Below are 63,442 nucleotides of genomic sequence, written 5' to 3'. Positions count from 1 at the left end.
CTTGTTCTTTTTTTATTACTGTGTTTTAGGTTCCTGTTTTATTCATTGATAACAGATGTGGTGGTGTAGTATATATGGATCAGCTCGCACGCATTCATGCCAGAAACTGAAAACTATTGGTTGTAATGCAAATAATATTCCAACTCAAATTTCTGTCTCTGTTTTTTTTGGGTTTTTTCCCCAGTTCGATCTGAATCAGATAACAAAAAAAATTAATGCTCGTGATGACTGATCCTTTTCAAGGCGGTTGAGAGAAAGGAGTGAAACAACATACACACACAGTCACACAGACACACACACACACACATACACACACACACGTACACACACACACACATTCGTCTAATATCACATATATGAAATGACGTAAAATTAAACTACTACTACCACTGTTATCACACTTACCACTACTACACAATAGTGTGCACAAACACACGCACACACAGACGCACTCACACACAGATACTCACACATACTTGACTGTGCTCAATAGATTGGCAGTCATGAAATACCGCAAAATTGACAGAGGATTACAACTCGTTTTTGTTTTTTTTTTTCTTTCTTTCTATCTTTTTATCCGTGGGGCAGTTTTTGATCAAGGTGGTGTCAGACCACCAGCCGCCTCGGTTCACTCCACCCAGTCCAGAGGAGGGGGCCAAGTTTTGGGTGTACACCGGCTCTAAACTCAAAGTCGGCATGAGGGCCAAGCCTCAGACAAACAGTGCACGGTAATTGTGTCTGTCTGTCTGCCTTCCTGTCTGTTCGCTTGTCTGTCTGTCTGTCTGCCTGCCTTCCTGTTCGTTTGTGTGTGTGTGTGTGTGTGCGCGCGCGCGTGCCCGTCCGCCTTTCTGTCTGTTCGTTTGTCTGTCTGTCTGTGTCTATCTCTTTGTCTTTCTGTCTATCTCCCTGCCTTCCTGTCTGTTCGTCTGTCAGTCTGCCTTCCTGTCTGTTCGTTTGTCTGTCTGTCTGCCTGTCTGTGGCTATCTGTTTGTCTTTCTGTCTGTCTACCTGCTTTTTCTTCCTGTCTGCTCGTCTGTCTGTCTGTCTGTGGCTATCTGTTTGTCTGTTTATCTGCCTGCCTTCCTGTCTGTCTGTCTGTCTGTGGCTATCTGTTTGTCTTTCTGTTTATATGCCTGCCTTCATGTCTGTCTGTCTGTCTGTCTGTGGCTATCTGTTTGTCTTTCTGTTTATATGCCTGCCTTCATGTCTGTCTGTCTGTCTGTGGCTATCTGTTTGTCTGTCTGTTTATCTGCCTGCCTTCCTGTCTGTCTGTGGCTATCTGTTTGTCTGTCTGTCTGTGGCTATCTGTCTGTCTGTTTATCTGCCTGCCTTCCTGTCTGTCTGTGGCTATCTGTCTGTCTGTTTATCTGCCTGCCTTCCTGTCTGTCTGTGGCTATCTGTCTGTCTGTGGCTATCTGTTTGTCTGTCTGTCTGCCTTCCTGTCTGTTTGTCTGTCTGTGGCTATCTGTTTGTCTGTCTGTCTGTGGCTATCTGTTTGTCTGTCTGTCTGTGGCTATCTGTTTGTGGCTATCTGTTTGTCTATCTGTGGCTATCTTTTTGTCTATCTGTGTCTGTCTGTGGCTATCTGTTTGTCTGTCTGCCTGCCTGCCTTCCTGTCTGTTTGTCTGTCTGTGGCTATCTGTTTGTCTGTCTGTGGCTATGTGTTAGTCTATCTGTCTGTCTGTCTGTGGCTATCTGTCTGTCTGTGGCTATCTGTCTGTCTGTGGCTATCTGTCTGTCTGTGGCTATCTGTCTGTCTGTGGCTATCTGTCTGTGGTTATCTGTCTGTCTGTGGCTATCTGTCTGTCTGTGGCTATCTGTCTGTGGTTATGTTTGTCTGTCTGTGGCTACCTGTTTGTCTGTCTGTGGTTATGTTTGTCTGTCTGTGGCTACCTGTTTGTCTGTCTGTCTGTGGCTATCTGTCTGTGGTTATGTTTGTCTGTCTGTGGCTACCTGTTTGTCTGTCTGTGGTTATGTTTGTCTGTCTGTGGCTACCTGTTTGTCTGTCTGTCTGTGGCTATCTGTCTGTGGTTATGTTTGTCTGTCTGTGGCTACCTGTTTGTCTGTCTGTGGTTATGTTTGTCTGTCTGTGGCTACCTGTTTGTCTGTCTGTGGTTATGTTTGTCTGTCTGTGGCTACCTGTTTGTCTGTCTGTGGTTATGTTTGTCTGTCTGTGGTTATGTTTGTCTGTCTGTGGCTACCTGTTTGTCTGTCTGTCTGTGGCTATCTGTCTGTCTCTCTGTCTATCTGTGGCTGTCTGTTTGTCTGTCTATCTGTCTGCCTTCCTGTCTCTTCGTCTGTCTGTCTGTGACTGTCTGCTTGTCTGTCTCCATTTTGTATGTATGCCTGCCTGTCTGTCTCTGTCTCAGTGCCTGCCTCTCTCTCTCTCTCTCTCTCTCTCTCTCTCCCCCTCTCTCTCTCTCTCTTTTTCTCCCTCTCTCTCTCTCCCTCTCTCTCTTTCTCACTCTCTCACTCTCCCTCCCTCTCTCTCTTTTTCTCCCTCTCTCTCTCTTTTTCTCCCCCCTCTCTCTCTCCCCCCCTCTCTCTCCCTCTCTCTTTTTTCTCCCTCTCTCTCTCCCTCTCTCTCCCTCTCTCCCCCTCTGTCTCTCCCTCTGTCTCTCCCTCTCTCTCTCTCCCCCTCTCTATCTCCCTCTCTCTCTCCCCCCCCCTCTCTCTCTCTCACTCTCTCTCCCTCTCCCTCTCTCTCCCTCTCTCTCTCTCTCTCTCCCTCTCTCTCTCTCTCAGTGTCAGCCTGCCTTCTTGTCTGTCGGTGACTGTTCGTTTGTCTGTCTGTCTATGTGTTTGTATGTCTGTCTGTCTGCTGCCTTTCTCTCTGCCTTCTGGAAGAGAGAGAGAGAGGGGGGAGAGAGAGAGGAAGAGAGAGATAGAGGGAGAGAGAGAACGAACGAAACGAACTTTTATTTCACCAGGGTAATAAGACAGGCAGTGGTACATTGATAATGACAATGATTTGATTAAAAAAAAAAAATAAAAACACAAAAACACACACACACATGAATATAGAGATTTATATACAAGAAAGAAGACAGTTGGACACTAAACACCAAGGTACCAATGATAAACACTAACTACACGACAAAACAGGCCAACACACACACACACACACACACACACACACACACACACACACACTCACACACACACACACACACACACACACACACGCACGCACACACGCACGCACGCACGCACACACACGCACACACACACACACACACTAACATATAGAGAGAGAGAGAGGGCTGATTAATCAAACACCCATGCGTTTTGCATGGAGAGAGGATTGGAACGTGTCCTGCCAAGCAGGCCCACCAAGCCTGAACAATAAGACAAGTGGTGCAATTCCTTCTTCAGGATCACGTCATTCCGAGTGACGTCAGTCCCCCCAGTTTCCGGGCTGGCGTTGACCCGGATTACGTCCCCTGCTCAGATCGGCGAGGAAGCTACCACTGAGCTGACGTGGACACCCAAGGAAACGGAGGCTGGGTCCTACGTTGTTCTGATCACTGCTGTGGACTCCGATGGGTAGGTCAAGGAATTCTTCTTCGTGAGGTTCAAATTAGGTTAAAGGCCCCATCGCCTTGTTCTGGCTGTCGAAGCATCCACTGTATCTAGGGCTCAAGATAGAAGGCCGGGCCCAGTCCTCAGCTTCCACCCTTTTGATAATAATAATAATGATAATAATGGTATTTATATAGCGCTGAATCTTGTGCAGAGGCAAATCAAAGCGCTTTCGCACCAGTCATTCACACGCATGCATAACTCTAAAACTGTAGCCACGGCGCTTCCTATTTCTAATCAACAGGCTTTAGAGATACTCTTCGGGGGTGTGCCTGCCGAGTACGTTCTTGTTTCGATAACTTACCAAACGCTGACATGGATTACGGGATGTTTAACGTGCGTATTTGATCTTCTGCATGCGTGTACACACGAAAGGGGTTCAAACACCAGCAGGTCGACAAATCTTTTGACCGGGGAGACTGGAAAAAGAAAAAGAAAAAAAATCCACCCTTAACCCACCAGGCGCCGCAAAATGGATTCGAACCAAGGACCCTCCTACTGAAAGGGCCGACGCTTTGATTAACCATTCGGCTGTTCAGAAACGTGAACTCTGAACTTCACAAGTGTGGCACACACACACACACACACACACAATTGTGTAGCCCACGAACTTGAATTTAGCACAGCATCAGCCACTATAGTCATCCGGACATAATTCGCACGTGTTTTACAAAGCGGTGATCACAGTTTGTTTGTGTTGCAGATCATGAGTTTTAATTATTGTTCGTGACAGTCATCACTTGTCTTGCTTGCAGTGTTATGCATGTAGGATCTAAACACGAATCTTTTGCCAACTCTAGATATGTGCTTTCGTGAATGAATGTGTGTGTGTGTGCGTGTGCGTGTGAGTGTGCGTGGTGCGTGTGCGCGCGTGTGTTTTTGTGTGTGCGTGCGTACATATATGTGTGTATGTGTGATTGTGTGTGTGTGTGCGTGGTACGTGTGTGCGCGCGTGTGTTTGTGTGTGTGTGTGTGTGGCTTGTGTGTGGTGTGTGTGTGTGTGTGTCTGTGTGTGTGGTGTGTGTCTGTGGTGTGTGTGTGTGGTGTGTGTGTGTCTGTGTGTGTGTGTGTGTGTGGTGTGTCTGTGTGTGTGTGGTGTGTGTGTGTGTGTGTGTGTGTCCCCAGGAACGAAGCAGAGAGACAGCTGGACGTTACAGTCAAAGGTATGTCGTGTTAAGTCCGCTCACTCTTCCTTCCTCGCGGGGCTCCTCCCTCCTCCCGCAAATATAATAATAATAATGGTATTTATATAGCGCTGAATCTTGTGCAGAGACAAATCAAAGCGCTTTCGCACCAGTCATTCACACGCATGCATAACTCTAAAACTGTAGAAACTAAAGACAAGGAAGGGCAGGCAAGGGAGGCTATTTTGGGAAGAGGTGGGTTTTAAGGCCAGACTTGAAAGAGCTGAGTGTGGAGACTTGACGAAGTGAAAGAGGAAGTTCATTCCAATCGCAAGGTCCAGAGACAGAGAAAGAACGGCGGCCAACAGTCGAGTGTTTGAATCTGGGTATGCGTAAACAGAGTGGATCCGAAGCCGATCGTAGTGAGCGAGATGGAGTGTAGAGGTGAAGGCAGCCGCAGAGATAGGAAGGGGCAGTTTTGTGAATACATCTATAACATAGAGTGCTAATCTTGTACTTTATTCAGTGTGAGACAGGGAGCCAGTGGAGATGTTGCAAAAGAGGAGTGATGTGTTCAGATCTTTTCTTTCTGAGGACGAGTCGGGCAGCAGAGGTTTGTATGCGCTGAAGGGACTGACCTCTCGTCTGTCGCTATACCTGTTTTCTTCGCAAGGGACGATTGAAGTTTGTGAAACTGGTTACGTCATCCAGTCAGGCTGATGTGTTCCTTTATCTGTCTATGCTTTTGGTATTTATTTAATCGTGTTTTTTTTTAATTCTTGAAATAATTAGTTACTTATTTAGTTTGATTGGATGATTGATTGATTGATCGATTGATATACCTGCTGTCTATTCACCAGGGGGAAAAAATTGAATATGTTTGAAACAGATTATGATCGTTGTGCTCGTAATTTATCAGAATAAATCCATCAGCATTGGGTTTCTTCTTCTTCTTCTTCTGCGTTCACTCGTATGCACATGAGTGGGTTTTTACTTGTATGACCGTTTTTACCCCGCCATGTAGGCAGCCATACTCCGTTTTCGGGGGTGTGCATGCTGGGTATGTTCTTGTTTCCATAACCCACCGAACGCTGACATGGATTACAGGATCTTTAACGTGCGTATTTGATCTTCTGCTTGCATATACACACGAAGGGGGTTCAGGCACTAGCAGGTCTGCACATATGTTGACCTGGAAGATAGTAAAAATCTCCACCCTTTACCCACCAGGCGCCATCACCGTGATTCGAACCCGGGACCCTCAGATTGAAAGTCCAACGCTTTAACCACTCGGCTATTGCGCCCGTCGCATTGGGTTTGGGTTTCAAAACCACGCCAGTTTGCCTAGGTACTAACTGACTGACTTGCAGACAGTTTATCTGGTGATTGGTTGACTGACTGATTGATCAGATTGATTATAACTGACTGAATGCTGATTAAATATTTATGGTCATGGTTTCATTGGTTTCCTGTTGTTGTGTTTTCAGAATTTGCTAGAGAGCTGGAACCCGTAAGTATATTTGCCCTAATGATCTCTTTGTTTCTTTGTTAAGGCTTTTTGTTCATTTTTGACTCCCTTGTGTAAACAAAGTGAGTCTATGTTTTAACCCGGTGTTCGGTTGTCTGTGTGTGTGTCCGTGTGTCTGTGTGTCCGTGGTAAACTTTAACATTGACATTTTCTCTGCAAATACTTTGTCAGTTGACACCAAATTTGGCATAAAAATAGGGAAAATTCAGTTCTTTCCAGTCATCTTGTTTAAAACAATATTGCACCTCTGGGATGGGCACAAAAAAATAAAAAATGAAGCCTAATTATATGCAAACTGCATTTACTATTATATTTATATTTTTTGTATTCTCTAAACTTGGCACTTTGACCTCTTATTCTGACACAACAACAAGAGGAGTCATTATTATCATTTTTTGTTCAAACAGGAACTTCTTTTGCTAAGCATGGAAGTTTTATTTATTTTGCAAACGTTATGGTGCATATAGTAAAAAAGGGAAATTACTCTGTAATTAATGCTAGGAGACTTAATTTATCACAAGTGAGTCTTGAAGGCCTTGCCTCTCTTGTCTTTCTTTCTTTCTCTATGTCTTTCTTTTCTCTCTTTATCTGATTAAATATTTGTATGTATGTTTTATTGTTTGTTTGTTTCTCGAGGAAATGTAGATACTGTCCCACACGCCAATGCTAACGATACGATTTACACAGATGAGACAAAATATTGATATTTGCGGTTTTCCATAACAATCAGGAGGCTCAAAGCACATTACAGTAAGTTGAATAAGACATATGAAGTTGGGCACGGTAGATGCGTGGGTTGGTGTTGGCAATAAGACATATTGAATGATAAAAGTCAACGCTATATAAAAGCAGTAAAGTCGTGGAAGAGAACTGCACATACAGTTTTGCTATCTGGTGTGCATGTCTTATAAATTTATATGCTTGTAACAATGTGTGTGTATGTATGTGTGTGCGTATGTGGGCATGTATGTGGGTTTATATGTATTTGTATGGAAATGAAATGATATACTTAGTATCAGGAAATAGTGGTATTTAGCCTTTTTTTTTTCTTTTTTTCTTTTTTTTTGTCGTATGTCACTATTTCTGTTTTTGATGTTAGGAATGAAATAAAACAAAAAAAAAAGGTTCATTAAAAAAATTAAATTTTTGCTATCTTTGTATCTAAGTATACATTTATATATATCTATTTATCTATCTGTCCATTTATCTGTCTGTCTGTGTATCTATCTATCTATCTATCTATCTATCTATATATATATATATATATATATATATTATATATACGTATGTGTGTGTTTATGTGTGCAGGAAAGTAACCTAACCTTCACGAACACGAACGGTGACCCACTGCTGTGTCCATTCAACATGTCCTGCGTCCTTCCTGTCTATATACAGAACGCTATGGGCCCGTGAGTCTGTCTGTCTGTCTCTTTGTGCATACAGGCGTGTGTGTGTGTGTGTGTGTGTGTGTGTGTGTGTGTGTGTGTTAAATAGTGGGAAGGTTGTTTGGTTGCTTTTTTTGTCAGGCTTGCTTTGTTGTGAGTCAGTTGTGTGTTGCATTTGTTTTTTTAATGTGGAATTCCTAGTTTTATCATTCTGCTTGTAATCCTTATGTATCACAGACTTCACCGCTCTTAGTTTGTCGTACTGAAATAATAAAGTTAATCTGAAACTGATATTGATGATTCTGTGCATGTAGATCTATTCAATAAACTTTGACTATTAGATAATGTCCAGTTACCACCTGGTTTTCACCACCATAATCACGTAGACCTATAGCCATGTACCGAGGTCTGTCTGAGACTCAAAAATCGATTTCGCAGTACTACTTTAGTACCCTGAGTTTTGTGATGTATCTAAACAACAATTTTCGTGTGTTTTTGAAACGAAGGCGTGTGATCATTGACACGCAGCATGTAACTCAACCTTCTGATCAAGAGTTTAGCCCAGAAACCACATGAATTGACCTGGTGTATGATATCATGAGTTTCAGTTTCAGTGACATGAATACGAAGCGACACATGTTGACTGAAGCTGCAATGTTTCTTGGGTTACCTTCTCGTCAATGCAGAGATTTTGTGGACCAGGCAGCATGGCTGGACATGAGTGCTGCCACTGAATCATTATCAGAATTTCAGAGAAGAGTAACCTCAACCAGTCCTGAATGGGAGTGGAAAGCCTTGTTGTAAACAAGTCACAACAATCTGCATCGCTTCAGTTCTGCACAAAAATTGCAGTTTAACCAGGTCATTGGAGCAAGGATGCTATTAAAGATGGGAAGTTTCCAGTGTCGCTGAATGTAAAGAGTTAAAAGGTTGCCATATGAAGTTTTCAGTGTCACTGAATGTAAGAGTTAAAAGGTTGCTCAAAAGGAAGTTTCCAGTGTCGCTAAATGTAAAGAGTTAAAAGGTTGCTCTAAAGGGAGTTTCCAGTGTCACTGAAAGTAAAGAGTTAAGAGGTTGCTCAAAAGGAAGTTTCCAGTGTCACTGAAAGTAAAGAGTTAAAAGATTGCTCCGTAGAAAGTTTCCAGTGTCACTGAAAGTAAAGAGTTAAAAGGTTGTTCTGTAGGAAGTTTCCAGAATCACTGAAAGTAAAGAGTTAAAAGGTTGCTCCATAGGAAGTTTCCAGTGCTGCTGAATGTAAAGAGTTAACAGGTTGCTTCATAGGACAATTCCATTCTCGCTTAAAGAGTTAAAATGCTGCTCTGTAGAATGTTTCCGATGTCGGTGAATGTAAAGAGTTAAAAGGTTGCTTCATAGGAAGTTTCCAGTGTCACTGAATCGAATGTAAAGAGTTAAAAGGTCGTTTCATATGACGTTTCCAGTGTCGCTTAAAGAGTGAAAATGCTGCTCTGTGGAAAGTTCGATGTCGGTGAATGTAAAGAGTTAAAATGTTGGCTCTGTGGGAATTTTCCTGTGTCGCTGAAAGCAAAGAGTTAACACGTTACTCTGCCGTTCAACAGGGTGACTTTCCAAGTCCAGCAAACGTACTTCTCTCCGGATCCTACCTACCAAGTCACCGGGGATCCACCCGTTCTGACGTCATACAATGGGACAGCAGTCAGTCGGGTAGACCTGCGCTTACCTCCCCCACTGATAGCAGGCGCCGTGATTCTGGTCGTCAGTGTGAGCGATGGGTGAGCCTCTCAACAAAATTCTTTTCTGTCCAAGGGAAATAGATAAGCAATAATGTGTTTTTGTTGTTGTTGTTTTTCTTATCCAGACCCTGCCTCGTATAGGGTCGTTTCTACATAATGATACAACACGAAACCAAGAGCATGCTGTTTGAACCCCAACCTCCCCCCTCCCCTCCCCCCCACCCCCCGCCCCCCGCCCCCACACACACACCCTTTAGCCTAGTAGCAAGTGTAAGGCGAACCTCAGATATGTGATAGACAGACAGACAGGTTGACAGACATGCATTGAGACAAGAGAAATTGAGAGAGAGGGAGAGAGAGAGTGTGTGGGTGTGTTGGGGGGCAGGTGGTGGTGGTGGTGGTATCTTCAACAAATTAACTGATGAATTACATTGTCTGCTGACACCAGATTTAGCTTTGAAATATGGATAAATCAATTTTTTTACACACATTCTATCAGAGTTCTATCACAGTGACACTGCATTTACGGGAAAGGCACAACAATTATGAAGAAGCCAAACTTGTCTCCACATTCCTGCTACTGTTACATTTTTATTTCTTATTCAAAAAACGTAGCACTTTTTATCTGACACACTGATTAATAGCAGTCATATCGTTTTTAATCAATGTAGGAACTTCTGCTTAGAATGGAAGTTACACTGAGGTATATATCTGCTAGGAGCAGCGAAGATTCTGCCAAGTTATGGGACATCAATCTGAATATACTACATGGGAAATCATTTTAGAATAGGTATGACTAAAGCCATAGAAAGGGTGTTGTGTTTAACAATCAGTGTGAAGGTCTTACACTATCTTCATTCATCCTTGTGGTCGTTTGTCGGAAAATACAATAGCGTAGTACCTTTATGCATAATTAGTCATTCTCAGCGCGTGCATCACATCGATGGTTTGCTATAACATTTTATTGAAAAGAGGCGATTAGACCGCTGACTTTTATTCAGAGAATGATTTGCTTGCAGGCCTCATCACTTACTGAATAATCTCCACAAACGATCATCTGAATCAACAAATTATCTTGACTTGCAGTTTATAATTTGTCAGGATGACCTAACTCGCAGTATGCATACGTGTTTGAATGCTTTTCCGGGTTTTTGAAATCGAGACCAACTTCCACAACTATTTGGAGAGAGAGAAACATTCGTAGTTGTTGAAGAGGAGCGGGCGTTTTCGCAGATTCTGACAATGAATAACCTTTTATATCTATCTATCTATCTAGATATATATATATATGTATATCGTCCTTGATCGGAGATGCAGTTGTTGACGGTCCTTCATTCGGTATCGTTGTAGTTTGAGAACATGTCCGATCTGCTGATCATAATTTTGCCGAAAGAACCGGACTTGTCCGGTGTGATTATCGTGTGTAATACTAGCCACGTCCGTAAATGCATTTGGCGGTTCTGTTTTAATTTCATCGAAGACAAAACGTCAAGACGAAGACAGGGAAAATTTCAAACTTTGGTAGACCTATTATTATTATAGTTGTAAAACAGTGAAATGCCGATCGATGTGGTGATGGTTTAGACAGAACTGTTCCATTTCCATCACACAGCTCTCAGTTTTCGAGAAACGTCCATTTCTGACGGTGAGCAGAACTGTGATGTGGATCATTGCATGTATACAATGCATGGTAACCCTCCACCCTCACCTCCACTCCCACCACTACCCCCTTCCACCCCTCCTGGCGCATTCGGTTTTGTTGCTGTTGTACAGCAGGAATCACGCGTGAGCCATGAACGGCTTCACCTCTAGGTTTATTAGTATTATTAATTTTTAAATCGTGTTTTAGTGTATTGTTTGTTTATTTTGTTTACCTGTTTTATTTTGATGTAGGTTAATGTTTTAAACATACCTAGGGTAGGCGTGACCAGAGCGTTGGGTTTATGTATATATAGGTCAGGTATCCGCCACCCCTACTATATTTTAACAGGTGTTGTGAAGCGTGTATGCCGTGGATCTGTCCGAACGCTTAAACACCTTGAAACTGAAACTTAAAATGATCTTTACCCTCAGTAAAAGCAATTTTGACTTCAGTTGACTTAGTCTGACAATGACACACTCACTGAAATCAGCGACTTTTCCATGAATAGAAACCGTGAAAGTAAAAGAATGTATATGATTTTTTTTTTCAGTTTCGTTACCAAGGACGTTAAAGACGGTGTATTTGTTCATATCATTATTCAAGGAACAGGTAAGTCATTTACTTGTCTTGGTCATTCCTTTTTTTCTGTTCGTCGCTCTGTCTGTCCTTCCGTCCGTCTGTCTATCTGTCTCAATAATGAAAAGTTATCGTAAAAGCAAGAAAACAACAGCAAAACCCTATCGTTAGCGTCCTCTCTCTCTTTCTCTCTCTCTCTATCCCTCTCTCTCTCTTGGAAGAAGAAGGGATACAGAGTGCAAGCCAACGTTTTGATTTTTATGCCCAGTTTAAAAGAATATTAAATGTTGAGCCATGTGTGGACTGTAAACAGTTACGTGATTGCATGTACTCAATTCAGATTCGGTTTTTCACCCATTGCCTCTCGTGGGTTACGGTGCCGAGCAGATTTCCCCCACCCTGCAGATACTCGCCTATGCCGTCCGGTGTGTAAGCTTGAAATTGGTGCATAAAACCATGTTTTGTTTGTCTGTACAGCTTATGAAGTTTTACTTAACGAGCTCATTCCGGTTGAGTCCGAGACTCATAAAATTGCCTGCACCGATGGGAGCTGATGAAGACGAGACCGTGTCAAAGCGTTCTCGCTTTCTGTACAAAGTTTTCAAAGCTGCGCTCAGAGTATACATGCTGAAGTTTCACTGGCAGTTTCAAACACGCATCGCAGCATTCCTTTTTGATGTTCGTCAGTGTTATTATTAGTTCGAATTGTGTCCTCAGTTACGCTAATTGACAATGTCTGTCCATTAGAAAAAGATTTTTTTTTTTTAACACTGAATGACCTATCCCCCAACTCCCCATTGAAATGAACCGTACGAGTTTCTTCAATAAAACATCATCATCTCATCATCTTTGTCTGTCTGTCTATGTCTGTCTGTCTGCCTCTCTCTGGGTTTGTTTGTTTGTTTGTTTCTTTTTCTTTCTTTTTTTTTACCAAAATATGGAAATCATGCGAAAACAACTGCAGGTAAATGCTATAATCATTTTTATTTTTCACTGATATTTAATTGAATCAGGTTTTTAGTTCCTGTTGCTCTTAAATTCTTTTCACTGGTTGTTTGTTGTTTGGTTGGTTGGTTGGTTGGTTTCTTACTGGTTATCATGAAGTGATCACCACTCAGGTTCATCACAAGAAAAGGATTGAAAGACTGACGGATGGCCGGATGGATAGATGGAAGGCCGTAAGATGGATGGATTGATGGGTGGATTAAACATTGATATCAATGTTAGGATTCACCCTGTGACATAAATTCTGAGAGGGGGAGACAGAGAACACTGTGGTAGAGAGAGAGAGAGAGAGAGACTGACACTTTTTTTTTTTTTTTTTTTACAAATTGCGTTTTACAGCTTTTCTGCCAAGGGGGATAATTTAGCGTGTGTAAGCGACAAATGAAAAGAAAGCGAGAAACGATAAAGGGAAATAACAACGTATGTACACATTCAAAAACCCATAAACATTCTTACAATTTCACACATAACATGAATAAATATGAGAGAGACAGAGAGAGAGAGAAAGAGTCATGACGTCATGCAGACGATGTGTTACTGTGACGATTTACAGCGCCGTGCACACACGCCCTGTGCCTGAGCACCGCCCTGGGACAGTGCCAGACTAACAGCACGGGGACGGGGTGTATGTGCCAGTCTGGCTTCACCGGACCCCAGTGTGATGATGGTGCGTGTGGTGTACTGCTTGATCTGTGTCGTGTTGTGATGGTGCGTGTGGTGTACTGCATCATATGTGTCGTATCATGATGGTGTGTGTTTTGTACTGCTTGATCTGTGTCGTATTGTGATGGTGTGTGTGTTGTATTGCTTGATCTGTGTCGTATCATGATGGTGCATGTGTTGTTTTGCTTGATCTGTGTCGTATCATGATGGTGCGTGTTTTGTACTGCTTGATCTGTGTCGTGTTGTGATGGTGCGTGTGTTGTACTGCTTGATCTGTGTCGTATCATGATGGTGCGTGTTTTGTACTGCTTGATCTGTGTCGTGTTGTGATGGTGCGTGTGTACCACTGTTTGATCTGTGTCATGTCGTGATGGTGTGTGTGTTGTACTGCATCATATGTGTCGTATCGTGATTGTGTGTGTGTTGTACTGCTTGATCTGTGTCGTGTTGTGATGGTGCGTGTGTTGTACTGCTTGATCTGTGTCGTATCGTGATGGTGTGTGTGTTGTACTGCTTGATCTGTGTAGTGTCGTGATGGTGCGTGTGTACTACTGCTTGATCTGTGTTGTGTCGTGATGGTGCGTGTGTTGTACTGCTTGTTCTGTGTTGTGTCGTGATGGTGTCTGTGTACTACTGCTTGATCTGTGTTGTGTCATGATGGTGCGTGTGTACTACTGCTTGATCTGTGTAGTGTCGTGATGGTGCGTGTGTTGTACTGCTTGATCTGTGTTGTGTCGTGATGGTGCGTGTGTACTACTGCTTGATCTGTGTCGTGTCGTGATGGTGCGTGTGTTGTACTGCTTGATCTGTGTTGTGTCGTGATGGTGCGTGTGTACTACTGCTTGATCTGTGTCGTGTTGTGATGGTGTGTGTGTTGTACTGCTTGATCTGTGTTGTGTCATGATGGTGCCTGTGTACTACTGCTTGATCTGTGTAGTGTCATGATGGTGCGTGTGTTGTACTGGTTGATCTGTGAAGTGTTGTGATGGTGTGTGTGTTGTACTGGTTGATCTGTGTCGTATCGTGATGGTGCGTGTGTACTACTGGTTGATCTGTGTCGTGTTGTGATGGTGCGTGTGTTGTGTCGTATCATGATGGTGCTTGTGTTGTACTGCTTGTTCTGTGTTGTGTCGTGATGGTGTGTGTGTACTATTGCTTGATCTGTGTAGTGTCGTGATGGTGCATGTGTTGTACTGCTTGATCTGTGTTGTGTCGTGATGGTGCGTGTGTACTACTGCTTGATCTGTGTTGTGTCGTGATGGTGTGTGTGTACTACTGCTTGATCTGTGTTGTACTGCTTGATCTGTGTTGTGTCGTGATGGTGTGTGTGTACTACTGCTTGATCTGTGTTGTGTCATGATGGTGCGTGTGTACTACTGCTTGATCTGTGTTGTGTCGTGATGGTGCGTGTGTTGTACTGCTTGATCTATGTTGTGTTGTGATGGTGTGTGTGTTGTACTGCTTGATCTGTATCGTTTCGTGATGGTGTGTTTGTTATACAGGATAATCTGAGTCATGTCTTGTTATATCATGTATGCTCTGCAGAGTTGTGTTGGTACGTGCGTTACTGCCTTATTTGTGTTGTGTTGTGTCATATTGAGTCGTGTTGTGTCGTACCATATGTGCTGTTTTGTGTTGTGTCATATCATATGTGATGTGCTGTGCTATGCTGTTTTGTGTTGTGTTTTGACATATAGTGCTGCTTTATCTGTGTTGTGCTGAGTCGTGTGTTGTCATTTTGCATTATATTATGTGTGTTGAGCTGCGCTGTGTTGTGTCATGTGGTGTCGTGCAGTGTTATAACATATTATGTGCTGTGTCTCTGCTGTGTTGTGTTGTTACTTGTATCCACTTTTTATCTGTGTCGTGTCATTTTGTTGTGTGTTGCTGTCTTAACTGTGTTGTGATGGTGCGTGTGTTACTATCTTATCTGTTTTGTTATAGTATGTTGTGCTGTATTGTGCTAACCAACCTCCCTGTGTCGTGATGGTAGCTGTGTTACTGCCAGATTTTTGTTGTGTTGGTAGGTTGTGTTACTGCCTGATCTGTGTTGTCATGTCGTGTTATATTATGTGTTGTGCTGCACTGTGTTGTGTTTGTATGTGTGTTACTGCCTTGTCTGTGTTGTATGTGTTGATATCTTATCTGTATTCTGTTGTGATAGTACATATTTTACTCCTTACCTGTGTTGTGTTGTGATATGTGTTACAGCTAATCTGTGTTATGTTGTGGTGTGTTGTTATGGTACTTGATCGCCTAGGCCCCGGTACAGTATGGCGATGGTACCAGTGTACATGTATTTGCTTTAGTTACTATCAAAGTGGCTTTAATTTGTCTACCGGAGTCTGCCAGCGAAGCCAACACCTTTGTTACCGTGGGTTGTTTCAGTATGTGCACAAATGCACTGGTGTATCTGTGTATATATATATAGACCTACAAAACTGTCCACACGTGCTTGTGCAGCACACTCACAACACACTTGCAAACATAATACTCATGTGCCTGCGCCGGCATGAACACACACACGCACACACGTCACACAAGGGGAAGGAGCACAACAACAATCACAATGAAAATAATGTTGATGACTGACAATGAATGATATCGATGCTGACTGATGGCACTGTTTGTTTCTTCAGATGTGGACGTCTGTCTCTCTGCCCCCTGCAGGAACGGAGGCAGATGTAGGCACCGTGTCGTGAACAGTTTTACATGTCACTGCCCGCCCCACTTCACTGGCGATCTCTGCGAAACACGTGAGTGGTCCAAGATTCCCGCGGTCTTGCTGTCATGTGTGTAACAGTTACTGTTCTGCCGCTTCTTCTGTATGCATAATTCTACGTATCTGTTAATGTAAATATACGTACAGCATATGAGCGTTGTTGTGTGTGAGAATGGGCAGAAAGTTGCACCCGAGTGAATGCAAGTTTATATAAATATATCTATATATGTGCATATATCTATATATATATTTATATATGCATATATAAATCATCATACTGGCAGATCAGATAGAATAAACCAAGTTTTTGTCATGGAGCATATTTCACCAAACACATGCAGCAGCGTTTCCTTTGTGAAGTAAAATGTCATGCTTTTTTATATTTCACTACTTTGTTTTGTGTTATTGTTTCATGATAGTTTACCACAGTATGGTGTGTATGTGTGCAAGTGTGTGTGGAGATGGTTTGGGGAATGTGTGCGCATGCTTGTACATGTGTGCACATACCAGTATGTGTGCTCGATGTGTATGTGGGAGTGTGTACACACCTGTTCACATGTTGTGTGTCACAATGTGTGCTTGTGGCAGACAGACAGATGTACAGAAGGACATACTGAAAGGGTTAGGCAGACAGAGAGAGAGAGAGGCACCACACACACAGACTCTATGCATGCATGCCTGACAAAAAGGGAAAGCATACTTCCCTCTTCTCCCTCACACACACATACAGAGGGAGGGATGATCAGTCAGTGTAGTGTTTGTGTTAAGAACGTCCACCTTGGCTATTTTTTGGCACTGGATACAACTGAAATCATTTCATTGTTTCTTTCTTCTTCCAGAGATCACAACTACGACTACCACTACCACGACAACAATGCCACCAACTACAACTACAATGACAACACCAGTAACTCCAACCACAACAACACTACCTCCAACAACAACAACGCTGTCAACAACTTCAACCACACCCATGGCAACAACTCCCACCACAACAACACCATCAACAACAACAACTCCAACTACAACAACAAAACCACCACCAACAACAGCAACAGTTCCAATAACAATGACAACTCCAACCACAACACAAACAACAATTCCAACCACAATGACAACTCCAACCACAACACCACCACAAACAACAACTCCAACCACAACAACACAAACAACAACTCCAACCACGACACAAACAACTCCAACCACGACAACACAAACAACAACTCCAACCACAACAACACAAACAACTCCAACCACAACAACACAAACAACAACTCCAACCACAACAACACAAACAACTCCAACCACAGCAACACAAACAACTCCAACCACGACAACACAAACAACTCCAACCACCACGACACAAACAACAACTCCAACCACAACAACACAAACAACTCCAACCACAACAACACAAACAACAACTCCAACCACAACAACACAAACAACTCCAACCACGACAACACAAACAACAACTCCAACCACCACAACGACACAAACAACTCCAACCACAACAACACAAACAACAACTCCAACCACAACAACACAAACAACAGTTCCAACCACGACACAAACAACTCCAACCACAACAACACAAACAACAGTTCCAACCATGACACAAACAACTCCAACCACAACAACACAAACAGCTCCAACCACAACAACACAAACAACTCCAACCACAACAACACAAACAACTCTAACCATGATACAAACAACAACTCCAACCACAACAACACAAACAACTCCAACCACGACAACACAAACAACTCCAACCACGACAACACAAACAACTCCAACAACAACACAAACAACAACTCTATCCATACCACCAACTCCAACAACACAAACAACTCCATCTGCACCCATGTCAACTTTGCTGACATCCAAACCAGCTGTGACAAAACCTGTACCAACTACACCAATCCCTATGCCAACAATTGTACCGGCTGTGACAGCATCTGTATCGACTACGCCAACACCCGTTCCAGCTGTGACAATACCTGCTCCAGCTACGTCCAAGTTGGCGCCAGTTTCCTCCCATCCAAAATCTTCAGGGGCTGGTGAGACATGCTGAATTTGAAGAATTACTCTAATTTTGCTTTAAAAGTTGCTTCAGGATGGATTGTTTTCAAATCTGAAACAACCAGTATGTGTGTTTTTGGAGGCATCAGCAAGAGTCACAGACTGCACATACACCGTTTTAGGGGTAATCATAGAAGTAGGATCATCGTTATTGATGTCGATTGATCCTGCCATTTTTGGGGTGCTATTAGTGTTGTTTGTGTTGCTGTTGCTTTCTGGTGGCAGTTGCTGCCTCATTATTGTTTGTGTTGTTGATGCTATTGCTGTTTCCAGGGTGTTGTTGTTAGTAATGTTTTCGCTGTTGTCTGATCATAGTTGATGCATATAATCGTGCTGACCCCTGCGTCTGTGTGGCCAGGGTCAGGATCCTCGGCCAAGGAGGAAGCCGGGAGCTCGGGCGGCTCCACGATGACCACTGTGGGTGGGGCCATGGGAGGCCTCATTGCTGTCATCAGCTCTGGCCTCGCTGCCTTCTTCAAGTTCTGCAAACGGTATGATAATCATAACAGCAGCCATGATCCTATGAGGATAATGGCACAGTTTGAATAAAAATATTGTACTATACTGTACTGTACTGCACTGCACTGTATTGTACTGTTTTGTTTTGCATTGTATTTTACATACTTCGGCCACAGCAGATTTCTCACCAATGAATTCGGGCTGCTCTTTCTCTGGAACTTAATTATATAATGTGTGGGTCAGGGGTGTTTTTTTATGTCTCTGTTTATACATATCTTTTTTAGTGAAAGATAAGTGGGTTTTTCCAAAGACTTTCACCAGGGAAAACTGGCTTGTTACCACAAGTTCTTTCACATGGGCCAGCTATGTGCATGTTGGGCAAAGGACCTCAGTTAACTGTGACGATGGTGATAATAATAATTATGATGATGGAAATTGTGATGACTGTGGTGATGTCTGTTGTGATGACAGTGATGGTTATGATAATGTTTGCAATGATGATAGTGTATTATAATGAACTACAATCATGATGATATTGATAATAATGTTGATGAAAATGGCAGTGCATTTTATGACAACTTTGATGATGATATTTATAGTTAACAACAACACTTCGCAACTGTTACAAAAATGTGTGTATTTGTGTGTGTGTGTGCGTGTGTGTGATATAAAATATGTTTGTCAAAAAAAAAGAAAAAAAGAGTATAAGACAATCTAATGCAACTTATATGACTGTACTGTATAGGATACATTTGCCAAGTCATGTAAAAAAAAGTTAATGATTATACTGTTAATCACTTTGTTGCTGGGGTGTGCATTGTCCTTTTGTGTAGTCTCAGGTGTTGCTGGAGGTTGTTGTGGGCTGCTGCACAAAGGAATCATTTACTTAAGATCAATGATGCTGAAAGGACAACTACTATTTACATGACTCATGTGACCTCATTTAAGTAAATGACGTATTACATGGTTATGACATAGGACTTGTAATTTAAAAAAAAAACCCACAAAACAAACGAACAGAAAACAACAACAAAACTTTGACTTATTCTGCACAAGAAAGATTTGGAAGAGATCGTTGCAGTATGTCAGTGAAAAAAAAAGGCCAACAATTGTTTAATTTTTCTTTTTGGAAGAGGCTTTCTGTGTGATTTATTTCATGCAGCCAAGACAATTTGGAGCAACATAGCCAGATCTATCCTGAGGTTTAATACCAGAAAAATACTATCATTATTTATGTTGTGTTTCATATAGCTTGTATTCTGTTTCTGATAGTTATGTTATCTTAATTGTTTAGGTTTAAAGTTTGGTGTAAAATACTATTGCTGTTACATGATATCCTCCATGCCCCAAAAGGGGTCAAAGGATTAAATATTCTTGATTCTTGTGTTGTGAGCATGCATGCTTACATACATATGTTTTCAGGGGTTCGGGTCGAGTGGTTCAGAACACAGGGGAGACCAATGCCCCGACCTTACAGCGGGCCCCAACAGAAGCTTGGGGCACCCCCACCCAGCCCCGTCGTCACCAGCTCTCCAGCCCTCAGCCCAGTTCTTCCCTGGACCTCCACCGCACCCCCACCCTGGACTTGTGACGTCCTCGCTCTCTGCCAAGGCTCCGCTGTAGCAACTGGTTCTACTGGTGTTACACTCACTCAACAATGATAGTTTCTTTTTTCTTTTGAATCAGCTGTCGCTCCTAGTTCTACTGGTGTTACACAGGGCAGTGACATGATGATAATTCATTCTCTTTTGAATTAACTATCACTTCTAGTTCTACCGGTGTTACACTCGGCAATTATAGTTTCTTTTCATTTGAATCAGCTGTCGCTTCAAGTTCTATTGTTTCTCGGAGATGATAGTTTCTTCTCTTTTGAATCAATTGTCGCACCTAGTTCTACTGGTGTTACTCTCACTGATGATACTTTCTCCTCTTTTGAATCCACTATCACTCCTAGTTCTACTGGTGTTAAACATGGCGATGATAGTTTCTTCTCTTTTGAATCAGTTATTGCTCCAAAATCTACTGGCGTTACACATGGCGATGATAATTTCTTCTCATCTGAATCAGCTATCGCTCCTAATTCTACTGGTTTACACATAGCAATGATAGTTTCTTCTCTTCTGAATCAGCAAATATAAGTATATGATGTGTTTTTAAATATAAATTTTTCACTTTTTTTCAAATTTGCCAAACATTCATATTCACTGATGACACCGTTTTATTTCAAACTTGTTATAATTAGCAAAAAAAATTTTTTTAAAAGAACAGGTAACTTCTGTGAGTTCTGAAGGTGCACAACTACCAGCACTTTCACTCATATGTGCGCAAGGCTTCAAACTTACTGAACGTTTTTTTGTCATGTTTTTGCACTCTGTCATAGTTTTAGTAGCTCTATCATAATTGTATCATACTGTATTTGAACTGAAGTGTACTTTGGCCACTGCAGATTTCTCTCTCTGCGTGGAATTGAGGATGCTGTCCAAGGAGAGAGCATGTTGCCACAATCCGGCACTACCCTTTTACCTTTTCCTTGTTCTGTTTGCTAGTGTATGTTTTCCTGTCAAAATGGATTTTTCTGCAGAATTTTGTCAGGGACAGCTGTCTTGTTGCAGTGGCTTCTTTTACGTGTTCTGAGTGCAAACTGCACACAGGAAGTCACTTTATTGTATCACCCCAAAGACAAGAACCAAGACCACTTCTCAAGGTCTAATTGGGGAGTATAGTTATCTGTCTGGGAGGGAACCAACTCGTGGACACTTGCTTCCTAGTCAGACATATTACCACTAGGTCATTGGATCACTGTGTTTACTGTGTGCAAAATAACACTCCTGATCCACAAACCAAGAGGGGAGCCACAAACAGGTTGGATCTGATTCAGACGTGTCTTTGCAGGTCATGTGACAGCATACATTTTTAACACATAGAGGGGGACAGCAGGGAGGGGCGTAAAAAAGCCAAATTATTCAGAGAAAAGAGAACCATACTCTCTTGTGTGTTTGTCACTTTAACATAATAGGACCATGATAATGATTCTGCCTTTGTTTTATGAATGGTCTTCGCATCATCATGATCATGTGTCTGTCAGGAAAAATAGACTGTTGATTGTTTCACTTTGAGTTTCGAGAAATGCTTCCTTTAAACAATCACTTTGAGTTTCGAGAAATGCTTCCTTTAAACAATCAGGAAAATCAATTATATGTTCAGACACTTTCTTCAGAAAGCATAAAAACCATGACTTAATGATTCAGAAAAATCAGTTATGAAAAGTATGTTCGCATACTTTCTTCAGAAAAAACGAACACTTTCACTGTGCCTTTCTAATCTTTTTTTTTTTTTTTTTAGAATAAAGGTGAGCGATCTGTGCAGTTAAAACATAATCAGATTGGTCTCTATCATTTTTCTTTTCTTTTCCATTTGTTAATATTATAAGTTTGTTTTATTTCATGATGTCTTATTTCATGTATTAGCCCAGCTGTTTTTCTTCCATAACTACACTGTATCAAGTGACGAAAGAAATATTGTGACCACTGTCACATTTTCTTGATGAAATTTGTTTGTGACTATGCAGTTTGAGACAAAAATCGAACTCTGGTTGTGTGATTTTAATAACTGTGTACGATTTGTAATCAATGTGTGCGATTTGCAATCACTGTGTAATTTGTGTGCCTGAACTGAAATCACCGTGTGCTATCAAATTGTTTAAAAAGTTCCAATGGAGGTTTTGATATGTTGGTAATAAAAAGTCTTTTTTTCTTTCTTTTTTTTTTTTTTTTTTTTTACTTACAGTTTTTCTATTTCACTGACATGTCGATTGTAAACTGTGTGTGCAGTCATAAAAGTATTCCAGTGGTATCAACTTGAAAACACGATTTACACTACGAGCCCTTTGATAAAACAACACTTGCCAACAGATAACTTCGGTGTGTGTGTGAGTGAATTTGTGCACGCGTGTGTGTGTGTGTGTCTGCGGTGGATCCTGAGATGTCTTTTGTTCATAAAATGTTTCTGTCAGTTTTCAGAGCCGATATAAACTGACATGTGTTGTAACTGCCATGAAAATAATTCTTTCATGCATGTTCTTTAAAGTCATGCTGGCAGCTTGAGCAATGACAAGGCTGTACATGTCAGTCATCACATCTCCAAAAGTGACAGAATGATGAATCTGGGCAGTGCAGACACACATCTCAAACAGATAGAAACAATGATGAATACACAACATGGTCTCGCTTGCAGGCCTATATATTATGATCATATCACTGTGTGGAGATTACATGGGGGGTGGGGGAAGCTTTTATGAAGCAGCATCAATGAATGGCAACAAACAGAACATATTACTGCATTATTCAAAGGTAAAACAGAGACAAAAAATGTCTATGACCAAACGCAAAAGAATTGAGCTGAAACAATAAAAAGACATTCTAATTATTATAACCCTTAAGTGGTAAATAAATAAAACCCAACAAAAACAGCAAACGCACTCAAACTTGCCTCCATTATTAATAAAACATGTTATTTCAAATTAACACTACCCCCCCTGCCACCACCCACTCCACCCCCCCCCACACACACACACCTCCCACTTACCACCCGACCCCCATCACTTCCAGTTTATACAGTGTCTTTGCAGCAGGCATTTCTTTACAGGAAAATGTCATCATCTGATCCAGAAAACAGACTGAAGCGTTCATCCTCAGACTGTCCAGGCAGACTATGGGAAGAAAGCAACATACGAGAACGTTGCTTCTGCTTCTTGCCTCGCAATTGGCTGGGCTCCCTGCTGACATCACAGTTAGGGACCAATCTGTCATCAAGATTTTCTGGAGATGGTGGCGACAAAGATGAGGTCAACCCGGACATATCTTGTGTTGATCTTGTGTTCCTAACAGGTGTGGCTGGAACTTGCTGTTCGATGTTGGTTCGTTGAGGGTCTGGAAAAAAAAAAAACTCATCCAAAAGAAACAAATAAACAAACCACCACTTACCCAACAATGACATAAACAAACCACCACTTACCCAACAATGATGAGGTCAACTGTCACATGTCTTGTGTTGATCTTGCTTTCGTAACAGGTGTGGCTTGAACTTGTTCAATGTTGGCTCGTTGATTGTCCAATAAAAAAGAAAGAAAGAAAAAAACAAAGAGAAAAAAAAACCAACACCACTACCCCATCAGTGAGACAAATTAAATAATTATGGCCAAAACAGCAGCTTGACCCACATAACGTACTGTCTGTGCTCCCTGATATCTTCATGGTAAACTCAGGAGTTGCAAGCTTGCAAAAAAAGTGGAAAAGAACCCTGGCCACTCGATCTCTCTCTCTTTCTCTCTCTCAGTGCATACAGCTTTGTAAAGAAGCTGGATCACTGGCTCACGCACGCACACACACACACACATAAACACACATCAATGTGTATGTTTTGTAAACTGGTTGTTTTGAGGATTACCACAATTATGTGTGCATCTTAAGAGCCCCACCCCCCACCTCCCTTTCTGTTTTCTTTTGTTTTCTTTTTTTTTGCCATATGCTTCAGCTCTATGTAGCACCATTGCAATACACCAAACCAGACTGTCCTCAAATATTTTACTGGTATACCTATCCACTTTGTTGAAATCCAAATGGAAACACTGGTGGGGTTTAAACACTTTTCTCTGAAGATTTATTTTCTACAGTGATTTGTTTTTATATGTGGCTTTACTTGTTCAGTGAAAACATCTGTCGGAAGTAAAATTTTAGAGAAAGTCCACAGAAGTCAGTAGAACCAACTCCACCTGAGCATTCTGCAATAAAGTCCGCCAATCCACCAACTTACATGCACACACGCACACTCACAACATTTCATTTGCTCAGTTTGAAGAATGAGAAGTAACCGTAATCCCTTGAATAAAATCAAACCCATTTTTTGTGTCCCATTCCTATGGCACCAACATTTCAACATGATCAGATTGATCCAGATGGCAGTATTTTGCCCACTTGGTAACGGCCACTCGCCCACCATGAAAACACATTTTAGTATTTGTATTCCTTTTTATCACAACAGATTTCTCTGTGTGAAATTCAGGTTGCTCTCCCCAGGGAGAGCGTATCGCTACATTACAGATCCACTCTTTTTTTTTTTCCTGCATGCAGTTTGATTTGTTTTTCTTATCTTATCATGGGTTCTTTTACGTGCAATAAGTGCATGCTGCACACGGGACCTCACTTTATCGTCTCATCCGAATGACTAGTGTCCAGGACACCACTCAAGGTCTAGTGGAGGGGGAGAAAATATTGGTGGCCGAGCTGTGATTCGAACCAGCGCGCTCAGATTCTCTTGCTTCCTAGGCGGACGCGTTACCTCTAGGCCATCACTCCACTCCACATACCAGTTAACCCACAATCCTATCCACATAACCATGGCACGCTATCCATTGCTCCTCCCCTGCCTTGGCCTCTCCTCCCTCCCATATCTTAGAAAAACCACATTTCTAAATACATGTACCTACCTGTAAACACGGGAGTGCTAGACATGTCTTGCAAAAACAGGACCTGTTCACCATACTCCATCTCCGTGGCACGAACTCTTGTTCCTGCCTGAGCAAGGCTTGCAATGCCACCCTGGACAGTTAATGGCCCAAGAAGTGGACTGGGTGAGCTGTTATCTGAAATAAAGTCCACGCTATAGTACATGTCACTGTGAGTGCAACAGATGGAGAACAGATGCAAGTGTCAATTAATTTCAAAGTACTGTATAATGACCACAGCAGGAAGATGTTGATGTATGAATGTAAGATTTGTGTAATGGATGGGTGAATGATGGGGAATTACAAAATTGTTGAAAAAAAAAACCCCAAAAATTCAAAGAACACACCACCATTGACTGCACTGTCGGATATATTGACGACGTTTGCCCCAATATTCATGACTGATTTAATTGCACTTTGACGAGCTGATTAGAGTATTTTATCAAGCAGCTACACAAAATCAGCATGGACTACAATAAACAAAACTTTTTTTTAAGTACACTCACAAACGTTCTGTCAAACATACCTGAAATGTCTATCTCTGATGGAAAATTACTTAAAACAGACTTCGTAAACTGAAAGAGATGTACATCGTTGTTAATGTAACAAGAGAAATAACTCAATGTGTGCGCATGTGAGAGAGAGAGAGTGTGTGTGTGTGTGTGAATGTGTGTGCTATCTTGCTGTTTTGTTCTCCCTAAACTGACCTATGTTTCACTGCTCAAAATCACATGACTACAAACAACCATAATTAGTGCATGTCCCAAACTGAAAATCGCATGACAATTCAATAATGCCTTCGAACGGACACAAATAAATCACATTCACAATGTATGCTGAACGGCGAGGCTGGAACTTCTGCAGCCGGGGATCTAGATCTACGACACCTCTGTTGGAAAAGTGAGGGTGTGGCCGGAACAAACTGACACGGTGATTCATGAACCGGGTAACGGCCACTCGCCATTATTTTCTCATTCTGCCAAACTATGCGCACCCGCTCTTCGTAAACAGGAAATGTTTCCGACTGAGAAACTATTTTGCACTGTATTTGAAATAAGAGCGCCGGTGCACTCCGTGACGTCACAGCCAGATATCAGCCAGCCAAGCTGTCGTCTGCAAACCTCGAGCGGTTTTATCCAATCAAATTCATTTTATTTTATTTTCGCAGAGTTGCCGAAAACAGCAGCTTCCGTCAGTCAGAGGCGCACGGCCTGCCGTTAGGGAGAAGACTACTTGACAGTTTATTTAACTTATTGAAGTTGTGTTTTATTTTGTTGTTGGGTTGTTTTAGTTTTTTTCGGTGCTGAATTGGAAGGAGATTAGAAGTATGTAAGTATATGTTCGTTCGTGATTCATTATTGATCTCTTTGTGATTTTTTTTTTAATTGGACATCTCATGGATATCTGATTTCGAAAGCAAATTTATGGGAGAAGTACGGGCAGGCAGTTGGAATACATTTCATAAGCCTCCCGGTCCTTTTACGCCCTTTCTCGAATTAAAACGATTGCATTTGCTTCAATTGTGGGTTGCATTGTGGTTTGATTCCCTTTATAACTTATAGGCTATAAGTTACAAGACTGGACTGATAGATGGAATCTATATTTTAAGTTTTAACTATCAAAGTGTAAAGTAATGCACATGGGAAGAAAAAATCCAGAAAACAAATACCATATGATAATTGAAGAAACCACTCAGGACATTGAAAAATGTCAAAGTGAGAAAGACCTTGGCATAGTTTCTGATAATAAACTGTCTTTTGACATACATATACAGAATATAATAAATAAAGCCAACCAGATGATAGGAATAATTAAGAGAACATTTATGTATTTAGATAAAGATATATTTCTTAAACTGTATAAAGCATTAGTTAGGTCACAAGTGGAATATAGTAATATTGTGTGGCACCCATACCTCAAGAGACTATAGCTGTAGAAAGGGTACAAAGAAGAGCAACTAAAATATTAAAAGAATGCAAATCTATGAGCTATCAGCAGAGACTTATATACTTAAATCTGCATTCATTAAAGGGGAGAAGGCTAAGAGGGGGTTTAATAGAAACATACAAAATGTTAAATTGCTATAATGAAGTCAATGTGAATAATATTTTTAGAATGTAAGATTTTGAGAGTACAAGAAATTCAATGATGAAAATTTGTAAAGAGCACTCTAATACTAACCTAAGGAAAAATTCATTAGCTAACAGAATTGCACAAATATGGAATGCACTAGCAATCGAAACTAAACTTGCACAAAATACTAATGTGTTCAAAAATCTCCTTGACATGAACATCAATTTAAAAGAAAAATTTACTAACTTTGATGAGTGATTTTGCAGAACATGTAAAAGAAAACATATATGTATCCCACAAATAAAAGGAGACCAATATTGAAGGGGACATAAAAAAGGCTGTGAGGCCTAGGCAATCAAATGCCAGTGCCTACACTACTACTACTACTACTACTACTACTACTTTCCTTTTTATCTTTATTATTATTATTATTATAGATAAAACAACAAGGTAATGGAAGCACGCGACATAATCAATATCACATATCATGCTCGACAAGTTTTTAATCTTATTGTGTTAAGGTTTGGTGCACACTTTGAATTGTTTTTACTTTGAGTTCGCGAACTGTGCTTGGGGGCCATATTATGAAAAATACAAGAACCAAATTGAAAATGTACTATGTTGGGCTACAAAGTGTATTCCTGGACTACACAACGTGGACTGTGAGAAGAGGCAGAAAATTACTGGTAACCCAGTAGAAGAATAAGAGGTGATTTAATTGAGATATACAAATATACGCATGGACTGTAGAAGTGCGCCTCTCCTTTCATTCTAAATCCAAATGGACCCACCAGGGGTCACAGTTACAAACTCAAGAAACAGTTCTGCAGCATGAGTCTCTGACAAAACTTTTTCACGATCAGAGCAGTGGACAATTGGAACAACTTGGACAACAATGTGGTAAATGCAAAAACACTCAACAGCTTCAAAAATATGACAGACCATGACTTCAAAGACCACATGTTCTGCAGAGACCTTCGCCATCCGCTCTGAACCACCGAAGTCGTGCCCGCTGCCACCCACCACTCAGTTACAGACTCAGCTGAAGCTTAGATACGATCAAAAGATCGTTTAGAATTAACTCCACAGTTAGGTAACTTAGCTCTGATCAAAAGATCAGCAAAAGGCCTTGCAGCCTAAGTTAAGCTGAAATACTACTATACAAAACTATGCTATACTATACTATGCTATACTATACTATACTATACTATACTATTACTAATATAACTGCTCTCCAAAGCAGTGGAAGCATGCCACATAATCAGTATCACATATCGTGCTTGACAAGTTTTTAATCTTATTGTGTTAAGGTTTGGTGCACACTTTGAATTGTTTGCTAAAATTATTCCCATGGTCATGGGGTATAACGTGTTCAGTAAAAGTGAACTTATATGGGTGTTGGTATTATATTAATAGCAGTTTATTTACTTAATATATTACCTGCATTTCTTTCCGGTTTGAATGAGGTTTATTTCTGTCCAGTTATATCTGACTTGCTTTTAAACATGTTAAGCAGCATGTTTATTGTTATGCTTATTTTTATATCAAACTCAAAGAAATGGTTACATGAGTAATACTCTGTTGCAGATTCAAGTAAACGATTGAACTATGTCAGTGATGGACAGCCTAAAGAGTACCAAAACCTATGATCGGTACTCTCTCAAGTACAAAACTCAACAGTCCAAACTGCTTTCTGATCTGTTTGACAAAGTATCCCAGGATACAAAAGGTAAACTTTAAAGATAACATTGCCAACAAGGTCAGGCAAAGATAGAATTTGAAACTGAAAGAACAGCCTGTTGCTACCATGATTGTCAGAGTTTTTTTGTTGTTGTTTTTTGTGTGTGTGTGTTTGCGTTCTATTTTCTGCATCAAATAGACCACTAGAGAGTTCTGTGTTTACATGACTTACAGAGGTGTGTTACATGATCAGTGCTCTCAAAGTTGATTGGCTCTCCAAAATTTCGAGCAACGAGGCGATAGATCATAGAGAGAGAAAGAAAGTGCGAAACAGAAGGCTTCTTTCTTGGGCTTTTTGCTTCATTTTTTGTTCTTTTTGACTGCGCATATATTGTACAGTTTGGTTTAGCAATGGAGGCTATCAGCTGAAGAAATGGAGGACAGCACATATGTTTGCTGCTTTTGCTTGTGTTGATTGCTTTTGGCATTGTTTGTGATTTGGAGTAAAAGTTTGATATGCATGTACAAGATCCAAGATGGCCACAGAACTCTCCAGCGGTCTGTTAGCAGTCTGAAGATGTGATACTCAGTTTTTGTACACTTTCATTATATCATCATGGTAGATTCCATTCAAAATTTGAAACTGAATTCAGTGCAGACTACAGGGAAGCTCAGTATGTTTACCAGTGAATCTAGATCTGAAATACAATTTTTGTAAGCTTAGAGTCTCAGCTGGAGAAAACTCTGTAACAGACTCTTCATTTATTCTTTTTTAGGGTTTATTTTATTTCAGGAAATAGATCTATACCACTAAAAGAATTGATATGATTACTAAACTAGGATTAAAAGTCCTAGTCATGTAGACTGCCATCATAATTATTTCTTGAGTTTGTGTGTATGAAAGAGGAAGAGACAGAAATTTAAACTCTTTCTTCAGTCTTTGATTTTCTGAAGAAGGAATTAAAAGAGAATGGAAGTGTCACCATGGATAATCTGCATTATGTATGCAGCTGTTAACTGTTCTGTGAAATGGTTCTTTTTGTTGTTTTTGGTTGGCTGGTTTTGTTGTTTTTTTTGTTTTGTTTTTGTTTTGTTGTTGTTTTTTGTCGCTGATGGCTGTGGTCAGGATCAATTGGTGCAAGTATTTTTTCACAGATGAAGACAGTTTCCTGAGTTTGTATCCAGTATCTCCATTGAATGATGGCTCTTGAGAATTCTATGGTTTCCAGGATCTGCTATAGTGTTTTTACTTTAAGTATATCATTTCAAATGGCCAGAGTCTTTAGTTTGGTGTTCAGTGCATGGAATGTTTCCACACCTTGGTCAGTGAAGTTCTTGTGGCGGTTACCGGTTAGGTGTTGTTGAACTCTGGTGTCTTACATTCTACATTTCTAATTCTAGGCATTTCAGTATTGTATTTGTTAACTGGGATGGTAAAAAAAAAAATCAGTCTCTATAGAAAAGGGGGTTTGAATGCTGTTTTCTGGTGTTCAATTTCCATTTCATTCATCTCTTCTTCTGTGTGGATAGTAGTATCCCTGTGGGGACAGGACCACTCCACAGAATGATCCATCTAACAAAAGTCTGACAACAAAAGCTGGTGATAAAAAGAAAAAAATAATTTATAGATACTACACTTAATGGGAAAACAAAATATAAATTGGAAGAACCAGTTTATGTTGTCCTCTTTTTCCTTTCCTTAAAAAAAAAAAAAAAACAACAACCAAATTTGCACACTTATAATGCATTGCTATTATCACCAGGTATGCCCAAGTTAAATTGTGACACCAATCCAGCCAGTCATGGTGAAGGAAACAGGTATGTTTGAGCCTCTTCATGGGTGTCTTATATTTTATCTTGAGAAATACTTGCCAAGCTTTGTTTCAGTTTTCACTTAATCTGCTCATTATTTTAAGCTGGTGTGCTGTTCTTGGTTTAGGGTTGGACACATGTTGATGTTTATTTTATGCAGTGATCCAGGTATTCTGTCAGTCATTTAAAGTAGAAAAGGAATGAAAAGAAAAATGGTGTGGCACTGGTGAAATCAGAATATGCAGAAAAATATCCAAAGAACAGGAATTGATTTTAAGGTGTATCAACTACTGCAGTAAGTGATAAGCAAAGAAATGAAAGAATACCAATTAGGATGGTTCAGAAAGTTGTGAAAAAAGGCACCTTAAAAGAATAACTCCATGTAGAATTTTGCATGTGTGCTTTTAATTTTTGCATTGTGTTTATCATGTCTGTATTTCATCTTTCTTTGGAAGGCAGAAATATGTGGTATTTTTTGTCATTTACTTAAAAAAAAAAAATGTAAGGCTTGAAAAACATTATGATAAAATCATGTGTTGTGTCTGTTTGAACCTTGGTTTCATTTCAAGTTGAAGGGCACTTCAGTTTAGTACTTATTGTAATTCAGACCAGAAAATGTACACAGTCACATTTTTTGAGACATGTTCGTTGTTCTGAATGACATGTTGATTATTCTTTTTGGGGCATTGCTGAAGGAGACTGCAGAGGGCAGAACCAATGGAAGCTGTTGAGCGCAGCACGGGAAAGGAAGGGGTGGAGATGATGGAATCTTCGCCAGACCGTGTCGGTAACCCTGCAGCCAGTCTGAGCAATTCTCCCTGCCCGCTCTTTGAGTCTCTGTGCGTAGAGGAGAGCTTCCCAAAGGTAAAGGTCCTAGGAGTTATAGTGTTCTGTGTGTGTGTGTGTGTGTGTGTGTGTGTGTGTGCGCTCATGCATTGACATGTATTGTGCACACACTCGTAATAAGTTTATGTGTGTGGCCATTGCATGATAGTATATCACTAAGTATGTGCTTTATATAAAAAATGTTATGGTTGTTGCCTGCCTTCCCATAAGGAGGAGGAGGAATTTGGTTTAATGTCCAATCACACGTACTGGTGGTTGTAGACATTTTGTTAAAGTATTATTTGATTTTCTGATACGAGCGACTTCCCTGACTCATTCTCTCTTCTTACTTTGTATTGCGTGTGATTTGTTGTGTGAATGCCTGCCTCCCCAACCCACAGCCTGGACCAGCCTCTCTCTGTGCAATTATACGGATACTTTGTCTTGCATCAATGACTGAATCTGGTTCTGCACTGTCTGTCTGTGGATTAAGCATGTGTATGTTGACCAGTTCATGAATTATTGAACAGTGTGTTACGCACATGATTAATTATTTTGATTTGATGCGTCATTGGAAGGATATGACATGTTGGATTATGCATACAAGTACTCTGATTAATTAATCGCATTCCGTAGTTTTTTATTTCTTTGTAGCAGGCCCAAATCTTTTTTTGTTTTGTTTTTTGTTTGTTTACACAGTGTGGTGATTAATTGATGTGTGATGACACCTTGTGCTGATGGTGTGCACAGAAATCCAAGCCAGCGGTGTGCAAGCCTCGGGCCAGGGGGTCCAAGAGAGGAGGCCCGAAGAGCAGTTTGCACCTCAAGATTCAGAAACCTGTGGGGCGTCCCTCAGCTGCCACCCGACCGTCAACACCTGTGGCCACCTCACCCCTGTACCCCAGCATTGAGACTTTCCGAAGTCAGTCCTTTTCCTCATGCTGTCCCAAACTTTTTATTCTTGTTTATTACTTATTATTAATTTACTGGTGGAGTGCATGTAAGATATCAACTGATGTCCTGCAAAATAGTGCCTATAAGACGTCCACTGACATTCTGCATGTATATTGATTTTACCTTCATTGCAGTTAGGTTTAATGAAATAAACAGACTCTGAATAGTTTTAAATGTCCGGATTGTAAACTTACTATTTGAGTGAGCATTTGTCGGGTGGAAGACCGCCTTTGTCTCAATAATGATTTGCATACTGGACCACTTGGAGTGCGTGTGTAAAGAGGGTTTGCCTCACATGCCAGAAAAGCTTTGGACACTTTGTCAAGTGAAGACAGTGGTCCAAGCCAGTGGATTTACACAACCTTGCAAGCTGTGCTGATGATTACGTACAAGTATAATTATCAGAGATGGATCTGTCTTGTCTTACGATTCATGCGAACTCAAAGGTGATGACAAAGACCGTGACAAAACTGACAACAACATCCAACTCTTTCTTCAGTCCACCTGTCCAATCAGACATCATTTCTGAGCAAGTGACCATGACTGACATTGAAGGCACAGTACTTTGTACATAATTTGAGTAGAGGGGGAGGAGAAATAGAGGAGTAATGTAAGACAAGAGGTTGGAGGCCAGAGGGCGGGGTAAAACGGGCATGGCCCAGCTGTCAATTGATTGTCTTTTCACATTGATCAGTTGCCAGGAAAGGCAACAGTGAATCATCCACATTTCTTTTTCTGGATGGACCACACGGAGTTACACTGAATACACTATCATTGTGCTTGCTGAAAAGTTATGCTTCTCTTTCTGTGTTAAAATGATAATACAGCTGTGTTAATCGCGTAGACTCAGGTGTCCATCTGACAAACGAGAAGAAGAACTTGTTCGTGGGCTGCTATTCAAACGTTCACTTGTATGTACACAAGTGGGCTTTTACGTGTATGACCGTTTTTACCCCGCCTTGTAGGCAGCCATACTACGTTTTGGGGGGTAAAAAGAAATAATAATAATACAAGATAGACCAAACTTGGCTTGTTGTTTTGTTTGTTTATTTGTTGTTGTTTTTTTAAGTACATTTATCTTAATCGTAAAGATGCCAGACAAAAAGCTTTTTTCTAAACTCAGGCTTGTGTTACTTAATGATCGTGAGCAGACTTGAGGAAACAGTCCTTCAACTGGAGCTTGGTGCACAAGGAAACCAGTTTGTCCTGCAGCCAGTGGCTGGAATCCATGTCAGACAGTTTCCCAGCGAAGGAGCTGCACCAGTCCAGTGGGGAACTGACTGAGCGGCCATGCCTGCGGCCTCGGCCGTCTACCCCTGTAGGGGTCCGACAGCACTCCTTTGTCAAGATCAGGGCCTGTCTGCCTCTTTCCTCAGGTAATTTCATTTCTCTTCACCTTGTACGTGTTTGTTCTCTTCGTGTTGTTGTCTTGGAGTATCAGTTTGTGGGAGGGTGTGGGTGTGGTGTGGTTCTGTATGTGTGAGAGTGTGCACTAGCTGACTAACTGAACATGGCCTACTTTCATTCTTGTGTGTAGTTAGTTACTTTCTGTGTGGTTTTTTTTTTTTGTTTTTTTTTAATCCTTTTTTAAAAAAAATTTTTATTATATATAAATGTACTTCTGTTTGTTGACATAATTGTTTTGGGGTTTTTTTGTTGTTGGTTTTTGTTGGGTTTTTTGCCTCAGTTTTTTATACTGTTATAATTACTTATGTTTAAAAAAAAAAAAATTTAAGATTTCACAAATTTTAAGTTCTCATTGGTAGGCTCTCAAGGTCTGTGTAAAGTTCAGGCATCTGCTTCCTTTTTTCAAAAAATCGTTTTAGTATTTAAAGCAGATGTGTAGCATGTATGGTTTAGTCTGCATGGTTTGACACCACCTTGAAACTGAAACTTGTGGTGTACAATGCAGCATTTCTGTTTGAAATAAGACATTAATAGACCTGTAAAAAATTGATTTTCCACTTGAGAGTGGTTTCAGCAGTGTGACTGATGATGGTAGATGTAACAGATTAAAAGTAGATATGGAAAAGAAGAAAAAAAGAGGGGAGGGTGCAAGAAAATCAACGCATGACAAGAAAATCCCTGCATCAGATTTGAATGATACGATAATGGTGTGATAATGATGGTAATATTAATTCTCTTAAAACTGCAACATGATGCATTGGCAAGTTGATATGCTGATATTCTTTCCCACAGTTTATGCATTAGGCATTTTGTATTTGTATTAGTATTTCTTTTTATCACAACAGGTTTCTCTGTGTGAAATTCGGGCTGCTCTCCCCAGGGAGAGCGCATCGCTACACTACAGCGCCACCCATTTTTTTTTGTATTTTTTCCTGCATGCAGTTTTATTTGTTTTTCCTATCGAAATGGATTTTTCTACATAATTTTGCCAGGAACAACCCTTTTGTTGCCGTGGGTTCTTTTACGTGCGCTAAGTGCATGCTGCACACAGGACCTCGGTTTATCATCTCATCCGAATGACTAGCGTCCAGACCACCACTCCAGGTCTAGTGGATGGGGAGAAAATATTGGCGGCTGAGCCGTGATTTGAACCAGCGTGCTCAGGTTCTCTTGCTTCCAAGGCGGACACGTTACCTCTAGGCCATCATTGACCCCTCTCCTTACCCCCATTCCCCACTGACTGTTTTGTCATGTGTGGAGACAGGGGCAGGAAGCTTTTTCTGTCCTAAGGAAATGATTAATGTGTGCTGGGTGAGAAAGGCCTATGAACTGGATGAACTCATGAGTGTAGAGAGATTTGTGCTGATGACAATGATAGGAGATGATGTGTATTGCAGTAGAAAGGTGACATACAACATTTGTTTAATAGAAAGATATAAGGGCATGATGACTTCTGACACTGGTGATTTGATGAAAACTTTTAAGGGGGTAAAGGATATGAGAATGTAGCATGAGCTAAGTGTGAAACATGGATTGGGGCTTTCATCATTTATCAGCTTATGATAGGTAAAGATTTGGTGATCACTGTTACTGTAGTAATCTTTTATTTTCACTCTTATTTTTCTTTTTTCTCTTCTTGTTTATTACAAAGGTGACTGGGGGAAAAAAAGAAACAATATAAAAAAGCTGCATTTGATGGAACTGAAAAAATGTGCCTGACTGCTGAAAACTAGGGTATCTGCTGGTGGATATGATTTTTCAGGAAGGCAGAGCTGCATCAATATAAATTTGGCTGATCATAGAGAAGTGTGATGATAATGATGATGATGACACTGATGTTAACAATGATGGCTCTTGCAGTAAAAAGGCCACAGGCAGTGTGTTGTGAGCAAGAAGAGGGTGGAGAGAGCAGTGAGGATGATGGTAATGATGATGAAGAAAATGGTGATGGAGTCAGCAGCTACACAACTGTTTACACCTGGACAACAGACACTGAAGGTGGCACCAACACTGCACTGGCAGGTATAGTTTTGTCATAAATATCATGCAAACACATTTACGCACATACACATGCACACATAAGTACATATGCCACACTTTTCTCCAATAGAATCCCTGTCCCAAAAAAAGACATTTTCTGTCCTGTCACCTTCACAGTTTCCCTGGCATTACCCCCACACTGCTTATCTTGATTCTCCTTTACACGTCTACTCAGAGGTTCATCTGTAGTCCCAGTGCCAGCAGTCTTAAGTAAATATTACTTGTGTCATAATAATTTGCTGTCCCAATTTCTTCAGGCTCTTTCATTTCACAAAACCAACATTTTTTTTTATTTGTGCGATACATGTTTTAATGTATTAGACTTTAAGACGATAATGAAGAACAGCGTATGAGGGGAAAGAGTCCAGTTGAAGCAAGACAGTACAGATTGCGAGACAAAACAAGACGTGTTTATTTAAGGAAAGCCCATAGGGGCACATGAAAATGTGACATATTTCATGTAGTATGAAATGGAGGAAGTGAAACGTGTGCATGTAGTGTTGAGATCACCCATGACAAGCTGTCCACCATCTGGACCAGGCTGTTGCTTCACAGCGGCATGAGTCCACAGCAAAGGGCAGCAGACCCACGTCTAAAACCCTGTCTCATTAGACGCATGAACACCAAGAAATTGTTTTGGACCTCCCAGCTTTTAGGTTTGACATATGTCCCTTTTATAACTTATTTTCAGTACAGAATGTACAAACTCATTGAATGGGGAGTACAGACAGTGACATCAGATGAAGAGGACAGTAGAATGTTGTTTGTGAATTGTTAAGGTTCGTTGAGTGAAGAATCTGCGGTTTGAGACAAGGGGAAACATGTCGCTGATGTATTGATACACCAGTACTATAATATACATATACTCATCAGCCACCAGTGTGCTTGCACTAGAAGAGGACAGAATTGATATGACTTTGACGCACATATTTGGTCCCAAAGTCATGGCCAGCAACCTATACCTATATGTACACATCAGTGTGGGAGGGGTGCACGCTTTCCATTCGCTGTTGTGTGGGTGGGCGTGGCTGTGATATATCCAGCAGTGCTGACTGTGTCGTTGGCAGGGGAGTCCTTGGGGAAAGGAGGCGGGCAAGGAAAGGAGAGGGCCAGCAGTTCCCCCACTCTGGTGCTCAAGTCCCGTGACCGGGACCCCCTGCACTCCACTGCCGTCCACCCCCATCACACCCCCTCCCACCTCCAGCACACACCCCACGTCTCACCCATCAGGACCGACCCTGGTGAGTGTGCACACCTTCAGCCAACACGCACACACAGGACAGGCAGCCAGGGAATGCATACATGCGAGTACACACGCATGCACTCAATCATTGAATAATTAGTACACTAGGTTTTAGTGGGAGTATATATGCGTGTGTGTGTGTGTGTGTGTGTGTCCATAGTTTTTAGAGATCCATTGTTGTGTTTTAGCCAGTTAGGGGTTGCCTGATGTTGGTGGGGTTTTTTTTGTTTGTTTTTTTGTTTGTTTATTCGAAACCTTCCTAATAAGATTCTGAAAGATGTGTATCATAATCTCTGGTCTATAAGGCACAACATTTTTTACTCAGGTATGTAAAGAAAGTGAGTATGTAATTGTAAGAATTTCGTGTTAGTGTGTGAGTTCATGGTAAACTTTAACATTGGCATTTTCTCGGCTACGCCAAGATGCATAGGAACCAAACTTGGTAAGATTGTAGGTATGAATAAGACCTTAAAATTCATCCCCTTTATAATGATATATTGAGCAGGTGAGAGGTCAAAGGTTGGGGTAATTATTTGAGCTAACATACCTCCCTAACCCCCATGCTGAGAGGGGAAAAAAGTGATCATTCATTCTGTTTTCTAGATTTCTCTGTTTCACTCGGCAACCCGTATCTCGGCACTCTTGCAGGTGTAAACAAATGTGAAGTATCGCAGTGGGGATAAATGATTGTACGCTCAGGTCAGTTTTGGAAAGAGGGGTTTTGATTCTGCTACTGATGTTAGTCTGTGCTTTACTAATTCATATAGTCAAACTCTTTCAGTATTCAATGATGGGAGTTTGTCCACCTCGAAAAACGTAGGGCCTTGGCACATCAGAACTTACACTGCCAATGATGGGTTTCCACCCTGTTTACAGAAATAAAATCGTCTTTGGTGTAAACAGTAATTTGGTGTTTCTTGTTACAGATGTTGCCATGGTCATTTTTCAGTCTGTGCCATCAGCCAAAATCTAGCTCAAGATCCTTACAGCACTTTTTTCTGTGATGATTTTGCTGGCAGTGATGTTTGATGAGGCGTTTACACATAATGATAATGGATGTAAATGTATATAACAGATCTCCAAGGATTGCATCGAACGCCATCCGCCCCAACACATGATGTATCTCCACGGTAAGACATTTTTACTTTCAGTTGTTGTTGTATAGTCATCAAAACTTTTGGCTGCTGTTGTATTGTCAATAAAGTGTATATCACATTGTTATTTGTTAATCATTCCACTGACTTTGTTTTTATAGTATTGAAATGTTTGGGTATGTCAGTGAATTTTTATTTTTTTCTTCTTCTACGTTCGTGGGTTCCAACTCCCACGTTCACTCGCATATACGCGAGGGGGCTTTTTTACACGTATGACCGTTTTTACCCCGCCATGTAGGCAGCCATACTCCGCTTTCGGGGGTGTGCATGCTGGGTATGTTCTTGTTTCCATAACCCACCGAACACTGACATGGATTACAGGATCTTTAACGTGCGTATTTGATCTTATGTTTGCGTATACACACGAAGGAGGTTCAGGCACTGGCAGGTCTGCACATATGTTGACCTGGGAGATCTCCACCTTTTACCCACCAGGCGCCGTCACAGTGATTCGAACCCGGGACCCTCAGATCGAAAGTCCAACGCTTTAACCATTCGGCTATGGCGCCTGTCAGTGAATTTTTATAGTGTTGAAATTTAAGGGATATCTTTTTTGGTCTGACCTTGCCTCAGCAGCAGGTGAAACAACATGCCCTACCTTCCTCGTGTGACTCTGAGCAGGTGACATGTTTGTGAAATGAAACCGGTATCTAAGGGTTTGCAGAGTAGTAAGTCACCATCGCAAGCAGTAAGTGAACGCAGTAAGTGAACATCATCCTGAGTTTTCTTCACCTTTTTTTTTTTTCATTACACTGTCCTGCTGCTGTCTGCCTCAGTTGTCTTGGAAAAGGAGGATTTCAATGGTGAAAACCTGTATGCATGCTGAACAAGATTTTTTGCCAAATGAATGTTTGTGCATGGATTGGATGTCCAGTAGCTTATGTTACAATTGGCGCCATTAGCGAGAAGGTGCACTTCAAGGCGTACAGTATTGTATGTTACAATTGGCACCATTAGCAAGGAGGTGCACTTCAAGGCGTACAGTATTGTATGTTACAATTGGCGCCATTAGCGAGGAGGTGCACTTCAAGGCGTACAGTATTGTATGTTACAATTAGTGCCATTAGCGAGGAAGTGCACTTCAAGGCGTACAGTATTGTATGTTACAGTTGGCACCATTAGCGAGAAGGTGCACTTCAAGGCGTACGGTATTGTATATTACAGTTGGCACCATTAGCGAGAAGGTGCACTTCAAGGCGTACAGTATTGCAAGGGATCAGGATCAGGTTCCTTGTCACAAGTGTCAATGTCAGCCATGTTTACTGCTGACAGAGAATGCTGTCCAATTCTGATTTCTTTTCCTTTGGTGTTGACCTCTCTCACTTCTCTCTGTCTGTCTCCATCTGTTTGAAAATTCCTGGTGCTAGTCAGGGCAGTCAGTCAGTTTATATTGTTGAATTGCCTGTTTATCTGACACAAGATAGTGAGATACTTGGGAAAGGCATTTTACTCCAATTCTCCTTACCCCTCCCAGGTGTGAATGGGTACCTGACTTGGGTTGGGGAAGGTTAAAGCAGCAACAGGAGAAGATTGGGCCCCAACGTCCTTTGCTGAGCCCTAAATACAGTGGATATGATTCCTCTGCCCTTGTGACCCTGAAAGATTATGGAACCTTTCATTAACCCTTAGCCCATTAGAGAGTGTTTTGTTATGTTTTATTGTTGTTTTTTACTTTTGCAGTGGTCCACGCAAGACGCAGAGTTTTGCGAGCATGCGAGGGCATGGTGTGCCCCCCAAGTGCTCCACCATGCTGTTTGCCTCCCCCATGGCAGATGCTGGGGACGCTCCCTTGGACGTGTCTTCCATCAGAAAGGCCTGTGAGTGGGGCACGGGGCAGGGTGTCACTGCAACATGGGTGAAGTGATCTCTTCTTGACTCATAGTTGGCTTTGAAGTTCAAGGATTGCAGCAACCCTAAAAATAAATCTGGCATTATTAGGCAAGGAATGTAAACGACTAGACCTTCTCTATGCAGCACTACTCACTTTGTCTCTGTCTCCTTTCCTTGCATGCATGGAAGGCTCGCGTCATTTCCTCTATGACTCAGTTTGTGTGTAGACCTTTAAAGTGTGTAAAAGTCCAGTGTTCTCTCTGGATGTAATGGACAAACCTTAAAGCAACAACATTATCATTACGGTTAAAGGGGACAGGATGTTACTGAGAACACATGTCTAGACCTCTGCTGTCCATTGTTCACATAAGAACAAGGAAGGTTGAGTGCTTGGCATCAGGGAAAAATAACCAAAGCTGATTAACTTCTTCAGCTGGATATTACCGTACTTGTTGCAACACAGGTTGCCATCATTGTTGCAGTTCGGATGTGTGAAACAAAACTGTTTTTCTGTTCTTTTTTAAACACAGTTTGCCACCAGTGTTGCAGTGCATACGTTTGAAGCAATGTTGTTTTTCTTTTCTTCGCATTGACCATGACGCCAGCTGATAAGAAGTGCTGAGCGGCAGTGCTAGAATGTGTGCCTTTGTCATCTGTCGTATTCTCTTCTGTGTTCAAGGGCTGTAACTCCCATGTTAACTTACGTATGAGTGGGCTTTAGCATGTATGACCATTTTTTCCTTGCCATGTAGGTAGCTATGTGTCTCTTGTTTCTATAATCCACCAAACATAGATTGTGGGATGTTTAATGTGCATATTTGATGTTCTGCATGCATCTAAATATGGATAGATGAATGGTGTTCAGGCAATAGCAGGTCTGCACACTATCTCTACTTTTAAACGGCCCTTCAGGCACTGTGATGGGGATTGAAACCCAGGACCTTCAAACTGAAAATTCAGCGCTTTAATTAACCACTCAGCAGTTGCAGACAGTCTTTGTTGTTTGTGAAGTAATGTTCATGGTCTCTGATAACTTTCCATTCTGCTTCAGTGTCGGAGGCCATAGACCTGAATGAAGACCATGACAAAGAGAGGCCAGTCATCAGAGAGGCGAGTCAGGTCAGTGTGGACAGTGACTGGCTGTTTGAGTTGAGGACCAGAAAAAAAGTTCATCTGCATTGTGAAAGTTCAGTGAGGGTGTGACCCGTTTTTCTGTAAAACAAGAGTAATTATTCGGTGTGAATATTCTCAGTGTAATTTTAATTGTATATAGTTTTAATTAAAAGTGAGAGGACTGGAGTACACAAAGAAATGGATTTTGATAATTTAGGCCAGCAACTGTGTGTGTGTTTGGACAGCATGGGAACAAACTTACAGAAATTGATGTTAACTGCCGCTTAGTTAGCCACAATTGCTGCCCTTTTGTGAATCTTGGTGCTTAGTATGTACACAAATGTGTTCCAGCTGCAAGGGCAACTTAGTTTTTCTGGGTTTTTTGTTTTGTTTTCTCAGATGTTTAAGAAGAAAGGTTTTTGTGAACCTGTTTACTTTCCTTTGGAAAACTTATGCCAAGAAGCACATATGCTTGTTTACTTACACTGGTCCGTGGCAGAGAGGTTGGTGAATTGCAGCTGATCAACCTTGCTGTGTGCAGGGGAAGACAGGGGGTGTTGGGGACAGAGTGTTGACCAGCACGCCTTGTGGAGAGCATTCCCAGTTCAAGGTGAGTGTCACACTTTTTTTTTTCTTTGTACATCTGTATGTCTGGTCCTTGGTTTTTGTTGTTGTTGTTGTTGTTTTGGGGGGTGGGGGGGGAGGTTACACATATTTTTCTTTTATAAATCTTTGTCAGGAGGGAATTGATTTTTATTATTTGTATGTGGATACATCAAAATGGTGCTCAGACAGTAAATACATATGTGGCCATTGCAATAGAATTGTGCAACGTGAGAAATCAGTCTGTCATGCAGATGAAACCGAAATGGGAGTGTGTTGCACATACTGTGTTGACTGGAAATTGGGAACAGATCATACCTGTTCCATGGAGTTAGAAATTGTGACAATTTGTGCAGAGATTTTTAATAAGATCTTCCTGTGTCTTGAACTATAATTGAACATTCCTGTCTACTCTGTGTTCCAAGAGTTTGTGTAGATATCATTTCGAAAAACGATTGGTAAGAAAAGGAATGTCATATGTAGCAATGTGGAAAATGGATTGATGAGAAAATGATTGTCATAAGTTCTCATGTCAAAGTGTAGATTGCCATAAGTTCTCATGTAGAAGTGTGGATTGTCATAAGTTCTCATGAAGAAGTGTAGATTGAGTTCTCATGAAGAAGTGTAGATTGCCATAAGTTCTCATATAGAAGTGTAGATTGTCATAAGTTCTCATGTCGAAGTGTAGATTGCCATAAGTTCTCATGAAGAAGTGTGGATTGTCATAAGTTCTCATGAAGAAGTGTGGATTGTCATAAGTTCTCATGAAGAAGTGTGGATTGTCATAAGTTCTCCTGTAGAAGTGTGGATTGTCATAAGTTCTCCTGTAGAAATGTAGATAGCCATAAGTTCTCGTGTCGAAGTGTAGATTGCCATAAGTTCTCATGTAGAAGTGTAGATTGCCATAAGTTCTCATGTAGAAGTGTGGATTGTCATAAGTTCTCCTGTAGAAGTGTAGATTGCCATAAGTTCTCATGTAGAAGTGTAGATTGCCATAAGTTCTCATGTAGAAGTGTGGATTGTCATAAGTTCTCACGTTGAAGTGTAGATTGCCATAAGTTCTCATGTCGAAGTGTAGATTGTTATAAGTTCTCCTGTAGAAGTGTGGATTGTCATAAGTTCTCATGAAGAAGTGTAGATTGAGTTCTCATGAAGAAGTGTAGATTGCCATAAGTTCTCATATAGAAGTGTAGATTGTCATAAGTTCTCATGAAGAAGTGTGGATTGTCATAAGTTCTCATGAAGAAGTGTGGATTGTCATAAGTTCTCCTGTAGAAGTGTGGATTGTCATAAGTTCTCCTGTAGAAGTGTAGATAGCCATAAGTTCTCGTGTCGAAGTGTAGATTGCCATAAGTTCTCATGTAGAAGTGTAGATTGCCATAAGTTCTCATGTAGAAGTGTGGATTGTCATAAGTTCTCCTGTAGAAGTGTAGATTGCCATAAGTTCTCATGTAGAAGTGTAGATTGCCATAAGTTCTCATGTAGAAGTGTGGATTGTCATAAGTTCTCACGTTGAAGTGTAGATTGCCATAAGTTCTCATGTAGAAGTGTAGATTGTCATAAGTTCTCATGTAGAAGTGTGGATTGCCATAAGTTCTCATGTAGAAGTGTAGATTGTCATAAGTTCTCATGTAGAAGTGTAGATTGTCATAAGTTCTCATGTCGAAGTGTAGATTGTCATAAGTTCTCATGTAGAAGTGTGGATTGTCATAAGTTCTCATGTAGAAGTGTAGATTGTCATAAGTTCTCATGTAGAAGTGTAGAGGCGCCTGTAGAGGAGAGTGCAGTGACTCTGGTGTTGAACGGTTTCCAGTGGAACCTGTCGTCGGTGGAGCTGCCCCAAGAGGATGAGGACCTGCTGGGGATGAACAGCAGTCACGACACAGTCAACTCAGAGGAGATTGTGGCCGACACCTTGAGCGAGTCTTCCATCCTTGGCTCTGATGACCAGGTGGGTAAGGCTGTCCTGCAGGACAGGAAGGTGGGAGAATGTTTAAGATGGTTATCTGCCAGTAAAGTGTCCACGAGGTCTGGGTTCAAATCCTGGTCCTGCCTTTTTGCCCAAGTTCTGATTGCTGGATGCAGATGAACCCAGGTGTGGCTGTATATGGGAACACAGAATGACTGGCTTGGGAGTTATGTCACAAAAATGGTGCAGATGATGAGACAGCTAAAAAAATATTTTTAAAAAGTCCTGACTAGAAAACCAAACTGAGTATCTGATCATTCAGATGAGATGATAAACCTAGGTCCTATGTGCAAGACACACACCGCAGAATTTCCCATGGCAACATAGCTAGTGTAATCCTCTGGCAAAGTTCTGGAGAGGAAATCCATTCTTAATAGGCGCACAAACATGTGTACATGCACTCAAGGCCAGATAGATCCAAAGGACATTGCTTAGCATCTCTTACTGCAGTGTGCATTGTTTTTTAATTATGGTCCTTGTTGAGTAATGTTTAGCTCTTTCCAAGCCTGCTCATTTTGTACTGAAGTTATAAGTTGAAAAAAAACTCATTTTTAAGACACACAGACAGTGAAGGTGGCATATGACTTCTGAATGAAAACATGCATGCATGTTGAAAGACGCCACTTCTTTCTCACAAACTCATGCAGTGTCACAGATATTCCAATGAACATGACTATCAGATTTTCAGTGGCTGGAATAGAATGACATAACTAACGTTGCACTTTGCAAATAGTGATTTGAATCGTGTTTCTTCGATCGACAGAATGTGTACAAGATGCTGACGAGCAAAACTTTTTTCAGCTGGTGTCAATTCAGTGACAAATGCAGTTGTATGGGGCTGAGTGCTGAAGAGCTGCTCTGTGTGTGTATGTGTGGGACTGTCCTGTTGACAGGGCCAGGAGGCAGAGGAGAGGGTGGAGGAACCAACACAGAGGGGAGGGAACGGGGGGGCGGCCTGCAGTGGACAGAGCAGAGCGGAGAGTGGGGTGGTGCTGACCAGTCACACTGATCACACAGACGCCAGTGTCCACGCTCACCGCTCTTCCTCACGCAAGTCCCCTGTCACTGACTCCTCGGCCAGACACCTCAGTCTTCACTCTGACGGCACTGACCAGGTGAGGGTAGAGCATGGACGTAGTGTGCACATCAACAGCAAAGGAGATGGCTTTGAACAGAACGGGAAAGAGTTCCACAGCGCGGGACACCAAGAAACCCCCACCACTCACAGATCACTGCAGAGAAAAACAGAGGGCAGTTCGTCCAGCACACAGGACGAGGAGATGCCCCCGGCACAAGACAGTGTTGGTCCTGGTCAGGTGTCTGTGCACCTCAGCAACATCAGGGAGAGTCCTGTGGGGGGGTTCCAGAAGCAGCAGCATCAGAGAGAAGGTGGTGGGAAGGAAGGGGAAGGAGACAGTGTGCCTCCTTGCCCTGTGAGCCTGATGGGGGACAGGGAGGAGGGTGCCAGGCCCAACCCCCACAGACCTGGACTTCTGCTGTGGGTGGAGCCTGCTGACAGCGGCTTCCTGGACATGGTCACCTCCACCCCTCCAGGTCAGGTCAGGACACACTGATGACTGTTATGGTAATGATGATGATGATGTCTCTTTCTGGACATGGTCACCTCCACCCCTCCAGGTCAGGTCAGGACACACTGATGACTGTTATGGTAATGATGATGATGATGTCTCTTTCTGGACATGGTCACCTCCACCCCTCCAGGTCAGGTCAGGACACACTGATGACTGTTATGGTAATGATGATGATGATGATGATGTCTCTTTCTGGACATGGTCACCTCCACCCCTCCAGGTCAGGTCAGGACACACTGATGACTGTTATGGTAATGATGATGATGATGATGATGTCTCTTTCTGGACATGGTCACCTCCACCCCTCCAGGTCAGGTCAGGACACACTGATGACTGTTATGGTGATGATGATGATGATGATGATGTCTCTTTCTGGACATGGTCACCTCCACCCCTCCAGGTCAGGTCAGGACACACTGATGACTGTTATGGTGATGATGATGATGATGTCTCTTTCTGGACATGGTCACCTCCAGGTCAGGTCAGGACACACTGATGACTGTTATGGTAATGATGATGATGATGTCTCTTTCTGGACATGGTCACCTCCACCCCTCCAGGTCAGGTCAGGACACACTGATGACTGTTATGGTGATGATGATGATTATGATGATGTCTCTTTCTGGACATGGCCACCTCCACCCCTCCAGGTCAGGTCAGGACACACTGATGACTGTTATGGTAATGATGATGATGATGTCTCTTTCTGGACATGGTCACCTCCACCCCTCCAGGTCAGGTCAGGACACACTGATGACTGTTATGGTAATGATGATGATGATGATGATGTCTCTTTCTGGACATGGCCACCTCCACCCCTCCAGGCCAGGTCAGGACACACTGATGACTGTTATGGTGATGATGATGATGATGATGATGTCTCTTTCTGGACATGGTCACCTCCACCCCTCCAGGTCAGGTCAGGACACACTGATGACTGATGATGGTGGTGTTGATGTTGATGATGATGATGATGATGATGTCTCTTTCTGGATATGATCATCTCCACCCTCCAGGTGGTTCCTGTCAGGTCAGGACACACTGATGACGGTAATGGTAATTATGATGATGACTCCTTCTGGACACCGCCCCCCCCACCCCCTCTTTATCTGCCTCCCCCCCCACCCCACTTCCCTTTAATTTTGTGATTGATTCTGTCATTGTCTTTCTAATTTCTGTAAGATTAAAAACTCCCTCTTTAAATTTTGCAGCCTCCTTAAACAAAGGGATTCCTTGCTCTGTTTTTTTTTTTTCTGTATCCTTCTTCCGGTGTTTCTGTGAGTCATTCCGTCATGTTTTTGATACAAGTATTAACAGTAATGTCTTTCTTTGTGTGAGTTTGCCTAGTCTTTTGTGATTGGTGTTGAGGTCTTTTTTTGCAAACATATGCCATTGATGCATTATTGTTATTTTGCAAATGTCTTCATAATTCATTGTAAATGTATTCTGCTGTTGTACACGGATCTGATCCACTGATCAATGCTCTTTCATTCCTTCTCTGTTTTTGTTTCAGACATCGTCAGTGTGTTGTCCAGAAAAGTGAAGGAGGGGAAAGAGCTGCCCCTTCCATGATGCAGTGTGGTCAGCAGCTGAAGTGTTCCTGCAGTGGTGGTAATGGCTTCCCCATAGTTGTGGCTTTCCTGATGTCATGGTTTCCCCATAGTCATGGCTTTCCTGACATCATGGTTTCCCCTTCGCTATGGCTTCCCTGTCATCATGGCTTCCCCTTCGCTATGGCTTCCCTGTCATCATGGCTTCCCTGTTGTCATGGCTTCCCTGTCGTCATGGCTTCCCTGTCATCATGGCTTCCCTGTCATCATGGCTTCCCTGTCATCATGGCTTCCCTGTCGTCATGGCTTCCCTGTCATCATGGCTTCCTTATCATCATGGCTTCCCTGTCATCATGGCTTCCCTGTTGTCATGGCTTCCCTGTCCTCATGGCTTTCCTGTCGTCATGGCTTCCCTGTCGTCATGGCTTTCCTGTCATCATGGCTTTCCTGTCGTCATGGCTTCCCCATCATCCTGAGCTCAGCTGTCAGTACAGGTGGTCAGCACAGTGTCCAGTAGTGTTCTTCATTATCTTCACAGTGTCCACACCGGCAGTGTTCGTTATCTTCACAGCGTCCAGACCAGCTGTGTTCTCCATTATCCTCACAGTGTCCACACCAGCTGTGTACTTCATTATCTTCACAGTGTCCACGCCAGCAGTGTTCTTCATTATCTTCACAGCGTCCACACTAGCAGTGTTCTTCATTATCTTTATGGTGTCCACACCAGCAGTGTTCTTCATTATCTTCACAGTGTCCACACCAGCAGTGTTCTCCATTATCTTCATGGTGTCCACGCCAGCAGTGTTTTTCATTATCTTCACAGTGCCCACACCAGCAGTGTTCTTCATTATCTTTATGATGTCCACACCAGCAGTGTTCTTCATTATCTTCATGGTGTCCACACCAGCAGTGTTCTTCATTATCTTCACAGTGTCCACACCAGCTGTGTTCTTCATTATCTTCACATTGCCCACACCAGCAGTGTTCTTCATTATCTTAATGGTGTCCACACCAGCAGTGTTCTTCATTATCTTCACAGCGTCCACACCAGCAGTGTTCTTCATTATCTTTATGGTGTCCACACCAGCAGTGTTCTTCATTATCTTCATGGTGTCCACACCAGCAGTGTTCTTCATTATCTTCACAGTGTCCACACCAGCAGTGTTCTTCATTATCTTCACAGCGTCCACACCAGCAGTGTTCTTCATTATCTTCACAGTGTCCACACCAGCAGTGTTCTTCATTATCTTCATGGTGTCCACACCAGCAGTGTTCTTCATTATCTTCACAGTGTCCACACCAGCAGTGTTCTTCATTATCTTCATGGTGTCCACACCAGCAGTGTTCTTCATTATCTTTATGGTGTCCACACCAGCAGTGTTCTTCATTATCTTCACAGCGTCCACACCAGCAGTGTTCTTCATTATCTTCACAGCGTCCACACCAGCAGTGTTCTTCATTATCTTCACAGTGTCCACACCAGCAGTGTTCTTCATTATCTTCACAGTGTCCACACCAGCAGTGTTCTTCATTATCTTCATGGTGTCCACACCAACAGTGTTCTTCATTATCTTCATGGTGTCCACAACCAGCAGTGTTCTTCATTAATGATTTTCACAGAGTCCACGCCAGCAGTGTTCTTCATTATCCCCACAGTGTCCACACCAACATTTCATCAGTGTTCTTTATTATATTCACAGTATTTTTCTTCAGTGTCCACGCCAGCAGTTCATCAGTGTTCTTCCTCCAGGAAACAACAGACAACAGTTCTTGCATGAAGTGATGGACCAGGTGTACAGTACAGGATTTGACATGCAGTAATTCATATGTACATAAAGTATAACAGAAAAGAAAATGTGTTTGTTCCGATGTGGCACGACATCAGCTATACACAGATGATACAGATGATAGACATGGCTTGTGTAATAATTGTGCCCATCCCTCTCCCCACCACCCCCTACCCCCTAAGGAGTTTGAAATGACAAGGCTAAACATGGAAGTTGGTGAACCTCAGGGAACCTGAAGTGACTAGGGTCACAATGATTGTCCTCCAGTAAAGCGTGTGAATGGAAATCAGGCATCCTCATGTATCTATGTTCAAACAAATCTCTCATATTTAGACCAGCCAGATTGTATGAAAAAATTGCACATTGAAACAAAGAACGCTGATAAGTGGGCTGATTGTGTAAAGCTTTGGTTGTAGAACCTGGATGTGTGTGTATTAAGGGACAGACAGAATTCATGAGGTGCTCAGCCATGTTCTTTCATGACAGTGTGATGCTGTGATAATCCTGCTGTCTCTTTGGTCACCAGTGTGTTGGTGTTTACTGGGTGCTTTCCCCTTGGCCCTTCATGGGAGGGAGCTGGACTGGAAACAACCTGACTGAACTGATGGAAATTGTGTGTCATGTTTTTTTGGGGGGGTGGGCAGAGGGGGGGTTGGGGGGAGGGGCTCTGGTTGTTTCATCCTTTTATAAAGGAGTTTTGAATGTTTGCAGTTTCCATGTCCTGTGTAATCCTCACTAGTGAGATCATGTTCAAAAAGCCACTGAACAAAACCAGATATGGCAGTGTACCTACAATGATTGTTGCAACAACAACAAAAAAAAGATGTTTCAACTTCAGCATGTTTGTGTTGATAAGCACTTGTGCATAAAAGTGATGATATGAAAATGGCACCAGACAGGATCAGCATCAGCAGAGCATGTGATGTATCTGACAGTTAGTTTATTTAGAAATACAGCAGACTGGACCCACTGTGACAGCTGAGAGCCCTTGCATCAGCGAGTGGCACCCATGCTGTCAAAGCAAAGACCCAGACCAATAACACAGATGGCAGAAAACCAGTGCAAGGTCCAGTGAAGCTGACACTGCCAAGGACACAAAACAAAGTGGACTGAGGGCCCTGTCTGTGTGTATATGTATGTGGGGAAACAGTGTGCTGTTAGACGAGAGAGAAAGCAGACAGGAATTGACAGAGATGTGATGTACAGGGCAAAGAGCAGACCTTGGCGTCCACATCCCTGAAGACTGTCACCGGTATCAGGAAGGACCATTTCTCTGTTGCAGTGCGCATCAAACTGATCTTCACATTCCTGATGAGAAGAAAGACAGAAAGACATCACTACTTGAAAAGATAAAAATGGTCATTACATCCCCAGCAGAACATCTGAACTTTATCTTTGATGACTTTGGAAAACAACTTGAAATAAAGACCAACCACTTGGACAAATTTTTCAGTGCTTCCTTTTTTTTTCTTTCTTTTTTTTTTAAACTTGGCAGGATGATAATTCTTCATATGCCTTTCTTGTCATTTTTTTGTTGTTGACATGGAAGGCAGGGAGAAAGGTCAAGGTTATATCTTGACAATAATGAATATAGAAAATGTTTGACAGTGCTTATGTTATACATTGATTTTTTATGAAGCAGGGTGTAGTCAGTGAGCTGAATGACAGAAACAAATATTGGAAGAGTAGACAACATTGATATGCTGAACTAGAATAGCAGCATGTTTTTCTTCTTTTTTTTCTTTTTTTAATGTTACCTAATTGTTATTTCCTGTCATCAAGTTATCACAATTATTATGAAGAAATAAAAATAAACAACTGGCACAATGTAAAGCTTTGCCACCAAAATGTCCACCAGAGGTGCTTGAACTTGAACCAAATGTCTGCATATGATATAGCATGGTAAATCTATTCCGTGATTTTTGTGTTAGATGAAGTGGGAATCATATATGAGTCTTGAAGGCCTTGTCTCTGTTTTGTTTAAAAAATAACTTTGCAGGGTGTTGATTTTGCTTGTTTATTTCCCACCCTATTTTAACTGAGCCTCTGGTAGGTGAAATGATCTTCTTGGGTCACAAATGTCAAATATTATGTGATGAGTGTTGAGACCACTAAACAAGACCTTCAGATTTAGTTTTTCTGTATTTGTTTTTTTGTTGTTGTTTTTTTAACAACATTGAGAAAGAACTGGGTTCATTCTGCAGATGGTGGGTTTCCTGCGAAATGCATTCTGTTTAGTGGGGGGAAGATTTGGCTTCATTCTGCTGTTAGCAAGGAAAAGACAATAAAATAGAGTTGTTATGTCTGACATTACAGAATTTATTGTATAAATTAGAGGGAAATTGTATACAAGCATACTGGGTAAACAGCAAGGTATGGAAATTAAGAGGTCCAGAGGATTATTCAGGTAATAACCATCTTCAGACTTAAGCATATTTTGCAAATCACAAGTCCATGAGGGGCAGTAGTTAACATGTGTTCAGATTTTGTTTTGTTTTACTTGTTGACACTCAGTCATTGATACACCTGTACGAACACATAATGATGATGAGGCAAAAAATGGGCAATCTGGGGAATGAGTTTACGCAGAAAAAGTGTAGACAGTCAATAGATAAAAGAAAGTTTTTAAACTTTGACGCTTATTTAATTGATGGTGTGTGAAATTTTATTAAAAGAAAGTGAATTTTTCTGTGAAGTAAGTTTGAAGAAAGAAACTATACATATCATAGTTTAAGAAAACTAGTGTTTACAGAAATCATGTGTTGCATGCAGTGTTTACACATGCACACACAGAGATAAAGAGATTGACTTTTTTTTTTTTTTAAAGTCTGCGCTTTCCATTTTGTGCTGGAAAAGTATACTTATATGGTATAAGAATCCATATTCATCAATAATGACAATTACAGAATCACAGATTTTGTTAGCATTTTGAATATTGTGGCATGAAACCAAAAATGAATGCAAAGAAGAAAAAAAAAAGTTTGTCATTTTCAGTGGAATAAGAAAAGTAGATTTCAGGATATAATTTGCTAGTTTGAATTTTTATTCTGGTTTTTAATGTTTCTAAAGTTGCATGCCCATTCTTGATAGCTTCATTCATTGTTTATTTTATTTGAAATGAATTCATGTTCAGACATGTTCCAATATTTACAAGCTTTTTTTCTTTATTAGTTTATAGATCTTAAAGGATAAAACTTAAGAATGTCTTCCTGTGATGTTTGTTATTTCATATTTTGAGAGTTATCAAGTTGTTTCAGGTTGTCAGTTAAGATACAGGCTCATGGATGTTGTCCCAGTAGATCTAGTTTTCACAGTTATTCATATTTGGACCTACCAAAGAAATCACCTATGCGCTTTTGATAGTGAGATGTTTGTTCTGCTACTAGTCATGGTGGTGATGTTAGTTTATTTCATGGCATTGCCATTGACGTCCACATGATTGTCAATATTTATTGTTGAGATGGAACATTTTGGTATTTTTTGAAACGTTTGAAGTTCCATAAACATATTCAAACAGCACCATGTGTGTAAAGTTTCATGTGTGTGTGTGTGTGTGTGTACAAGGGGTGTGTGTGCTGTCAGTTGTTAATCATCTCGATGTTCGTGGCTTGTAAGCTGGTCTTATAACTCATTAACTGATGAGACATGCTATTTATCATCTAAATATCTTAATATGTTCATAGCTTATAAGCTGGTCTTATAATTGACAAGACATGTTGGGTATTTTGTCAGTGTTAGCTTTAACATACTCATCCCTTTACCAGATGCATTTATACTTGCATGAAAATGAAGGGTTCAACTCGCTATGGATTTTGTATATCAGGGAGGCTGGGAAAATGTCCACCTTCAAGGTGCTGTCTGGGTTTAAACCACTGACCCAGGGCACAGAGGTCTAACTCTCTTATCATTGGGTTTCATGACCATCCCTAACAGCAGTGAACTGCAGTAAATCTTTCCTTGTCCATACACAACACAGCTGAGAACTTTAGTGGCTCTGGTAATGGAAGTGACAGAAGTGGAAATGCTCTGTCCAATTCCAGGAAGCAAGCTGTGCCCTTCTTTTCACATGTTGCTCACGAAAATTAATAACGACAACACAAGAAAGTGGGTAAAACAGATTAATTTCAATTACACTCAGGATAGCAGTTGGATAGAAGATTGCATAAATGTTGTTTTTTTAATTTCAGTGCTCAAGAATCATTTCTTCTTGGGGAAAGGGGTGGTGGTCATAGTTTCTATCTTTGTTGTGCAGTGGTTTTGATTTAAGACAGAAGCAGAGGAAGGGGACACATTTGAGTGATTTTACTTGAATGCTGTGGTGCATCGAATTATGGGTTCTTTTTTAGTGCATCAAGTGTGTGCTGCACATGGGACCTCTGTTTATCATCTCATCCAAATGACTAGATGCTCAGTTTGATTTTCCAGTCAAACTTGGGAGAAAAGGCAAGACCGGATTCAAACTCAAATCCTCTCAGACATTGTATTGCCAGATAAGAGTCTCAATCATTCTGCCACCTTCCTCCCTGATGTGTAAACCGATTAGAGTTCCTCTATATAGCTGCAGTGATGTTTTGCTTCATTCCTCATTGGAGAAAATGCAGGATCAAGTCCCAGTGACAGGTTGCAAGCTTACAGTACATTCCCTTCAAAACAGCTCGAACTAAAGGCTGTCAGGAAACATGGTCATTTTTTTTTAACTGCACGAACACTCTCATTAAAAGACTGACTTACTGTAGAGCATTCCCTGAAAAATTGATTCATTCACCATTTACATGTATTTAGCTGACAACTTTAAAGCCCTGAGTCATGGTCGGATAGGCTGTGAGCAACATGATTTATCTCCATGATGAATTGATTGTGTGGTTAGGTACATCTATGGGTTCTTTAGAAACCAAGATAAGTACCTGTTAATTATTATCTTGGCAGATTCTCCAGTGCACGTTTTTACTGTCAGGCCAAGGAGGGATGAACACTGAAAAAGCCCAGGCACATGGTTGGCTTACTATGAGCAACAATAAACACACACACACACACACACACACACACACACACACACACTTGCGTGCATGCATGCGCTTGCATAAGAACAAGGGCATAAAAAGACTTGAGGATACTGGGATACACGACATCAGTATAACAGTATTCACCTTCAAACATGCACGCACACACACACACATTCCTTTTTCCAAGGGTTTGCATGCGTATCTTTGTGTCCATAACCTGGTAAATGCAGGATCTTTTAAGTCCAAACTTGGTGAAGGCACTAACAGGTCTATACATAATTATGTTGACCTGTGAGATCAATTTCCACTCTTAATCAATCAACTAGGCATCAACACTGAGATTGAGCCCAGGGCCCTCAGATTGAAAGTCCAATGCTGTAAACGTTTGGCTGTTGTGTCCATCAATAAATATGTGAAAATAAATAAACAGATCAATTTAAAAAGCCAACAAATTGAAAGTGGACAACCAGTCTTCTACAGGGTTCAGAAAAAGTGAAGGACCGTTTGAGATTGAACTTACACAATTTTCTTCTTGGGGGTGTGATAAAATTAAACGATGCTGACTTTCCTGCAAAAAAGTGTATGCAGTCAATGTAACGAGCACCACTCGTAAGCAGTAAGTTTTTTTGTTTGGTTGGTTTTTTTTGGGTTTTTTTTTAATGAGAAACCACAGCTATAATTCATAAACCACTCAAATGATTGTAAATCTCGTGGATGAACCAACGATTTTCCAAACTGTTCAAGGTACATGTGTGCCTGAAATAGACATTTGTGTATTCAGTGAGATGCCAGTAATAGACAATATGCTGTCTGCATTTTTGTTGTTGTTGTTGTTGTCATTTCGGTTTTTCTTTTCTATTGTTTTATGAAAATATACCTGCTTTTGCGAAGTGGTCCATAAGTTTTTGTGAAGTGTGTAGAATTGAAAGAATGGACTTTGGGCTGTTTCTTCATGTTATAGACCTTTCGCATCTGTGAAGTGGATGAGCCAAGCTCACTGAGGAACCTAAAACCCATCCTTGTTGTCAGCTTCAGTTTTTCAAGGAGGCGTCTCTGCACTCGGACAAATCCATGCATGCTGTCCATTGATGTCTGAGCAGCAGCATAACGCAATGCGCAATCAGGTCTTTGAGTTCACAAACACACACACACACACACACACATATATATATATATATTTGTCTACCCATGAGAGTGGATTTTTCATGCAGAATTTTGACAAAGGACAACACTTGTGTTGCCATGGGTTCTTTTTCAGTGGGTGAAGTGCATGCTCACGCAGGACTTTGGGGTTTATCGTCACATTAGAATGTCTGGATGCTCAGTTTGATTTTCCAGTCAAACTTGGGAGAAAGGGTGAGACTGGGACTCATACTGTATTGGCAGACAGGTGTCTTCACCATTCTACCACCTAACCTTCTTCCTTGGAGCATGGTGAAAATTAATTATGCTTAATCCCCAGCAAACAACGATGCATACAGCTAGTGTATTGAGCACCACTTGTTATCAGTAAGTGTCCTCACAATCCTCTGGTGTCCAGCTGGCTGAGAGTTGTTGCCCTTGTAAATTATCATCACGATAATACTCTGCTATCTAAACATGTTAGTGCTCATCCAAGTGATTGTTCCGCCTGCTGCGGATCAATACCCACGACTATTTATTCGGTGCCTTGTATGCATGGAAACTCTGCTATGGGTGATCACGACGACAGCTCAGCAGCAGAGAAAGGCATGCACGGATTGTAACAGAAGCCTTCACACACTAGTGTTGATGAGAGGGAAAAGGACCACTGATTCCGGGACTGTTGTCAGAAATATTTCACAGAGGTAAGGAATGGAATTTTTTTTTTTTTTTTTTTAATGATGTCAGTCTTATTCATTCGTTTATCTAATTATCTCTCCTTTTTTTGTTATTTATTTATTATCAAATTATTATCTAGTTCATTCATTCACTGGCAACTTTATATTATGAAGATTTTTTGGATATAAAACTTAAGTAATGTCTTATTTATTCATTTGTTTACTGTTTGCTTGCTCATTTTATACACACTCTGTCTTCAGTTATTCCTTATGAATCTTAACTTGATCCACTTAGTTGATGTAAAAGCCCATGTCATCTTCAATTTGACTTTCTGTTGTTGTATTTTGATTATTTTTGTTTGGGGGGGGTTTCTGAGTAACTCTTGAAGGGACCAAATTTTCATTACCCTATAATAAAGATGAATATATTCTTTTTTGTTGTTGTTGATGGTTATAATATTCACACACACACACACACACACACACACACATGCATGTATGCATGCACGCTTGTTGACAAGGGGGTCAGCCCGATACTCCCCCATGTCGATACTGCCCCATGTCAATCCTCCCTCGGCTCGTTAATCCCTCTCAAAAAGATCCAAAAACAAGCAAATATACATGTATGTATACAGCTGTGACTGATAATGCTTTCTGCTTGATCAAAGATGTGTTGTGGAATGATGAATGTGTTATGATGTGTTCACTTCTTACAACCGTCCGCCTTCAGAGCTGACTGAGCAGCAGTGCGCGACGTGTGTTGGGGCCCGCTATTGTGTGGGCTCGCTACTGCCTTGTATTGTAGTTGTTGTTACACGGGCCGTATTACACAGACTTAGACGCTCTCATCATGACTCAGTGTATATAAATACGGGGAACGCTTTCTCTCTCTCTGTGTGTGTCTCTCTCTCTTTCTCTCTCAGAGATTCTCTCTCTCTCTCTCTCTCTCTCTCTGTCTCTCTCTCTCAGAGATTCTCTCTCTCTCTCAGATTCTCTCTCATTTTCTCTTATTTTTTTCTCTCTCCCCCCCCCCCCCCCTCTTTGTCAGTCTCTCTCTCTCTGTCTCTATCTCATTTTCTTTCTCTGTCCACCCTCTATGTTTGTGTGTGTGTGTGTGTCTATCTCATTTTCTTTCTCTGTCTTTCTGCTCTCCCCCCCCCCCCCTCTCTCTATCTATCTATCTGTCTCATTTTCTGTTTCTCTGTCTCTCTCCCCTCCTCTGTCAGATTCTCTCTCTCTCCCTCTCTCTCTCTCTCTCTCTCTCTCTGAGTCTCTCCCTCTCTCTCTCTCTCGTTTTGTTTTGTTTTTTTCCCCTGTCCGATTTCGTGTTCCATTGTTTTCACCATTATTGTTCTGATTTGTACAGCCAATGACAAAATATGCCAGTGTTCAGTGCCGCGCCAGTCGTCCTACTCTCCCATCCTCCCCCCTCCCCCCCACGCCCCCCCCCCCCCCCCATTTCCTAGCCGAGTTCTACTCTCCTATCCCCCCTACTCCCCTCACCCGCTTCCTACTATCCCCCTCTTACATGCTCCTACTCCCGTTACCCTCAGTGTGGCTACCCTCTCCACTGCTGGACCGCGGTCCGTGACCTCCTACGCCCTGCAGTAACCCTCTATTTGACCTAATCACCTGCAGACGCTTCACGAAAAAAAGAAAGACAAAAGACCACATATTTTAGAATGATTGGGTGTGTTACCCAGGCTCAGGCTCAGTTAGCCAATTGTATGTGTATGGTGAACATTAACAATGACTATTGGTATTTTTTCAAACCGCGTGTTGTACTCGTTCCCCCGTTGCCATGATACCGAATTGAGGCAAGAAGCCAAAGGTCAAGGTCACTACCTGACACATTAATAAAGAAAAGAAAAAAAAAGTTCAATAGTGCAAGTGTCGTTCAATCAATTTTCATGAGTTAAATTTCGTCTGGTGACTTTTTTGTCAGTTGTCAGACATATGAAGGCGAGTGAACACAACACGAAAAGACATAAAGGTCGTGTTGGAGGACGGATGCATGGTTGTGCTCGCTACGACCATTTGTGACTTATTATTATGTAGCCAGGGAGCTGCACTGATAGGCGGCCATGTATCGATTCGTGCTTCACGTGCGCGGGGTGATCAGTTTCGGGTTTTGTTGACTGAAGGGCAGGTGTTGTTAATGCTTCCCTGCCGAACATCGCAGATCACTGACTGAAGTGACAGAGATGGATGCAATAACAAGCCTCTCTCGGAAGCTCTTCGGGGGACGCTAGCAAGAGGGAAGGGAGGGAGGGAGGGGTGGGGTAAAAACTAATGGTGTAATTGTGAGCCTGTCAAGCCAATTTGTTGTGCCTTGTCATGTTGAGGGAGGTGATTGTCACGAGTGCTCTTGTTCCAAGAGGTTGTGAGTCACCCACTGCATTATTACACGTTTCTTCCTCTCGTTTGTTTATTCATTTATAGTGTGTTCATCTACGATGATGATATTTGACTGGCTTTTTTTCTTCCTCTCCTTCTCCTCCTCTTCTTCCTCCTCTTCCATCTTCTTCTTCTCTTCCTGCTCTTCCATATTTATCGGTATCTTCTTCTTCTTCATTTTCTTCATCATATTCTCCTCCTACTCCTTTACGTCAATCTACTGCTTCTTTTTTCTTGTTTTATTTTTTGTGTGTATAACTCTATCTCCCCCCCCCCCCCCCCCACCGTGCATATGTGTGTGTGCGTGCGTGTGTGTGTGTGTGTGCGCGCGCGCGTGTGTGCGTGTGTGTGGTGTTGAAGCATCATTGTTTGTTTTCTTACAGATGTCAGATCAAAGCTTGACAACTGCCGATGCCTCTACCAGAGGGTGTATATCGAATTGCGAGCACTCCACAATGTCTTCCCTCACTGGAAACTCTGGAAAGTTTTCAGACAGCTTGGATTTGGCTGGGCGAACATTGAGAATGGTCACGTCCGTGGTAAGTACAAATGATTATATAGTTTGTTTGTTGCTGGTGGTGTTTCCATTTTGTTTTGTTTAACTGTTTATCAAACGAGCTTGTAACATGAATTACCGGCTGATTTATTGTTATTTTAAAGGCTTCATTACTATGCCATCTGATGTTTAAAATATAGTGCAGTGCTTTTATCAGTCTCTCTTTTTCTAATTTTTTACCTTTTCTTTTTTCTTTTTCTTTTTTTTCAATACGAAATTCTATGTTTAATGTGGATATTTTAATCTGTAATATTTTAATCTGTCTTCGGTCTTTTCTTCTGGTTTTTTTGTTGTTGTTGTTGTTGTTGTTGTTGGTTTACTTTTTTTTGTGTTTGTTTTGTTTTTTCTTTTCTTTTCTTTCTTTCTCAATGCGGCAATTTGTTTACTTTGAAATATATTTGCAATGACCTGTGCAGGTGAGAACAGATTTGAAAACTCTCGAAATTAGTGCTTACTTCGTAAACACAATTCATCGCAGAATAGACCAACACAAGCAAATACTTCAAAATTGTTGGAGCTGGAGGAAATACAGGCTATAAGCACGGTACTGTTAAACTTCAAGTTAGTGATACGATATTCATTTCCGTTGCCGAACTCGTGAAGAAAGATGGTTTTGCTGTGGAGCCCGGTCTTTAGATGTCAATGGTGTATTGACTCGTATGGCCCCGTGGCAAAATTGGCCAGTCAATCACAGAACTTGACTTTTGATCCAGTGTTCACCAGGGACCAGGGTTCAAGGCCCCGTTTCGGCTTGGTCTTTTGACCTTGGAGAGGGCACTTCAATTTCCTCCACCGAGTTTTCCTCGTTCCACCCAATTGTTACCATCAAGTAGTCCGTCAGTCTTACCCGGGAATTTGTTATTCATAAATGAACAGGTCACTTATTGGGAAAAACAAGTTGTGAGCGGGAGGGATCATTATTGACAGATCCATAATAAGACAAAAACAGTGCAAAACCAAAGTTGAAAAAATACAATCTTTATCAATATACAAAATCAGTTTTGTATTGAATCGACAGTGGGAACCATTCGTCATACGTCATCAGAACGAGAGTGCCACGTGGTACACAGGACTGTGCATTGACATCCTGGACATTCTGGTATCCGGCCTGAACTTCACGTGAGTTCTCTGTTTAACGTTAGTCATTCCCAGTGATGTTAGACGTGTAATGTCAGTGCGCGCGCGCGCGCGTGTTTATGTGTGTGTGTGTGTGCCAGTGTGTGTGTGTCTGCGCGCGCATACCCATGAGTCTGTCACACACACAATTTATATAGCAGGGTTAAACTTCCTGTTTTTGTATCTAAATTCTGGGATCTATTTGAACGAAAAGTTATGTACATTTTACAATATGGCATGTGAGAAATTGTTTGTATCGTGTAGGCTAATCCACTCATCTGATTACGAGTTGGCATATCGTGAACGCGAACCGACTCGATCCTGTTGACAGAACCGCCATTTTTTTGTTTGCATTTGTATTGGTATGGGTGGGGGTGACGGAGGCCTAGCCACGAACTTACATACAAGTGTAATCGGGGAAAAAAGCGGCTGTCTGATTGGTGCAGACTGAACAAACGCGTCTTTGCATACGATTTTGTGAGCTCGGCAAGATGGTTGAACATTATAAGTGTTACGACTTAATCTAGCCTATTCCACGATTAAGTATAAAAACTCTCAAAATAGAATTAAGAAAACCACTACAAATAAATCGCAGCATTTATTATTCGTAATATCGCTTTACCTATGAACAAAAATTGCCTTTAGAATAGGTCCCCGAATTTAGGATTAAAGAAAAAAGAAATTTACTATGAACTCGTAATGTTCCGATGTTAAAAAGGAGAGAAAGAGGCCGCACCCGCGTTTGACCAAAAACACATGATCATATTTCATGCACGAAATGCAGATGAATTTTCGCTGCAACACGTTTCGTTTCCAGATCTAAAATAATATGATTTTTCTTCATTTTGTAATGTTCATGGTGGAGCTAGTTCCATTTCTTTCTCAAAAGAAACTGACACTACATTTTTATTGTATTCCGTTGTGTTACTTTTTTGTCACAACAGATTAATATCTGTGTGAAATTCAGGCTGCTCTTCTCGGGGAGAGCGCGTCAACACAGCACTGCGCCATCATTTTTTCTTTCTTTTTTCTGTATTTAAGTGTGCAATTAAGTGTGTTGTTTTACTATTTTACGACAGAGTATACGAAAAACTCTCTGTCTGTCTGTCTGCCTGCCTCTATTTATTTATTAAGACTGCCTGCCTATTTATTTATTAAGACTTCTTGCTATAGCGCATATTCTTGAAGCTCTATGCGCTTTACAATAGCACTAAAAACATTCACTCAAACATCCCCACACAAATATATGCATAGGTAAGGGAGAACAATTAAAAGAGGCCATGTCAGTTGATTAAATCAAGAAATGCAACAGATATATATATATATATATATATATATATATATATATATATATATATATATACGAGATTCAAATGGAGAGCACGTTACAGCTTGCATTATGTTTGGAGATTAGATCTAGAGGGTAGTAAATCTATGATTGCCATGAGATGTTCAGCATGTGAAACAAGAAAGCAGGTCGGATGTGTGTTCCACCAGCTGCACGATCACAGAGCCACCTGATGGACTTATGGGAATTCAGCTTCCCAACGGGACCTGGGCTGGAATGACTGGCATGCTGCACAGAAAGGTATATAGTGCAGGTGTGTGTGTGTGTGTGTGGAGGGGGGGGGGGATGACTGGCCCTGCCCTTCCCAGCCCTGCCTTGCCTTGCCCTGCCCTGCCTTGCCTTGCCCTGCCCTGCCCTGCCCTGCCCTGCCCTGCCCTGCCCTGCCCTGCCCTGCCCTGCCCTGCCGTGCCTTGCCTTGCCTTGCCCTGCCTTGTTTAACCTCGCCCTGGCTTGCCTTACCATGCCTTGCCTCACCTCACCTTGCAATACCTTGTCTTGCATTTCCTTGCCTTGTCTTGTGTCCTCTCTACAATGTACAGTGGACACTCCGTGTTGTATGTGCAGGAGGCGGACTTTGTCCTGGCCGGACTGTCTGTCACGGCTGACCGCGCCACTGTGACTGACCACACCACTGGCTTCTTCTATGATGAGGTGTGTGCATGTGTGTGTGTGAGTGCGTGCGTCTGTGTGTGTGTGTGTGTGTGCGTGTGTTAGTGGAGGGTGTGGATGTGGGTGAGAGGGTGGGTGGTAGGTGAGTGAGTGTGCATGTAAGTGGTTGTATGTGTATCGGTGTGTGGATGTGTGTGTGTGAGTGGGTTGGTGGGTGTTTGAGAGAGAGTGTGTGTGTGGGTGCATGTGGGTGTGAGTTTGTGTGTCTGTCTGTCTACCTGGTTTTTGTTTTGTTTTGTTTTTTTGCTTTTTTGTTGTTGTTTTTGTGTGTGTAAAGCGCCAAGTATACATTCACAATGTCATTATAATTAATCAATCAGTTAATTAAAGCCAACAGAATTATTGCTAATCAACCAGGTGACCCTGATGGCGACTCGCCCAGACCCAGTCCGTGCCGTCTGGTCTTTCCTCCTCCTCCCCTTCCACTGGCTCGTCTACGCGGCGCTGGCCGGTGGTCTAGTGGTGACGACAGCCCTCTTCCTCTGGCTGGACGGCTGGGACCGCAAGCTCCCACACGGCGGGGTGGTGGCGGAGGGCCGGAAAATGGGATCATCCAACTACTGCTTTGATGTTGCCGACACGGTGATGGCCTTGTTCGGCGGCTTGATGGGCAGAGGTGAAGAAAATTTCTGTCGATATGAATAGTATCCATCAATCAGTTGATATGTGTTTGTATAAATAACTGAGCGTCTGTCCTCGATCAGAGACACGGTGCTTTAAGCGGTTTACAAACAGGGAGTCATTTCCACAACGGGCTGCCTGCCTGGCTAGAACCGCGGACTGTGTTTGTGTGTGTGAGTAACGGACACTCCTCTTTTGTTTCGTCAGAATTAGATTTCTTCAGTCAGCTCTTTCAAGTCTCTGGCAGAAAAAAAAAAGAGAAAAAAAGCTCCCTTTCCCTCTCCCTCTTACCGGCCTTCACTGTCTCTTAGCTTTTTGGTCACGTGAATATATATAACCATGCATTGTCTTCCTTCCCCAGAATTACTGACAGTTATGCATGTGTGTGAATGACTGGCGTCAGTGAAACACATGGCAGAAGTCTGGTTTGTCTCTGTACATAATTTAGCGCTGGAGGAACTATGCTTTCTTATTAGTGGAATCACAAGTTAGCATTCTCAGTGTTGTTGCTGCTGCTGTTGTTACGGTGTTCCCTTTGCCCTCAGTGTGGCTGCCCGCGGGGAGAGTCGGGCAGCGGGCGGGTGGTGCTGTCCTTGCTGTGGTGATGATGATGACAACTGACGATGATGGTGACAGCGACGACGATGGTGACAGTGATGACAACGATGATAATGATGATGATGATGACGACGATGATGGTGATGATGACGACGATGATGATGACGACGACAACGACAATAATAACGACAATGATGATGACGGCGGCGATAATGATGAAGACGACGACGATGATGGTGATGATGATGATGACAACGACGACGATGATGATGATGACGACGATGATTATGACGACGATGATGATGACGACGACAACGACAATAATGATAAAAACGACAGTGATGATGACGGCGGAGGCGGCGATAATGATGAAGACGACGACGACGATGATGACGACAACGATGATGATGTTGCTTTTCTCCATGACAGGCATGGCGGTTGCCTCGGGAGTGTGATGACGACGACTACAACGATGCTGATGATGACGATGTCCCATTTCTTCCTGATGACGACGACGACGATGATGACGATGACGATGATGATGACATCTACGATGCTGATGATGACGACGACGACAATGATGATGATGATGGTGATGACGATGATGATGACATCTACGATGCTGATGATGACGACAACGACGACGACAATGATGATGATGATGATGATATCTCTTTCCCACCCCCACCCCCCACCCACTTACCCCTCGCCCCGACCCCCGACAGGCACGGTAGCACCAGGCAAGTCCGGCAGCGGGC

General features: G+C 41.7%; 4 protein-coding genes across 4 annotated transcripts in view; 3 read left to right on the top strand and 1 right to left on the bottom strand.

The window, feature by feature from the left end:
* The first annotated feature begins 9,253 nt into the window (after nt 1-9,253).
* Nucleotides 9,254-20,106, top strand: LOC143296662 (uncharacterized). The gene is made up of 7 exons (XM_076608692.1): nt 9,254-9,370; nt 11,524-11,582; nt 13,108-13,221; nt 15,857-15,973; nt 16,779-18,002; nt 18,383-18,515; nt 19,906-20,106. The coding sequence occupies exons 4-7, from the start codon at nt 15,930-15,932 to the stop codon at nt 20,104-20,106; spliced, it is 1,602 nt and encodes a 533-aa protein (XP_076464807.1). The 5' UTR covers nt 9,254-9,370; nt 11,524-11,582; nt 13,108-13,221; nt 15,857-15,929.
* Nucleotides 20,107-23,108: 3,002 nt separating this feature from the next.
* On the bottom strand, nt 23,109-26,046 carry LOC143295706 (uncharacterized). Its single transcript, XM_076607329.1, has 3 exons — nt 25,814-26,046; nt 24,968-25,123; nt 23,109-23,411 (listed from the first exon to the last, which is right to left on the bottom strand). The coding sequence occupies exons 1-3, from the start codon at nt 25,947-25,949 to the stop codon at nt 23,122-23,124; spliced, it is 582 nt and encodes a 193-aa protein (XP_076463444.1). The 5' UTR covers nt 25,950-26,046; the 3' UTR covers nt 23,109-23,121.
* A 150-nt stretch (nt 26,047-26,196) lies between these two features.
* LOC143296425 (uncharacterized) lies at nt 26,197-46,868 on the top strand. The gene is made up of 15 exons (XM_076608343.1): nt 26,197-26,314; nt 28,646-28,787; nt 30,502-30,556; nt 31,246-31,414; nt 32,126-32,297; nt 33,481-33,705; nt 35,597-35,758; nt 36,844-37,017; nt 38,095-38,149; nt 39,854-39,990; nt 41,055-41,122; nt 41,658-41,726; nt 43,533-43,670; nt 44,582-45,242; nt 46,794-46,868. Exons 2-15 carry the CDS (start codon nt 28,667-28,669, stop codon nt 46,850-46,852), a joined length of 2,265 nt encoding a protein of 754 aa, XP_076464458.1. The 5' UTR covers nt 26,197-26,314; nt 28,646-28,666; the 3' UTR covers nt 46,853-46,868.
* Nucleotides 46,869-55,353: 8,485 nt separating this feature from the next.
* The window catches only part of LOC143296274 (glutamate receptor ionotropic, kainate 4-like), a 13,053-nt gene continuing 4,964 nt past the window's right edge, over nt 55,354-63,442 (top strand). Inside the window, exons 1-7 of the mRNA XM_076608115.1 lie at nt 55,354-55,446; nt 58,200-58,355; nt 59,391-59,491; nt 60,986-61,076; nt 61,401-61,487; nt 61,863-62,121; nt 63,410-63,442. The exon at nt 63,410-63,442 is cut by the window's right edge and continues 185 nt beyond it. Of these exons, the coding sequence (XP_076464230.1) occupies nt 58,200-58,355; nt 59,391-59,491; nt 60,986-61,076; nt 61,401-61,487; nt 61,863-62,121; nt 63,410-63,442 (727 nt within the window). The 5' untranslated portion in view covers nt 55,354-55,446. The remainder of the gene's footprint in view (nt 55,447-58,199; nt 58,356-59,390; nt 59,492-60,985; nt 61,077-61,400; nt 61,488-61,862; nt 62,122-63,409) is intronic.

This window comes from Babylonia areolata, chromosome 21, assembly GCF_041734735.1.
Source record: "Babylonia areolata isolate BAREFJ2019XMU chromosome 21, ASM4173473v1, whole genome shotgun sequence".
Classification (NCBI taxonomy): Eukaryota; Metazoa; Mollusca; class Gastropoda; order Neogastropoda; family Buccinidae; genus Babylonia; species Babylonia areolata.
This window is presented reverse-complemented; position numbering and strand designations above follow the sequence as displayed.

Excerpts from the sequence above, each read along its gene's own strand:
- LOC143296425 (XM_076608343.1), top strand. The coding sequence starts at position 28,667 with ATGTCAGTGATGGACAGCCTAAAGAGTACCAAAACCTATGATCGGTAC. Across the intron at positions 41,123-41,657 it reads TCATCAGAGAGGCGAGTCAG|GGGAAGACAGGGGGTGTTGG; the intron begins GTCAGTGTGGAC and ends TGCTGTGTGCAG. Across the intron at positions 45,243-46,793 it reads GGTCACCTCCACCCCTCCAG|ACATCGTCAGTGTGTTGTCC; the intron begins GTCAGGTCAGGA and ends TTTTTGTTTCAG.
- LOC143295706 (XM_076607329.1), bottom strand. The coding sequence starts at position 25,949 with ATGGCGAGTGGCCGTTACCCGGTTCATGAATCACCGTGTCAGTTTGTT. Across the intron at positions 25,124-25,813 it reads CTCGCCGTTCAGCATACATT|ATAACAGCTCACCCAGTCCA; the intron begins GTGAATGTGATT and ends ACTTTATTTCAG. Across the intron at positions 23,412-24,967 it reads TAGCACTCCCGTGTTTACAG|ACCCTCAACGAACCAACATC; the intron begins GTAGGTACATGT and ends TTTTTTTTCCAG.
- LOC143296662 (XM_076608692.1), top strand. The coding sequence starts at position 15,930 with ATGTCACTGCCCGCCCCACTTCACTGGCGATCTCTGCGAAACAC. Across the intron at positions 18,003-18,382 it reads TCCAAAATCTTCAGGGGCTG|GGTCAGGATCCTCGGCCAAG; the intron begins GTGAGACATGCT and ends CTGTGTGGCCAG. Across the intron at positions 18,516-19,905 it reads TTCTTCAAGTTCTGCAAACG|GGGTTCGGGTCGAGTGGTTC; the intron begins GTATGATAATCA and ends ATATGTTTTCAG.